The sequence below is a fragment of the Salvelinus alpinus genome, chromosome 7 (assembly GCF_045679555.1).
Source record: "Salvelinus alpinus chromosome 7, SLU_Salpinus.1, whole genome shotgun sequence".
Taxonomy (NCBI): domain Eukaryota; kingdom Metazoa; phylum Chordata; class Actinopteri; order Salmoniformes; family Salmonidae; genus Salvelinus; species Salvelinus alpinus.
The window spans coordinates 38,318,750-38,390,838 of record NC_092092.1 but is presented as its reverse complement, the minus strand read 5'-3'; the positions used below and the strand labels follow the sequence as shown (position 1 = coordinate 38,390,838).

The 72,089-nt window shown below is 43.5% G+C and overlaps 1 protein-coding gene and 1 long non-coding RNA gene across 3 annotated transcripts; one reads left to right on the top strand and one right to left on the bottom strand.

Moving 5' to 3' along the window:
- Positions 1-42,809: 42,809 nt before the first annotated feature.
- On the top strand, positions 42,810-55,324 carry LOC139580969 (uncharacterized). 2 transcript variants are annotated; one of them, XR_011676127.1, is made up of 3 exons: positions 42,810-43,598; positions 52,988-53,084; positions 55,231-55,324. It is a non-coding gene; the product is annotated as an uncharacterized lncRNA (long non-coding RNA). The 2 variants fall into 2 exon arrangements; XR_011676128.1 differs by having other exon boundaries at positions 42,812-43,598; positions 55,236-55,324.
- Positions 55,325-55,591: 267 nt separating this feature from the next.
- On the bottom strand, positions 55,592-59,558 carry LOC139580968 (transcription factor Sox-9-A-like). The gene is made up of 3 exons (XM_071410191.1): positions 58,737-59,558; positions 58,248-58,498; positions 55,592-57,914 (listed from the first exon to the last, which is right to left on the bottom strand). The coding sequence occupies exons 1-3, from the start codon at positions 59,174-59,176 to the stop codon at positions 57,130-57,132; spliced, it is 1,476 nt and encodes a 491-aa protein (XP_071266292.1). The 5' UTR covers positions 59,177-59,558; the 3' UTR covers positions 55,592-57,129.
- Positions 59,559-72,089: the final 12,531 nt, after the last annotated feature.

Genomic DNA, 72,089 nt, shown 5'->3' with positions numbered 1-72,089 from the left:
CCTCTCCACCTCTCCCTCCCTCCTTTGCCACTATGAGTGGGCCTGGAGCAATGTTGGGGAAAATGTTGAGGTCCTGTTCATAGGCATAGTCCAGAGCCCCTCTCTCCTCCTCTCTCCGCAGCGTCCTGTCCCAACTGGACCTAATTAATGCCATGATCCCACTCACCCACTCTCTCAGTGCTGCAGCAGAGCCATGCTAATGGAATACGCAGCATGTCAGTCCTCCATAGACCGTCTGGGAATGTCTCATAGAGAGCTTCGGCTCGTTAGTTATACTAGATTCAGAGGTTAGGTAGACGTTTGCTATTGCAATTATTGTGCTGCTTCTACTGTAGCCCGCTTCTTGCCTGTAATGGAGATGGATATTTCGGAGATGTCTCCTTCTCTGTCTGTCTACTGTCTCTTTCTCTCACTCCGTGTATCTGTATCTCTCACGTCATATCTCCCTACATTATGTATGGGTTTGAACTGTGGCTGTGTAGAGTGACCTTTTCCAGCACTCTACACAGTATGTACATATACGGCGCAGAGCTCTGTTGTTAAGGTGAACATCACATAGTAAAACAGCACTGAGTTGTTGAATATGTGGTCCTTCATTTGGCAATGATATAATGTAGATGTGTCTCCTGGGAGATGATAGAAAGACAGTCGCTTCCGTCTGAAATGGTTTGAGATAGCTGTTGAATGAGTAGCACATAGAGAAGACATGATAAGATGATGTGGGAGCATGCATTAGTGTGTGTGTGTGTTTGCGCACTTATGTGTGCATGCATTTGTGTGTGTGTGTGTGTGTTTGTGTGTTTGCGCACTTGTGTGCATGCATTTGTGTGTGTGTGTGTGCGTGTGTGTGTGTGTGTGGGGGGGGGGGGGGGATTAGGGTGTGTGGAATGATATGGAAAAAAGTAAGTAGGTTGTTATTTTCAGTAAACTTAAGGAGGTGGGAGGAAGACTAGAGGCCAGGAGGAAGACTAGAGGCCAGGAGGAAGACTAGAGGCCAGGAGGAAGACTAGAGGCCAGGAGGAAGACTAGAGGCCAGGAGGAAGACTAGAGGCCAGGAGGAAGACTAGAGGCCAGACTGGGAATCTGGAGATCCATTCTTACTCGTTATTAGCATCAATATGGAGAGTGACCGAGGGGGACGGTGGTGTGAGAGAAGTAGAGAGAAAAAGGAGACAAACAGAGGCAGAGAGAGATAGAGAGGCGGGGGGTAAAGATACATATAGAGGTGTAGAACTACCAAGAAGGATAGCAAAGGGGACAGAGGGAGAATGTAACCTAATCCGCTATTTCATACAAAACGCTGTATGGTAATGGTAGGTCTGAAAGTGGAAGTACGTGGAAATAATGTGTCTCTTTTTAATGATTATTTTGGGAAACATTCTCTGGGAATCACTAGTTTGACTTATTAATACCAGCCACACAGAGTGAAAAAACTGCGCACTGACCCCAGGACGCTGACTTCAATCTGTTTGTTTCCAAATCACGTTTCTTTTGTCAGTAAAATTGAATTGACGAATGGAACTGGTGCATCCTCAACAACCCCGTTTACTGTCAACTATGACCAAGTGATGGTGATTTCTGGAAAATCGTACTCATAGCACCGTACCCAGGGCCTGACATGAGAGAATACCCAGAGAAATCTCCAAATAAAAACGAGCCCTGCACACGTATTCTAATTACAGTGTCACACAAACAACGTTGTTATTGTGGAAAACGTAACGAGCTCAATTCCCATTTCTTCACATCAATAGTCGCTGTTTGTGTCAAGTGGTTTGGGGTTGGTGCACGCTAGACTTTTACGAGTAGTGTGACATAGTATAGTCACATTGAACATACACAGAGACGACGCATACATACATAAACACCGAGCCACGCACGCACACACACACACGCACGCACGCACGCGCGCACGCACGCACGCACGCACGCACGCACGCACGCACGCACGCACGCACGCACACACACACACACACACACACACACACACACACACACACACACACACACACACACACACACACACACACACACACACACACACACACACACACACACACACACACACTCTCTCTTTCACCTCAGACTGTTGGTCAGGCCTCATTTAGCAGGGTGTGTAACTGACTCTTAGTAACGAATGGCTCAGGGAAGAGCCCAGGATCCAGTCAGTTCAGCACACAGGTCTCTCTACCCACTGTACACTGACCAGATATCCTGCCTCCGACCCCCATCCATCACCTCCACGGCTCCGCGTTATGGATCACATCAGGGGACCACCTCACTAGACCTAGCCCCAGACCAGTGCACAAGAGTGGGCCACAGCGACACCACTGCCCTGCTCAAGATGCACCGGCACGCCCAGAGCTACCGCCATACTTTCTCATTCTGTCCAGCGCCACCGGCAGGGGGAAATGATGATAAATGCCCTCTTTAATGCGTCTGTTTTTTTTTTCTTTCTTCAGTTTGTTCTTCATTCAGGGAAGAAGAAGAAAAAGAAAACCAGAACTTTCCGTTTTACGACGACTCAGCGCACGGTGTTTAGTGGCTTGACCTTTTAGGGTTGACGTAGCTGGCGGAGGCTGAAGATGAGGGAGATTCAGAAGGAACTCTCCAGGGATTTAGGCTCTGTCTCCTTTGGTTACGCCAGCTGGTCCCGTGATATGTGTTGACAACGTACAATGGCGAGGGACTGAGGATCAAGTGTCAGATAAATCCTGCTGAGTTAGGCTACTGCTACAGTGGGTATTGTCGAAGTAAAGGCGTCACCACATTGGGATTTCTATTATTGCCTGTTCTTCCCAATGGGCACACACTGGTCTGTTGTTTCCACGTCATTTCAATGAAAATACGTTGAACCAATGTGGAATAGACGTTGAATTAATGTCTGTGCCCGGCGGGTTATGTTTAGAAGTCAATGAGCGACTGGTTAGTTAATCACAGGAAAAACTGTATGTTCGACATTTTGCCGATTTATTTAACTCCAACATGAGTCCGTATCGGTGTCCACACCACAAAGTTACACATTTGACGCCATTCCACGTTGCTGTCACTGGGAAAGAGTGAGAGGGAGAGAGAGAGAGAGGTAGTTATTATCCCACAGCTTCCCCACCTTATCAGTGCAGAGGTCACAGAGGTCACATTTCCCTGCAGACGAGGAGTAATCTCTGTGTGTGATTGGTTAGGTGTTGTTATCTTCTCTGGACCAGGCTTATCACTATTTGCTCGGTTCATTATCCAGGGTGACTTCCTTTTGGAAACAGAAAGACAGATTTTCAGAGGGCAACTGCGATTAAACAGTGTATGGCCTTGGTCTTGACTTGTTTGCACTTGCTTGCGTCGTTGGGATTTTTTTCGTGGTGACGTGATGTGTTACTGGAGTGAGAAAAGTGTGAACATTGAAAGAATGATCAAAGGTCAAACGTAACACTTGATAAATGTATAGGTTTATCATGTGTTTATGACTTATTTGCTCTTTCAAATGCATCTGCGTCTGAACAGATGACAAGACAAAACGGCAGGAATGACTTTGCTTTGTGAGCTTTCCTTTCTAGAACATTGGTCACATGCAGAACGGAGTCCAATCCTTAAGCCCAGAATTAAATCAGCTAATTCAGGGTTTAGCCGCATCATTCAGTTTGAGTGTGCGTCTTATTCCTCTCGTCTAATCTGACAACTTGTTCCCAGCACTGCGGTTCTCCCATCCCCTCGTTGGCTTGTTCAGGATCAGCAGACTAAATTGAATATGGCTTGAGGTTCCTGGCCAAACTTTGCAAGCTCGGATGGGAATGACAAAGAAGCTTAAAAACCAAAGTATCCCTTTAGTAGGCAGCACATGTGCCGGATTATCTGACATTTTTAAGTAGGGAGATTGTGTTTCCCCTCCCTAATTTTCCAGCGTTTAATGTCTACGTCTCGCAATCTCCGTGCCTGGGCCAGGCTCGTGTTACTCGGCTTGAACGGTGGAGTGACTCCTGGTTAAAACCAATAAGCCCATCCGTTCTGCTCGCCTGCTCTGAGGTGTTTTTCCCCTCAAGATCCTGTGGAAGCGGAATGCTGCGCAACATTCCGGAAAGAAAAAAAGAACAGAACACAGAACATCAGACAAACAAAACAGACAAGCGCATCGTGGGTTCTGACAGTTGAAGTCACAGAGGCGGGCAGGGAAGGGCCTTGTGTTTTCTGTTTTTCTCCTCTTATGTCCAGAGGCCCTGATTGAAATAATGAACAAATTAAGACTCAAGGATTTTTCTCTAATTCCGCTCAAAGAAGAGAAGCTTTGTCCAGCCAACAGGACCAGTTTGAAATGCATCCTGGAAAGTTGATGCGGTCCCGATTGTTATCGGCAGGCCCCAAATCTGCCTGGACTGTCTTGTCTCTCTGGCCTGTAACTCGAGCTCAGAGCTGCTTTTTAGAAATGGGAGATAAAAAGAAAAGTTGAATCATAATAATATTTTTAGAAGAGTATCTTTGTCAAGCAGACAAATCAGTTCCCCATTGTGTACTCCTACCCCCTCCTGTTAATCAGGTTTTTACATGGGCAGATGAAATGGATAGCCCTGCTGTATGTCTTAACCAGTCAGGTTATTATGCAAATATGCCAGTACTAGAGACAACAATGAAGAACTGGAATGGGGTACAAAGCTAGTTGTCTCTTTCTTTTTTCTATATCCCTCTCTCTCTTTAGACCTACTGTGAAGACTAATTTAAATAAACAGGATGTGGGCTTTTCGACCCATTCCACCAATGTCATTGCATGAAAGGACGCCTCGAAACTAAGGTGGAATTTAAATTCCAAAACCATGTGTGGACATTCTTTGCCCTCCCTTGTGCCGAGTACCTGTTTAAATGGAACCTCATTTGGGAATATGAAACTATCAGTGACACTAGGTGGTGGCATGTCATGTGGGAGTGGGTCCAAGTTGACAATGGGTTTATTCTGTCAACACCTTCAAGTGATGTCAATAGTGTTGAAAATCTGACCATACACAAATACGAAGCAGTAAGGACAGATTCAGTTTGTATTTTACAATTATTTACTGGGGAATTTGCCAAAAAAAGAGCAAACCACAAAAGCTTTTCCCAAGTAAATAACCAGTAAATGTCTATTTTTGGCTTCCTGAACAGGAAAAAGAGTTATTTATTGTAGCTCTTTTCAAACAAAGATGTGTGAGGTAAATGATTCAGCATGACTGTGTGCCTGGCTACTGGGACTGATAGGGGTCAGAGGTTTATTCTGGCTGTCAGGGGTCACTGGGACCCCCTGTGTGTTGGACAGGCGGAGCGCTAATGTAACAGGTGACCCCAGGAGGATGATCTTTCACCCCAGGGTGACTCATGGGTCGTCCAGCTGTGGGGAAGAGTGATGGGACAGTCCTCAGGGCTTGGGTGCACTCCGAGAAACCTATTTCCCATCCTCTGTTTTACATCCCGCCAGATGGGATGACTCTCTGAGAAACATGTGTAAAGCTCTAGGACACAGGCAAGTTTGGTTCTTGAGTGTAAAGTAGTATACTCTATATAAGATTATTTTTTTATCTCAACGAGGCTAACCTGGTTAAATAAAGGTTAAATAAACATACGTATTAAATTATAGCTCCATATCAAGTTTCAAGTTGTAATGTCACTTGCACAAGTACAGTGAGGAGATTATGAGGGAGGTCTGTGAACTGCAGGCTTCTCATCCACTCTGACTCATAATGTAAGGGGAGAAATCCCCTAGTAGTCAACCAGGGCCTGTTGGGGCGGTTGCCACAGACTACCACCACCGCCACCTCCTCCTCCTCCTCCTTCACCTCCCCTTACACCTCCCCAACTTCCAGCTCATGACCTGGACCTGGGGTCCATAATTCCATAGGGAATTAGCCATAGCCCAGGGTAGAGTGTGCGTGTTTATGTTGTATTAGTGTGTGAATGTTATGCGTGCCCATTAATGGACCATATATCAAGGCTAATTTTATTCCCCTTGAATTAAGGGTTAGTGTACTTTACTGTATAACAGATTTGAACCATACCATATCCCTACAAAAGACTGGTTTTTAACTAAGTAACAGACAGGAATATCTCTCTCTCTCTCTCTCTCTCTCTCTCCTCTCTCTCGCTCTCTCTCTCTCTCTCTCTCTCTCTCTCTCTCTCTCTCTCTCTCTCTCTCTCTCTCTCTCTCTCTCTCTCTCTCTCTCTCTCTCTCTCTCTCTCTCTCTCTCTCTCTCTCTCTCTCTCTCTCTCTCTCTCTCTCTCTCTCTCTCTCTCTCTCTCTCTCTCTCTCTCTCTCTCTCTCTCTCTCTCTCTCTCTCTCTCTCTCTATATATATATATATATATATATATAATATATATATGTAACTCTCTTGCTCTCATCAGGTTAATATGTCTGTATACCTTGACCTGAGCTCATTCTAAGAGACTTACTCACTGTCTCACTCACCCCCCTGACTCATGCCCTCTGGCACTGTAGAGAGGTAGACTATATCACTGGCTGATCCTTGAAGATTGTTGTCTTCATGTTTCAGTGGCGTCACACTTGACCAATGGCACATGTGGTAGCATTGGCAGTGTAGTGTAGTGCAGTGTCTGTGGTAGTGCTGCCAAATGCCCAGCCTTAATGTTATTTCCCCTGCTGGTTCCTCCCAGGCCTGTTTTAACAAGTAACTCTGGCGGAGAATAATCCACTTAAAGTTGACCAGATTAATCCCCATGTATTAGAAGGTGGATACACAGTGTACTATGCACCAGTTATGCCCAAGATTTTTGTGTGTGCTTGTGCACGTGTGTGTTTGTGTGTGGTCTATAAACCTACTTCTCGACAGCTTTCATTCACCTACATTCTCCACAGGGAGGCTTCCAGATCACTTTGAACTGATTTCTATTCAAAATAATCATGGAAAAGTATAGCCAATTATTAAGACTAGCTCCACCACCTACAAAAATCTAGTTTCACTATATTTGTCCCGACTCCCACTGCTCGCCTTTGTTCTCCCACACAGTCGGCAACACTTATCAACCAATAAACATTTGAATAATGATGTCATCGATAAGGGCCAGACAAGGAGCCATTTTGGCTGCATGTGGGCTCTTCAGACGAAAAACTATTAAAAAAATTAACTGCTACCGGTACAGTAACAAAGAGGAGGGAATAGAAAACTGGCAACAGTAAAAAGTCGTCCCCCACGAATGACGCAACACCCCCCCTTTGGCCAATTGAGATATTGCTTGTGACTAACACATGTCAGTTATGGTGGGTGACCACAGATTATCGATTATATTGACCGGAGATTCAAGTGGCCGCTCTAAACAACGAAAGAAAATGTCTTCAAAAATGGAAGGCAGTTAGCTAATCCGCTCTCTGTACTCCATGTCATGTACCAAAGTCTTTGGCAATGACAAGGAGAGGCAAGGACTTGAATGTTAGCTTAAGACTGGCACTCAAAGTAGAAGGCAGTCAGGAGGAGGCAAGATCAGGTGAGACCATTCTAGCCAATGGGAGGGCAGATACACGTTTCTCAAAGTTGCCCGGATGTCACGTGTCCTACTTATCAGTACACTCGTAACAACCTAAGCACTAGGGAAACGTCTATTCAATCAAATAAGCCACATGTTTGAAATAAGCCATTGCATTTGTTGTGAGCCAAATTCTACACTCTCTCATTGAGAGAAAAGCAAAAAAACATCACCTGCTGGAGATGACAGATTTTGGGCCCTGTTATCCCTCCTGCTTCGCCTCTTCCTCTCTAGTGTCTCTCGCAAATGTCTGTTAATTACTATAGCTCCCTCCTTGGGCCAATCAGTGTCATTTTGTAAATGCCAGATCTTGTCGAAATCAGGCAAGTTCTGTCTGAGATATCATGTGTGACTAACGGACGGGCGGATACTGATGCACGGTCCTCTCCCCTATTTCATCGTGGGGGACAACCACCACAAAGAACTCCTTTTATAATAATTTGGCTTGGGCAGTTAACCCAGCAGTGTATGTGCTGAAGGGTAGTCATTGGTAGAAGCAGGAGGAGCTACAGTGGGCCAGAGGGGACAAACTGGTTTTTGCAGAATGATAAATCGCTCCGCTTGAATAAACAGTGTTGGGAAATGCATAGAGCTGTCAACCAGGATTACAATGTGAAAGATGATTATGAAAATGCAATAAACAATGGTAACTCATGTATGAACTCACACATGAATTTGGTCTTGATTGATATACAGTTTATGTAGGGCCTATATAGTTTATGTTGGGTGATGATATCCATGAAGGCCCTTCGGTACTTACTCATAATGTTCTGTTTGTGTAGATAACAGCTCAAATCTGGGATGACTTTTATGTTTTACAAATCACCTATCCTCAAATCATTCAAATAGATATCTCACTGTAGTTCGGAATATTCTGAAGTACACTCAGATTCCATGTATATACAGTCTTCTGAATAGAGAAGCCACATTTTCCAAGAGCATTCTGGGTAGGATAATGGCATGTTTGAAGAAGCTCTACATCTACGGTATCGGAGATAATAATCGCATCATAATGACTGCAGCCCTCTGTATGAATCATCAGATTGCATCCTTCTTGAATGACATAGGCTAACCCAAGAGGCACCTGAAAGGAGATATGGGGCCAAACCTTGAAGTGAGAACATATCACAAGTGACATAGCCCGATTGCAATGACGATGTTGGAAATATAGGTGATGGTAGCCATGGAAAAATTATGAAGCAACACCGTTCTTTTGACTTTGGGAACAAAGTGTCTCCATCAGAGCAATGATAAGGGTGTTTACAGACATTTCATTCCACACACACACACACACACACACACACACACACACACACACACACACACACACACACACACACACACACACACACACACACACACACACACACACATAGCCACACACACACACACACACACACACACACACACACACACACACACACACACACACACACACACACACACACACACACACACATAGCCACACAGACATAGCCACACACACACACACACAGCCATACACACAAACACACCTAGAATCATATCTATACATCACCCTCATACACCCAGCTCTGGCTTGACTCTAGTCATACATACAAACTCTGTGCCTCGCTGCCAGCCCTGCAGCCATGGGTGGAGGAACACAGAATAACAGGGTAGCAGTGATCAGGCCTCATGTAGTGTTTCTCGGGTAAACAGGAACCAGAACTGTGTGAAGGAGACTAAACATGTTTTAGAGTGTGATTGGTAGCTTATGTACGAGCCACAACGTTACAGCTACAAAGTCGAGTTGGTGGATGGATTCTGATGGCAGTACTGCCCATGTGTTGTAAACTCCAACTAGACGCTGTAAAACTAGCCCGCCATATCCTTGCCTGTAATATGGCGGGATTTGAGATTTGTGCCAGCTGAGATGTATACGCGACACAGTTTTTATTTATTATTTGATGTAAACTTGATTTAATCAGCGAGTTTGAGTCAATCTGATCCCACAATCAATGCTGTTAAGTAAAATGAGGTCTCTTTTACAGATGAGCCCTGAATTACATGAGTTACAGAAAACGCACGCATCCAAATATAAATACAATACGCAAGCAGAAAGAATAACACGGTCATGAAAAACAAACACATTCATCAGTAATAAGGTCCTCAATCAGCTTTCTGATTCGCTCGAGAGCACAGGTGTCAAACTCATTAGCCGGAGGGGAGGGTAGCTTCATTGAAAAGGAAAAACCAAGAACCAAAAACCTGCAGACTCTAGGCCCTCCATGGAATGAGTTTGACACTCCTGCCCTAGAGTCACCAAAACATCACATTTAAGAACATTTTGAAGGTTGTTCCACAAATAAGCTGCAAGAAAAGTAAAAGTTGATTTACCTAACTCAGTAGACACCAAAGGAATTTCCAGAGTTAGCCATCCCTGAGACCGGGTGTTGAAACTCGTATGTCTAAAGTTTAGTAAAGATAAGTACAGTGGAACTTTTTGTTAAAGGGCTTTATGAAAACGTAGCAATGACATCAATGAGGGCCAACCAACTTTCTGGTAGAGAATGCAGTGATGAGTACTAAAATTGCCGCCCGTAATAAAGCGCAGTGCGCTATGATAAACTGTATCCAACGGCTTCAATGACGTGGCAGCTGTGCTCATATAGATGATGTCGCCATAGTATAGGACCGATAGGAACGTTGACTGAAGGATCTGCTTTCTACTATTTAGCGAGAGGCAGGACCCATTTCTTATAGAAGAAGCCCATTTTTATTCTCAGCTTCTTAACTAACTAACTATTTTTAAAAGACAGATTTTCATCTATCCAGATGCCCAGATATCTGTAACCAGGGACACGAACAATATGGACACCATCCAAAGTACACATGCTTAAATCATTGGAGTTATTCTTATGCTATCTAGAGAACAAGATACAGTGGACTTAGTTTTCCCTGCATTCAATATTAATTTCAGGTCAATAAAGCTTTTCAGTAATACAATGAAGGCAGACTGTAGTTCAGATAGAGCCTGGTCAACCGTAGGTACAATAGCATCCGCAACAGTATTATTGGGAAACAAGTGCAGCAAAACCAAATTGGACAGACAAGTTGATATTGTAAACAGTAAAAAGCACAGGACCCAGAATCGACCCCTGCGGGACACCTTTTGTAATATGCAGGAAACCGGATTTAAGACCATCAGTAAAAACACATTGAGGTCTATCTGTCATGTAATTTTTAAACCAGTTACATGCAGCCTGGTCTAGGCCAATTGAGGAAAGCCTCTGAATTAGCAGTTAGAGATCAACATTATCAGATGCCTTTGACAGGTCAATGAAGAGGGCAGCACAATGTTGCCTTTTATCTATACAGTTTACCACCATTTATTACTAGGGATGCAGCAGAGATAGTGCTATGACCTGGTCTAAAACCCGACAGATGTACAGTGCCTTGCAAAAGTATTCACCCCCTTCCGTTTTTCCTATTTTGTTTTATTACAACCTGTAATTTAAATTGATTTTTATTAGGATTTAATGTCATGGACATACACAAAATAGTCAAAATTTGTCACGCCCTGGCCTTAGTTATCTTTGTTTTCTTTATTATTTTAGTTAGGTCAGGGTGTGACATGGGGGATGTATGTGTTTTGTATTGTCTAGGGGTTTTTGTATGTTTATGGGTGCTGTGGTTTAGTTGGTTTAAGTGTCTAGTCTAGGTGTATGTATGTCTATGGTTGCCTAGATTGGTTCTCAATTAGAGACAGCTGTCTATCGTTGTCTCTGATTGGGAACCATATTTAGGCAGCCATATTCATTAGGTAGTTCGTGGGTGATTGTCTATGTGTAGTGTTTAGTGTCAGCACTATTTATTCTATAGCTTCATGTTCGTCGGTTTGTTGTTTTGTCTAGTTTGTATAGTGTTCGTTTAGTTTCGTCTTCGTCTTCAAATAAAGAAGATGTATTGTTATCACGCTGCGCCTTGGTCCTCCTCTCTTCCACAATACGACGATCGTGACAAAATTGGTGAAGTGAAAAAAAGTACTTGTATCAAAAAATATTAATACATTTAAAACGGAAAAGTGGTGTGTGCATATGTATTCACCCCCTTTGCTATGAAGTCCCTAAATAAGATCTGGTGCAACTAATTTCCGTCATAAGTCACACAATTAATAAAATAAAGTCTACCTGTGTGCAATCTAAATGTCACATGATCTGTCACATGATCTCAGTATATATACACCTGTTCTGAAAGGCCCCAGAGTCTGCAACACCACTAAGCAAGAGGCACCACCAAGCAAGCAGCACCATGAAGACCAAGGAGCTCTCCAAACAGGTCAGGGATAAAGTTGTGAAGAAGTACAGATCAGGGTTGGGTTATAAAAAAATATCAGAAACTTTGAACATCCCACAAAGCACCATTAAATCCATTATTAAAAAATTGAAAGAATATGGCACCACAACAAACCTGCCAAGGGAGGGCTGCCCACCAAAACTCTCGGACCAGGCAAGGAGGGCATTAATCAGAGAGAAAGCTCCACAGCGGAGATTGGAGTATCTGTCCATAGGACCACTTTAAGCCATACACTCCACAGAGCTGGGCTTTACGGAAGTGACCAGAAAAAAGCCATTGCTTAAAGGAAGAAATAAGCAAACACGTTTGGTGTTTGACAAAAGGCATGTGGGAGACTCCCCAAACATATGGAAGAAGGAACTCTGGTCAGATGAGACTAAAATTGAACTTTTTGGCCATCAAGGAAAACGCTATGTCTGGCACAAACCCAACACCTCTCATCACCCCGATCACCCCGAGAATCTCATCCCCACAGTGAAGCATGATGGTGGCAGCATCATGCTGTGGGGATGTTTTTCATCAGCAGGGACTGGGAAACTGGTCAGAATTGAAGGAATGATGAATGGTGCTAAATACAGGGAAATTCTTGAGGGAAACCTGTTCAGTCTTCCAGAGATTTGAGACTGGGACGGAGGTTCACCTTCCAGCAAGACAATGACCCTAAGCATACTGCTAAAGCAACACTCGAGTGGTTTAAGGGGAAACATTTAAATGTCTTGGAATGGCCTAGTCAAAGCCCAGACCTCAATCCAATTGAAAATCTGTAGTATGACTTAAAGATTGCTGGACACCAGCAGGAACCCATCCAACTTGAAGGAGCTGGAGCAGTTTTGCCTTGAAGAATGGGCAAAAGTCCCAGTGGCTAGATGTGCCAAGCTTATAGAGACATATCCCAAGAGACTTGCAGCTGTAATTGCCGCAAAAAGGGGCTTTACAAAGTATTGACTTTGAGGGGGTGAATAGTTATGCACGCTCAAGTTTTCAGTTTGTTTGTCTTATTTCTTGTTTGTTTCACAATAAAAAATATTTTGCATCTTCAAAGTGGTAGGCATGTTGTGTAAATCAAAAGATACAAACCCCCCCAAAATCCATTTTAATTCCAGGTTGTAAGGCAACAACATAGGAAAAATGCCAAGGGGGGTGAATACTTTCGCAAGACACTGTACATCTGTCGGGTTTTAGACCAGGTCATAGCACTAGAATACATTTCAAAGTTAGAAAGTTAGATTGAAAAGACCAACTGTGTTTATTGTGGATGCAAACAGGAGGGGGTTAGTTTGCTCACAACTTGCTTGGCTCTATCCTATTCTATTGTCTAACCGTTTGGCGTAAATTGAGCAATGTTCTTTTGTGCAGGACTCATTAAGAGGCGGGAAGGGCTGCGCACCACAGGTCTTTTTCTTTCTCTCCTGTACGCGATAGCCTGGTGTTTTATGAATCTGCCACTGCAGGGCTGTTGTAAGGCAGTGTGTGTGCATGCGTGCGTGCGCGAGCGTGCATGTGTGTTCATGCAGAGAGATGAAAAGCGAAGCGGCGCTGAGCTCAGAGGGGGAGGGAGTTTGTGTGAGTTTTCGGGTGTGTAATAAGAGCCACTGTTGCGGCGATACACAGGTGGGCCGGGTCCTGAGCTCCTGTGGTTGTGTAGGTCACCTGGTATCATTTAGAGCTCTTTGGGCTCAGGACTCTGCTCACTCTGGGTGAACCCTGCCAGCTGGCTGGGGACCAGCACAGCAGGGACATTCATCCTCCTCAGAGAGAGAGAGCGAGGGAGGGCAGGGGAGCGAGAGAATGGGGAAAGTGAGCGAAAAAAAGACTTCAGATTATGTAAGCGACAAAAAGAGAACGAGAGAAAGGGGCAGAATGGGAAGAAAAATAGGTTAGATGAGGTGTAGGTGCTGGGATGTTGAAATCCTTCCAGACTCATTCAACAAGCAGGCAAAAAGGCAGGCAGGCAGGAAGGCTCCAAGCAAGTCGTCAGCAGTGATAGGACAGGAAGAATGTTAGAATCCAGTGTATCAGATTTACGCATCTGCTAAGAAGATCAGACCACTTAGAGCTGGCAAAATAAACATCCAGTAAATTAAAAGAGAGAAAGGAGTGCTCAGTCCTGACTTTCAGTCTGCACTTGCAGACTAAAAGTGACACTGAGTGTGATAATGTTTGTTCTTGTTATAACCACACTTGTCTTTTGGGGTGTGGACAAGCACAATTAAAATCGGCAAACATGATCCATTCCTTTCATACAGCCATTTGTTCTATTCATGCCTTGATGGAGATCACAGGAGGTTGGTGGCACCTTAACGGGCTTGTGCTAATGACTAGAGTGGAATTAGTGGAATCGTATCAAATACATCAAACACCAGGTGTACAACAGGTGTAGACATTACCGTGAAATGCTTACTTAAGTCCTTAACCTACAATGCAGTTAAGTGAAATACGAGTTTAAAAAAAAGATTTACTAAATAAACTAAAGTAAAAAAATAAATAAAAGAGCATCAATAAAATAACAATAACGTGGCTATATGCCATTCCATTTGCTCAGATCCGGACAATATTATGAGCCGTTCTCCCCTCAGCAGCCTCCACTGTTGGAGATGTACGAACAGTACATTTCTACCTGGCTGTATTCTGTACGTATGCAGCATAAGGTATATTACAGTGCTTATGTCTTATGTGTGATATCATGATCACATATCCATCCATCCATCCCTCCATGTCAGTGTGAGGGTCCTTAGACAGGATGGTGTCGGTGCAGCCACCTCTTCCCTTCTTCCTCTCTCCTCTTCTCCCCCTCTCCGGTCTTTGCCACTCTCATTTGTGGCTTCTGATTCCCCATTTTAGTGCGGGAACAGAAAAACAAACTTCCTGCATGGCGAGGTGTCACATTTCTCAGAGGAACAAAGCTGCCTTTGTCTATGTCCTAGCCGTGTCCTGCCCTTAGGTGATGAGGGCTGTCTGTCTGTCTATCCTATCCTGTACTGTCCTATCCGCCTCTCTGCCCTCTGCTCTACACTGCCAGACTGCACACTCTCTGCAGTTCACGCGAAGGCAAGGCTAGTATATAAACGTCACCATGGCAACACTGCGCTTGGATGAGACTAGGATAACAAAGCATTATGGGATGGTGTAGTGTAGTGATGCAGTGTGTGGGTTCTTGTTGTGAATGGGATTAGATTATTCTTGTTGTGAATGACATGGTTTGTCATTCACCTGGCTCGTGCCATGTCTTTGAAAAGCTACGTTTTCTCCACCAATGTAGGTGTAATGCTGTGTTGTACTAGAACTATGTATCTGTATACAGTGCCTTCAGAAAGTATTCACATCCCTCGACATCCTCCACATTTTGTTGTGTTATAGCCTGAATTCAAAATGGATTAAATATTTAAAAAATCTCACCCATCTACACACAATACCCCATAATGACAAAATTAAAACATGTTTATTGAAAACGAAATACAGAAATATCTCATTTACGTAAGTATTCACACCCCTGAGTCAATACTTTGTAGCAGCATATTTGGCGGTAATTACAGCTTTGAGTCGTCCTGGGTAAGTCTGTATCAGCTTTACACATCTGGATTTGGGGATTTTCTCCCATTCTCCCTTGCAGATTTTCTCAAGCTCTATTAAGTTAGATGGGGAGTGGCAGTGAACAGCAATCTTCAAGTCTTTCCACAGATTTTAAATGGGATTCAAGTCTGGGCTTTGGCTGGGGCACTCATGGAGTTTCACATTCCTTTTCTGACGCCATTTCAGCGCTGCTTTGGCTGTATGATTGGGGTATTTATCCTGTTGGAATGTAAATCTTGGCCCCAATCTAAGGTCGTTTGCACTCTGAAGCAGGTTCTCATCAAAGATTTGCCTGTATTTGGCTCCATTCATTGTTCCCTCTGTCCTTACCAGTCTCCCAGTCCCTGCCTCTAAAAAGCATCCCCGTAGCATGATGCTGCCACCATCATGGTAGGTAGGGATGGTGTTAGACAGGGGATGAGCTGTGTCTGGTTTTCTCTAGACATAGCGTTTTGCATTCAGTAACATTTTTGGCTCATTAGACCAGACTCTTTTGCCTTATGCTCTCAGAATCTTTCTCGTAAACTCCATCCGTGCTGTCATGTGCCTTTTTTTTTTACAGGAGTGGCTTTCATCTGGCCACTCTTCAACAAATCCCAGATTGGTTAAGTAATGTAGAGACTGTTGTCCTTCTGGCAGATTCTCCCATCTCAGCCAAGGAACTCTGTAGTTCTGTCAGAGTGGTCATTGGGTTCTTAGTCACCCTCAGCAAGGTCCTTCTTGCCCGGTTGATCAGTTTGGTCCGACGGCAAGCTCTAGGCAGAGTCTAGGTAGTTCCATATTTTTTCAATTTCCCAATGATGGAGAACTCTATTCTCTTAGAAACTTTCAACACTCTAGAAATTGTTTTCTACTGTTTTTTTTTGTGAGGATTCAAAAATGTGAATGGTTAGATCATTCACTCACACTCACACACACACCCACGTAGACACCCATGTAGACACCCACGTAGACACCCACGTAGACACACACACACACACACACACACACACACACACACACACACACACACACACACACACACACACACACACACACACACACACACACACACACACACACATATGCACTGAGTGTACAAAACATTAGGAACAACTGCTCTTTCCATGACATAGACTTACCAGGTGAATCCAGGAGAAAGCTATGATACCTTATTGATGTCAATTGTTAAATCCAGTTCAATCATTGTAGATGAATGGGAGGAGACAGGTTAAATAACGATTTTTAAGCCTCGAGACAATTGAGACATGGATTGTGTATGTGTGCCATTCAGAGGGTGAATGTGGAAGACAAAGTGCCTTTGAACGGGGTATGGTAGTAGGTGCTAGGTGCACCGGTTTGAGTGTGTCAAGAACTGCAATGCTGCTGTTGTTTTTAACGCTCAACAGTTTCCCGCGTGTTCCTAATTGTTTTGTACACTCAGTGGCTATGCTTCATCACACTTCTCAGAGATCTATGTTCAGTTCCTTGGACTTCATGGTATAGTTTCTGCTCTGACATGCACTGTCAACTGTGGGACCTTATATAGACAGGTGTGTTTCTTTCCAAACAATTGAATTGGCCACAGGTGGACTCCAATTAAGTTGTAGTGACATCTCAAGGATGATCAAAGGAAATTGGATGCACCTGAGCTCAATTTGGAGTGTCATAGCAAAGGGGTCTGAATACTTGCGTAAATGAGATATTTCTGTATTTCATTTTCCATAAATTAGCAAACATTTCTAAAAACATGTTTTCACTTTGTCATTATGTTGTATTGTGTGTAGATGGGTGAGAGAAAAACATATATTTAATCTGTTTTGAATTCAGTCTGTAACAACAAAATGTGGAATAAGTCAAGGGATATGAATACTTTCGTAAGGCACTGTACATATAATGTACATGATGCATTGTAATGGAGGCCCATCTTGTTAGATTAGATTAGCCAGTTTACCTTTCTGGTAAAAATAGTTATAAATTCCGTGTAGTCACTTTTGAGGACACAAGCTCAAGTACACAGTACAAATATGATAAAGAATATGAAATATTCAACAAAATTGTATCAATAAGGCTTGAAATTTCTGACACTAATGTTCAAAAGGTACTTAGAAATGTCATTGTTTTTGAAAGAAATGCACATTTTTTGTCCATTAAAATAACATCAACTTAATTGAAATACAATGTAGACATTGTTAATGTTGTAAATGACTATTGTGCTGTAGCTGGAAACAGCTGATTTTTAATGGAATATCTACATAGGCGTACAGAGGCCCATTATCAGCAACCATCACTCCTGTGTTCCAACGGCACATTGTGTTAGATAATCCAAGTTTATCATTTTAAAAGGCTAATTGATCATTAGAAAACCCCTTTGAAATTATGTTAGCACAGCTGATAACTGCTGTCCTAATTAAAGAAGCAATAAAACTGGCCTTCTTTAGACTAGTTCAGTATCTGGAGCATCAGCATTTGTAGCATCAGCATTTGTGGGTTCGATTACAGGCTCAAAATGGCCAGAAACAAATAACTTTCTCCTGAAACTCGTCAGTCTATTCTTGTTTTCTTTCAAAAACAAGGACATTTCTAAGTGACCCCAAAACTATTGAACAGTAGTGTATATGCTTTTTCAATATAGCATAACCCAATTATAAAATGACTAACTATAAGATTTCACCTTCTTTATAACTGTAAAATACATATTTGTATGTTTAGTGTTAGAGAAAATGTGCATATATTCTTAAAGTTTGCAAACGTTTGCCCCGATCTCTGTGAACATCTCACTGTGTCCTAACTTCCTGAACTCGTTAGGAACTCTCCTTTCATCTCATATTATTATTTTCCGTCTATGACAAACAGAAAAGCGTTTTTTTGTTTTAAATCCATGAATTATTTTAGATTAATGGCTATAAATCGATCTCTGAATGTGCCGGCATGTGCTTTGTCAGTGGCTGCGAAGTAGGGTTCAGCCAGGAGTTGATGGACAGTCGGTAGAGAAAATTAAATGGTAGGAGGGACATCCCAGCTTCAGGTGGTGTCAGATTTCACATCCTTCAGTACGTCCCCTGAAAAAAATACTACCGTCTCCATGGGAATCAGGGCTATCGCTCAATGCAAGCCATTTCAATCTACAATGTCCACAGATCGATTTATAAGTGAAAATGTCAGTTGTATCTGGTACCAGAACCACACAGGTCCCCAAAACAGGGGACCTTACATCTAAGGTGTTAGAAGACTTGGGAAATTCGATAATTGTAGTCTACCTCTGCCTCCTGTTTTTAGCATAACATGATCCATTATGATTCATTGACTCGTTCGATGGTGCCATTTTCCAATCATAGACATGAAACAGCTTCATTGTACTGTATATAGTGATCACTAAAGAAGTGTGAAGTGTTCCATAAACTTCAGAAATCTGCCTTCAGCTGCCCCCCAGCCAGGCCCTAACCAACCAAGCACCAAGCCACTGTGTCTGACTGAGTCGGAGTGCCATTGAGAAATTAACAGGAGAGAATGAGAGTTCTAGTCCAGATGAAAGAACAGGGCCCGGCGACCCGGCCAGCATTTTTTATTGTCATGTCCTCCCCCTGATAAAACGAGTGAGATGGTGATAATTTCACTTCAGTGGAAAACTCCTTCGTAAACGTTCAGGGTTTTTAATGCGGGAACAAACACGAGTCTCCTGGTCGAGTGGCGGAGGGGATGGGTCGATGAGTAATTGGGGAGTTTCAGAATGTGCTGCCTGGTTAGTGGTTACGGAGCGCTGGAGATGTGTGCCGGGAGCGATTTGGTTCCACTTGGTGAGTTGGGGCCTTGCCTGCCTTGCCTTGTTAGGCTGTTTTAGCTGTTGTGACTGCGGACCAAGCGACCCTTGTGGCAGTTAAACACGGTGTGCCCTGGACAGACTGTGCTCCTGGCTGGACGGACATCACACACCACTGCCATGTCCATTTCCACGACTACATCTTACTTCATTCCATTCCCAGTCCCTCCAGTCCCAATGACAATACAGGTGGTGGTGATGTGTCCGCCATTTTGGATCGATGAGGAGCCACGACATGCTCTCTGATAATGAGTTGTCCTTAGCGGATGCTTGAAGTGGATGACGCTGGCCTGGCTTCTGTGTTGTCGAGGAGCTAACGAGCAATATGGAGTCGTGATACAGTGAAGTGAGAGTGACTGATGCGTGTCTAATGATGCTGACGCTTGGAGCCAGGCATCCAGCTATCAACTGGCGCTCGTTGATCAGCTGTCGTCATGCACAGACTAGAGGTTTCCTTGTATTGTAGTGGTTGGGCCGCCACTGTTCGGCTGCCACTCATTTTTAACAAGCCAATAAAAACCCTCCCTCACCATTGGGGGGAGGGGCCTGTGGGGCCTCACTTTCTCTTAAAAAATTTATGAGATCCCATGTTTTTTTACTGGCAAATTTTTACCTCCATCCTGTAGTGTTTGCAGATTTGAGTGTGTCGCTGTTCCAAACGTTGGGGCATTTTATTGATGTTGTGTGACGCAAGCTTATTTTGTTATTCAAGGTGTGAAGTATTGTTCGTTTTTAACAGTGTGTCCCGAAGTGTAAATACTCTGCATCATTGATGCATGCTGTGCTCTTATACATAACATGAGAAAAATTATTTTGCAGCACAGTATTTTCCTGTTGTCTCTAACCCTTAACCTAACCCTAACCCTAACCTTAATCCCAAACCCCTAACTCTGACCCTAACTCCCAACCCTAAACCTAATCCCTAACTAATTCTAACACTCTTCCTTATTGATTTAATTTGAGTGTACCCTAACCCTAAACCTAACCCCATTGCCTTAAATAGCCTTTTGTCTTGTGGGGACAAAAATGGCAAAATGGCCCTGAATTTTTCTTTTTTTACTCTCCTTGGTCCACACAAGGATAATAAAACCTAAACCACACACACGCACACGCGCGAACACACACACGCGCGAACACACACACACACAGTGCTCTATAGAGCTCCTGCCTATGATCTCTGACATAATCACTATTTTAGTAGTTCTTCAAAGTAAATGAGACATACTTTTATGACTGCTGGATACCAACTATCAATCTAAGATCCTGTACTTTTAGATAGAGATACTTTGAAGAAACTGCTCTCTGTATGTTCCTCTCTTCTCTCTGTCTGACCGGACAAGTATGCACTCAATGGATTATGGTCACAGTAGTTAATTACCACGTTTTCTCTGTAAACTATGTCGAGTATTGGCCTGTTGGAAACGTCAACTCCCTACTACATCGCACAGTTTGGACTTGATTGGATTTATCTCTAAAGAAACTGTGCATTGCGCTCACAGAAAAACAACAAACGGAATGGAATTCAAATAATTCAACTGACTTCCCTCAATTTGTTGTTTAAAAAACAAAACGACCACATTTTAGATTAATCGCCCAGCACTATTTTAACCTCATGACAAAATGTGTAGAGTAGCATTATATAAAAGCAAAATGTTCTTTCTGCACCATGGCAAAATGTGTTGAAATGCAGGAAGTTTCTGGGTAGTCCGGCCCTGTACACACACACACACACACACACACACACACACACACACACACACACACACACACACACACACACACACACACACACACACACACACACACACACACACACACACACACACACACACACACACACACACACACACACACACACACACACACACACACACACACACACCAACTCATGATCAGAGGTACTTGAGAATGTGCGTGTTTAGTTACAGGTATGTGTGGCGCCATACTGACCAAACAAATCATTTAAGGAAGTCCAGTGAAGTATATGCAAACTGGAGCCCGTGTTTGCGGAAGAGTCAAACACTGTTTAACCATCCTATGTGATGTTATCACAGTGAATCTGAAAGCCTGCCATGTGGTGGGGTGGATGGGGAATTTGGGTTGGTCTGAGTGAAGTCTTCTAGCCTTAAAGGAGGCAAATTCCACACAAGAAGATGGGGGTAGGAGGATTGTAAATGTCTGCGGACACACACACACACACACACACACACACACACACACACACACACACACACACACACACACACACACACACACACACACACACACACACACACACACACACACACACTGCTGAAACAGGTCTGACTAGGGGATGGTTTAGACAAGGAGCAGATTGTCTGTTTGTTATATCATGTCAGTTATGGAGCATGACCAAACAGATTCTCCCCCTCCCCCCGCTCTCTCTCTCCTTCATCCCCCTTTCATCTTGTGCCCAAGCAGGCGCAAGGACGTAGAGAGGAAAGGAGAGAAAAAGAGAGCAGTCATGTCAATAAATAGAGGATGAGACTGTGTTCATCCAGACGAGAGGACGATTACATATAGAATATACACATAAATTAGGCCAATCATTAGGAAGAGTTAAATCATAAACCGACAGAGAGAATCTCGACTGCATTGTATGATCTGTAACCTTGCTGAGGCCGGGATACGTGTCAGTGTGTGGTAGAACGTGCGATCCAAAATATAAGTGTTGTATATTTTTCAATGTATGGCCAAATATACTACACGGATTGGATAACATGCTGGCTGTTATCGCTTTCCAAAATCCAATATCCACATTCCCTCCAGTGTCCACATTTCTCAACTTGACATGTGGAGGAAGAGTAGACCATTCTTCAAATTCATGGGAGCGTCCCTCAGAAGGTTATTATTAGGCTTATCAAAAAATGCTGTGTGACTTTGTGTGGCTAAGATAGCCTATAGTAAGCAATTAAGAAGCGTTCTCTTCATGTCAAAGCTGTCACTTTTACTTTTGAGAATTCTTGGAACAACAAAGTTGTTCATTTCCTGCCGTAGAGTTGTTTTTGTAAAGCTTGTGAGCAATTGTGATACCTGATTCTCAGCTGGTAAATGCACTTGTCAGCCTACTCAACTAACCCTATAAGCATTACAGCACTGGTCTCTCTCATGAGGCAGAACTCTTAGACTTTGGACGTCTAAGCTTCCATTTGACACACTTTGCCTTTAAAAAGGAGAAAAGTGTATTTGGTCTTCCAACTGAACAGCTGCAGACTTGTGGTTTTCTCCTCCACTCCTCATTTGCAGTGAGAAACGACGCTGCGGTTTCGGCAACTGTGTCCTCAGACGATTCACTGATGGCCGACCATCTGAGAGTGCTGCCACGGGACCGATCCTTGCCACATTAACCAAAACACTACGGCAACATTTAGCCATGTGACGCGTCTCATAATGCCAGAACGTCTCATCAAAGGTCTGATAGCCAAGTCCACAGCGCAGACACAGAGAACAGTGGATGTATGGGGAAATAATCAGTGGAGAGAGAGGGAAAGAAGGAGAAGTAGTACTATTGCAACTATCCCGGGTTGTTCTGCTAATGGCGTAGTTAGATTAGGTTGGGGAAGGTAGGAAATGATCGTGCACATGATTATCCACTTTCCAATCGACGGGTGGTTATATTCTCGTAATCGGCAATAATACCACTTCACATGTGATCCCTTGTAGGAGCAGTGAGGCAATATTGCATTTTTTCCTGATCTTGTGGCAGGGTTCGGATGGAAGTAATAACGTAAACACTCGTTTCATTTTTTCCATTGCTTGTCAGACTCACACAAACACAATATCAAAAACCTCCTGTTGGGAGAACATACTAACTCCCCACTGCCTGCCTTCTGTGATATTCTCTCCATTCTGAGATGAAAGGATGGGGCCCTACAGGCTGTCTGGAGGGTGGAGGTGAGTGTGTGTGTGAGTAAGGGGGTTGGAGTCTCTGAGCTCTGTCATGGTCAGCTGCCAGCCCCCCCCAGCGTACTCTCATCACTTTCTAATAAAGACACCCACCTTGAGCCCAGAGCTAAGCTCAACAGGAGGAGGGAGGGGAGGAGTGAAGGAGGGAGGGAGGAGAGGTAGTCAGAGCGTTCTCTCAGCGGTGGACTGTGGGAGTGTATCCACGGCCAAGGTTAATCCTCTTTACTTCTCTTTCTTTGACTTCTTTTTTTCTTGCCTGTGTTTTTATCTCTTTGTCTTATTTGTTTGTCTCTTGGTTCTCTGTTCTTGTTCTGATTGCTACGTCTTCATCTGGCTTGGCCCTAATGCTTCTATACTCCGCTCTGCCAATCTTGTTGTTATGCTAGGTGACACAGCGATGTGCGTTGGGCAACGCCTTACAATTACAACGTCTGTGATACATGAGATGTATCTGTTTACTGTACATCCACACTGTTCCTCAAGAATGTGGCTACAGTATGTCTTCTCGCCAGCACATAATGTACAGTACCAGTCCAAAGTTTGGACACACCTACTCATTCAAGGGTTTTTCTTTATTTTTTTTACTGGTTTCTACATTGTAGACATCAAAACTATGAAATAACACATATGGAATCATGTGGTAACCAAAAGTGTTAAACAAGTCAAAATATATTTTATGTTTGATATTCTTCAAAGTAGCCACCTTTGATGACAGCTTTGCATACTCTTGGCATTCTCTCAACCAGCTTCACCTGGAATACTTCTCCAACAGTCTTGAAGGAGTTCCCACATATGCTGAGCACTTGTTGGCTGCTTTTCCTTCACTTTGCAGTCCAACTCATCCCAAACCATCTCAATTGGGTTGAGGTCGGGTGATTGTGGAGGCCAGTTCATCTGATGCAGCACTCCATCACTCTCCTTCTTGGTCAAATAGCCCTTACACAGCCTGGAGGTGTGTTGGGTCATTGTCCTGTTGAAAATCAAATGATAGTCCCACTAAGCCCAAACCAGATGGGATGGCATATCGCTCCCGAATGCTGTGGTAGCCATGCTGGTTAAGTGTGCCTTGAATTCTAAATAAATCACAGACAGTGTCACCAGCAAAGCACCCCCACACCATCACACCTCCTCCTCCATGCTTCACAGTGGGAACCACACATGTAGAGATTGTCCGTTCACCTACTCTGCGTCTTACAAAGACGCGGCGGTTGTAACCAAAAATCTTACATTTGGACTCATCCGATCAAAGGACAGATTTCCACCGGTCTAATGTCCATTGCTCGTGTTTCTTGGCCCAAGCAAGTCTCTTCTTTTTATTGGTGTCCTTTAGTAGTGGTTTCTTTTCAGCAATTCGACCGTGAAGGCCTGATTCACGCAGTCTCCTCTGAACAGTTGATGTTGAGATGTGTCTGTTACTTGAACTCTTTGAAGCATTTATTTGAGCTGCAATTTCTGAGGCTGGTAACTCTAATGAACGTATCCTCTGCAGCAGAGGTAACTCTGGTTCTTCCTTTTCTGTGAATGTCCTCATGAGAGAAGGCTTCATCATAGAGCTTGATGGTTTTTGCAATTGCACTTGAAGAAACGTTCAATGTTCTTGAAATTTTCCGCATTGACTGACTTTCATGTCTTAAAGTAATGATGGACTGTCGTTTCTCTTTGCGTAGTTGGTCTGTTCTTGCCATAATACGGACTTGGTATTTTACCATATAGGGCTATCTTCTGTATAGCACCCCTACCTTGTCACATCCCAACTGATTGGCTCAAACACATTAAGAAGGAAATAAATTCAACAAATTAACTTTTAACAAGGCACACCTGTTAATTGAAATGCATTCCAGGTGACTACTTCATGAAGCTGGTTGAGAGAATGCCAAGATTGTGCAAAGCTGTCATCAAGGGTGGCTACTTTAAAGAATCTCAAATATAAAATATGTTTAGATTTGTTTAACACTTGTTTGGTTACTACATGATTCCATATGTGTTATTTCATAGTTTTGATGTCTTCACTATTACTCTACAATGAAAAACCCTTGAATGAGTAAGTGTGTCCAAACTTTTGACTGGTACTGTATGTAGCTAATGTATGTAGCTACCCATCCGTACACTACTACTTCGACTGAGCTCTCATGCGTCAGAGTGTCGGAAACCTTATGCAATAGCGTGGGAGACCATCAATTTGTAGAATGAGCGGCACGCTGCTCAGAGAGTGTGGGGTTAACCACACACGGGGAAACGTTTCCAACGAGACTGCGCTGCGCTTGGCCCTTGGCCTTTCTGCCAGTACACTGATTGAAAAGTGGTGCCAGCAGAGCAAGCTCTGGGCAGCCAGGGATGTTTAATGTCCACACATGTGCAGGCAGGCCGAGGCAGGGCAGCCGCTCCAAGAATATCAATTAGGGAGCCTTATGAAAAAACATACAAAAAACTTTAAAAAAGACCCTTTCCATCTCCCCACTGTCTATCCCTCCTTCCCTCCCTCTCTCCATCCCTACTTACCTCCCCCTTCCATCCCATTGTCCAAGAGAAAGGTGAACAGAAAACTGTTGGGATAGAAACCATGTCTCAGAACGAGCACTTAAGTTCATAATCAGCTAAATTGAGTTTGTGAGCAAGGACGGCAGTTTGGCTGAAAGCATACCGTGCCAGGAGGGTGTGCACCAACGCGACAATAGAAGCCATTGTGACGTTTGTTTAGAGTGCAGAGTGCAGCGTCCAGCGTCCCAACCAGATCCTCTTGGAGAGCACAGTCTGTAGTTTTTTGCCAGGAATTAATTCTGCCTAATTTGTACGGAAGTCGGGAGAAATCAACGTAAAACGAATCTCAAAATATGCACTTTCGGTTGCCACCCTTTTTTCTCTCCCTTGTTGTCATTCATGCGGTTTGTTTTGATCATTCAAACAGCTCCAGGATATTTAGTTAGTTAAACGTTGCTAATACAGAGTGGCGTTCAAGAGGTCAGAGCCAGGATTGTGTCCGTGGTGTTTGGAGCTTGCAGCATGTTGCTTTTACCCTTCAAACCTTAAGGGGGTTAGGGGGGAGTGACCTCTAAAATCTAAAGTGGCATCCCCCGTCTCGCTGTCTCGTTCTGCTCATGGTCTCACACTGCCAGGCTTGAGAATAGAAGGACGAGGGAGTTTCCCTGGAAACTAAACCTCTCAGAGGACCAGGTGAAAGGCTGGTGGGCAGTGTCTGTATGTCTGGCTGGCTGGGTCAGTCTGGGCATTTGTCCACTTCAGTATAGAACTGTATAATTTTAAAACATAAGTACTTATAAGACTTTTCCCTTTCTAGACCTGTGATGATGATGATGGTGATTCGTCTTCCATGAAATTAGCTCTCATCTTTGTCTACAAGCACTCTTTCTCGCCACTCACTTCCCCAACCCCAGTTTGTCCCTGAGGTGATGCTCTCGTCTATTCTCAGTCACCATCACTTCTTGGTGTCACCAGGTCTCTGCTGGCCATAGCTATAGCCTAGACATTGTCATGCATGGAGGAGAGTTTTCCTAAGACTGTCCACCTGCCTGATCATCACAATATTATAGATGAATCGGTGGATTGCGACAGTATTATGGACGAGACGGTGGAAAACTCAGAGACAGTTCCCTAAAATGTCTATCATCAAACAAAGATGCATTTGGCTTAAAGGTCAGGGTTGGAAACAAGAAGAGAGGAAGTGGAGGATGATGAGTAATGTCTACTTTACAAAGTTTCATATGGACTTTCTGTCACTTTGATGGGGAAGATCCATGCTAACCTGAAGATGGTCCTGTCTGAAATCATATGTAGGTGCACTAGTGTGTGGTCGGACTTCTAGGATTGAGCGGAGGATTGCGAGCGGATTGTGAGCGGAGGATTGTGAGCGGAGGATTGTGAGCGGATTGTGAACGGAGGCTTATGAGTGAACTGTGAGCGGATTGTGAGCGGAGGCTTGTGAGCAGATTGTGAGCGGAGACTTTTGAGTGGAGGGAAAGGTGAGAATTGCATTAATTGCTACTATGAAGATGATGGAATACAGACTTTGTTGGCATCAGGGGCCACACAATGCACCAGTGTGGAGTTTGTTTTCTGAACTGATTAGCTAGTTTCTTACATGAGTCTAGTTGACCAGGAGCAGTGGAAAGACCGGGCCCAGCCTTGGCCTACCTCTGGTTTTCAGTTCTGGTGCCTGGGTCCAGTGGGCCAGACTGACAGCTATGAGTGGGTACCGAGTGCCAACGGCTGACCTCAGTGTTATGACTGTGGACTCCATGTCTGTAGAGATGTAGGTATACTGTAGTATACACCCACGACAAAACCCAATGGAAAAGTGGCACAGAGGGTGGCCAGGGGCGTGATTCGATTTGCCATATTCCCAAGCCCTTGCAATCCCATGTTCCCTCTCTCTCTCCCTCTCTTTCTTTCTCTCTCTACCTTCCTCACACTATTTCTCCATCGCTCCCACTCTCTTCCCTCTCTATCGTTCTCTAATTCCCTCCCTCTTTCTCTGTCTTTCTCCCTCTGTTTTCCTCTCTCCCACTCTCCACTCACACTATCATAATGAGTTTGGGTCTAATCAACAGTTGCGGAAGGCATCAGAGAGATAGAGAAAGAAAGAGTGAGAGCATGTCTGCCAGCCAGGCTCATTTGGGTCACCGGCCAGACAAGGACTCAGGGCTCAGGACTCAGGCAGGCTGCCTGGGGAAAAGAAGCCACACCAAATAGGATCCTGGAGAAAAGGTACACTCTGCTCCCGTTCAGTCCCGGTGCCGCTTCTCAAAAATACTTTTTTTTTCTCCAAAAAGGAAAGTATGACATCCAGCCGAATGAACACCACACTCCCACCCCCCAACACACAGCTCCACACCCACCCACCCATGAAATTAGATGTTATGCTGGAATAAGGAACCAATTTTTAGGGGTGGGGCAGAACGAGCAGTGCCTCCCTGTTCCAGAACTCGCTAGAACAGACACCAGTAGTTTCCACCAACACTCTCACGTTCAGATGCTTTTTATGGCGTTGTTGGTCACAGATTATTCACCCACATCAATGTGGGTGCTCCAAGGTTATTATAGTGAACTAAAACAGATTTTTTTTTTTTTAACTATCCATGAAAAAGCAGTACAGTAAAATAAAATAATGAACAAACCCGTTTGAAAAACTAAAACTATACTTAAACTATTATCTTTCACTCCAAAAAGCAAAAAAAACGAAAACATCATGAATTAGGTTCAGTTTTAATATTTTTGGGGGTGCGAAAATGTCAAGCTTTTTTTAGTAATGGGGTTTTCAAGTATTTTTTTTCCGCAATGGTGTTTTCAAGCTTCTGAATCAAAAGGGTCACATTAAGATTGACTTTATCATTTAAAAGGTAGACTCAGCAAGGTAACTTTGCCATGAGCAAATTTGGGGTGCATTTGAGTGGTAGAGCTAAAGCAACCGACTGTAGACGGTGCATCTCAGATCAACATGGCAGTGTTGCCATTGTTAACAAAAGTGTTATTTTTGTATAATGTCAAAATAAACATGTAACTAACCCCTATATCACACGGTCACAAACTGAAATCATACTATAATGTTATGTGTGTACACATTGTACAATCAATTAGTGAGAGAACCTCAAATATCACATACAGTGAGGGAAAAAAGTATTTGATCCCCTGCTGATTTTGTACGTTTGCCCACTGACAAAGAAATTATCAGTCTATAATTTTAATGGTAGGTTTATTTGAACAGTGAGAGACAGAATAACAACAAAAATTACCAGAAAAATGCATGTCAAAAATGTTATAAATTGATTTGCATTTTAATGAGGGAAATAAGTATTTGACCCCTTCTCAATCAAAAAGATTTCTGGCTCCCAGGTGTCTTTCATACAGGTAACGGACGGAGATTAGGAGCACACTCTTAAAGGGAGTGCTCCTAATCTCAGTTTCTTACCTGTATAAAAGATACCTGTCCACAGAAGCAATCAATCAATCAGATTCCAAACTCTCCACCATGGCCAAGACCAAAGAGCTCTCCAAGGATGTCAGGGACAAGATTGTAGACCTACACAAGGCTGGAATGGGCTACAAGACCATCGCCAAGCAGCTTGGTGAGAAGGTGACAACAGTTTCTGTGATTATTCGCAAATGGAAGAAACACAAAAGAACTGTCAATCTCCCTCAGCCTAGGGCTCCATGCAAGATCTCACCTCGTGGAGTTGCAATGATCATGAGAACGGTGAGGAATCAGCCCAGAACTACACAGGAGGATCTTGTCAATGATCTCAAGGCAGCTGGGACCATAGTCATCAAGAAAACAATTGGTAACACACTATGCCGTGAAGGACTGAAATCCTGCAGCGCCCGCAAGGTCCCCCTGCTCAAGAAAGCACATATACATGCCCGTCTGAAGTTTGCCAATGAACATCTGAATGATTCAGAGGACAACTGGGTGAACGTGTTGTGGTCAGATGAGACCAAAATGGAGTTCTTTGGCATCAACCCAACTTGCCGTGTTTGGAGGAGGAGGAATGCTGCCTATGACCCCAAGAAACCATCCCCACCGTCAAACATGGAGGTGGAAACATTATGCTTTGGGGGTGTTTTTCTGCTAAAGGGACAGGACAACTTCACCGCATCAAAGGGACGATGGACGGGGCCATGTACCGTCAAATCTTGGGTGAAAACCTCCTTCCCTCAGCCAGGGTATTGAAAATGGGTCGTGGATGGGTATTCCAGCATGACAATGACCCAAAACACACGGCCAAGGCAACAAAGGAGTGGCTCAAGAAGAAGCACATTAAGGTCCTGGAGTGGCCTAGCCAGTCTCCAGACCTTAATCCCATAGAAAATCTGTGGAGGGAGCTGAAGGTTCGAGTTGCCAAACGTCAGCCTCGAAACCTTAATGACTTGAAGAAGATCTGCAAAGAGGAGTGGGACAAAATCCCTCCTGAGATGTGTGCAAACCTGGTGGCCAACTACAAGAAACGTCTGACCTCTGTGATTGCCAACAAGGGTTTTGCCACCAAGTACTAAGTCATGTTTTGCAGAGGGGTCAAATACTTATTTCCCTCATTAAAATGCAAATCAATTCATAACATTTTTGACATGCGTTTTTCTGGATTTTTTTGTTGATATTCTGTCTCTCACTGTTCAAATAAACCTACCATTAAAATTATAGACTGATAATTTCTTTGTCAGTGGGCAAACGTACAAAATCAGCAGGGGATCAAATACTTTTTTCCCCCACTGTACATGTATACAATGCATTTGGAAAGAATTCAGACCCTGTAACGAACAACGTCGGGAGAAGGAGAAGAGGACCAAAGAGCAGCGTGGAAAGTATTCATAATACTTTTAATAAATATGAACACTCGAACAAAAACAACAAAACGACAAACGAACAGTTCTGCAAGGTGCAACAAACACTAAACAGAAAATAACCACCCAAGACTAAAAGTGGGAAAACAGGATACCTAAGTATGGTTCTCAATCAGAGACAATGATAGACAGCTGCCTCTGATTGGGAACCATACCAGGCCAAACACAATAGAAACATACAATGCAATCTACGGTCAGGGCGTGACAGACCCCTTGACTTTTGCCACATTTTATTACGTTACAGCCTTATCCTAAACTGGATTAAAAATAAAATCCTCATCAATCTACACACAATACCCCACAGTGACAAAGTGAAAACAGGTTTTTAGATATGTATGCTAATTTATACAAAATGAAAAACAAATACCTTATTTACATAAGTATTCAGACCCTTTGCTATGAGATTCGAAATTGAGCTCAGGTGCATCCTGTTTCCATTGATCATCCTTGAGATGTTTCTACAACTTGATTGGAGTCCACCTGTGGTAAATTCAATTGATTGGACATGATTTGGAAATGCACACACCTGTCTATATAAGGTCCCACAGTTGACAGTGCATGTCAGAGCAAAAATCCAAGCCATGAGGTCGAAGGAATTGTCCGTAGAGCTCCGAGACAGGATTGTGTCGAGGCACAGATCTGGGGAAGGGTACGAAAACATGTCTGCAGCATTGAAGGTCCCCAAGAGCACAGTGGCCTCCATCATTTTTAAATGGAAGAAGTTTGGAACCACCAAGACTCTTCATAGAGCTGGCCGCACGGCCAAACTGAGAAATTGGGGGAGAATGGCTTTGGTCAGGGAGGTGACCAAGAACCTGATGGTCACTCTGACAGAACTCCAGAGTTCCTCTGTGGAGATGGGAGAACCTTCCAGAAGGACAACCATCTCTGCAGCACTCCACCAATCAGGCCTTTAGACTGGCCAGATGGAAGCTACTCCTCAGTAAAAGGCACATGACAGCCCACTTGGAGTTTGCCTAAAGGCATCTAAAGGACTCTCAGACCTAACAAAAAACCCTAGTTCACAATAGAGCCTCCCACAATGCAGGCGATGGCAGCAGGATGAAGATGGTGAAGAGCAACTGCAGAATCTAGTGTTTTTCCAAAGTTCATGCAGTCGACATGTATGTGCAAGTCGGACAATTTTTATCCCCATAATGCAACACATTTTGAAATGTGAGCAATGATGGTTACCGACTTGGCAAAAGTGATCTGCTCGAACGCGCCCATCGAGATGAGCAGATGCAAGACTTTTTCCTCACACAGTATCTGCACAGGTCCACGGGTGCGCTTCACGCAGCTACAACGTGTTTGCTTTGGTACCAAAACAGCAGAGAAGGTTATCTTTGCTCTTCAACGCTCGTGTTTGCGGAAATTGACCCACTGCTACTGTTTACGTTGTGCATCTACGTCATCTCGCTGACCCCCCCTCAGGTGCGCGTTTAGATTTTTGCCCTAGCACTACACAGCTGATTCAAATAATCAAAGCTTGATGATGAGTTGGTTATTTGAATCAGCTGTGTAGTGCTGGGGCAAAAAACTAAATGTGCTCCCAGGGGGGGCCCCAGGATGAGTTTGGGAACCCCTGAGTCCTTCTGTTTTCATACAACTTAAACTAAATAAAAACTAGTAAATTGGATCTGAAAACTAACTAAAACTTAACTAAATTTCAAATAAAATCTTAGAACTAATAGAAATAGAAACTAATATAAAGACTAAACTATAATAACCTTGTAGTGCTCTTTGGAGGCATAGCGAGTCAGAAAAAGAGTGAGAGAGAGAGCGAGAAAAGGGGACGGGCTTGAAGTGAGAGCACCCATTGAGAGAGGATTTTCCTATTTTCAAATCCTTTTCGGACCTTTGCTAGATCTGGAGAGCGTGCGACGGAGGGAGTGCGCGTCAGAGTGTTTCCATCGTTACCTCGTTAGCTCAGTGGCAAGCGGGGATTATGGGAAGTCTCACGGTGTCCCTTGGACACAAAAGCATGACTTAATCCAGCAGTAAAAAGTGAGCATGCTGCAGAACCTCAGGCCAGGTCCCAGTCAGAGAGAAGCTGCTGCCAAGAGCCCCCAGAGTGGGGAGAAGGACGCAGGGTAAACAATGGTAGCAAGGTGTGTGTGTGTGCGTCTGGTCGCCTGTGTGTCTGTGCAGGTGTCTAATTGGACTAGCCTGGGAAAGAAGAGGTCTGGGTGGTCGAAGACATCCAATAGCTAACACCCACACCCTGTCCTATCTTAATCCCCCATCCCATCCCATCCCACCCCACCCTTCCCCTATATGTTCTAACTCCAGTCTGAGGCCTGGCCGGGGGCCTAGTCCATGTGAGAAAGCTGTAGTTTACAGCTAGTGCTTGGCAACATTGTGGTGAGGACCAACAGACCATTACATAGAAATCAACCCAATTATTTTCCGTGGTTAGATCCGGCTTAGGTTAACCCCCTCTGTAAAGCGGATCCATGCAAAACCAGGGCGGCAGCATCCAAAACCATTGAGGTCATGGAAGGAAGCTGACGCACAACAAGAGCAAGGATCACTCCATACTCTTTTAGCTATTAGTGGGACATGATCCCACATACTGTACAAACTGTATGTGTGACAACACTCATAAAGTTGTGTAAACACACGTGCACACACAGGCGTGTAAAAAGAAATTCAACCCCTACTCTTCCTAAATGGCTTACGCAAGACCCGTAAAGGAGAAACAAACAAATAAAGTTAAACTACCATGAATCCGGACAAGGGAGAAATGTGCAACAGATGTCCTGTTTCTGGGTCCAAAAGGCTGTCAGATGACTTTATCCAATTGTCCCAGAGGGAACAGCTGAAAGTACATGGCTTACAGACTCATCTCTCCTGTCCCTGTCTCTGGGAGACCATTGCTACGTTCTAACAGTCCGTTGAGTTGTCGAGCGGAGAACAGTCCAGTGGACAGACATGTGAGCTCACACACACCCATGCTCACACACATACAGTACATGCACACGCTTACACCCCAAGATACGTACGCACACACACTATGTACCACACGCACGGACATTTTGCACATCGACACAGTCACACAGAGTCTACAGTCATCTTATTAATTCGTAGCAGGCAGTGAGAGGAACTCTTCATAACATGTGGGATGGCAGATCCTGGCCTGCTTATGTTATAAAGTTGAGGTGTTTCCATAAAGGGACTTCCCAGGAGCTAGCTTAGTGCTGGAGGTAGGCCCTGTCCTCCCGTCTAACAGCAGGATCAGTATCTAATCATAATACTTACAGTGCTGCACAGCACCGGACCACACACCTGAGGGAAAGGTGTAGCGGTTTCTTTGGAGGGGTTTCATTTGAAATCGTGGTCAGAGGAATGTGAGTGTGGGTTTGGCGGGTGTGTGGTGGACAGCCCCATAAAACGGTCCATGAGAATTCACAAGGTGACAAAACTCATAGAGTGACATAATTTGATGTGGGGTTCGGGGAGCTATCCGGACTGGATGGTACTTTGATCCTACCTCATAATCCTGACCTTCCTTTCTCTACCTCATAGTCACTTCATCAGAGCAGTAGAGTTTGTTATAGTAACTTACTGAATTGAGCCATAAACTCTCCTTAAAAAGACCGGACCCTTCATCTCAATTTCTGCCTAAAATGACATACCAAATCTAACTGCCTGTAGCTCAGGACCTGAAGCATATCAAGGATATGCATATTATTGATACTATTTGAAAGGAAACACTTTGAAGTTTGTGGAGATGTGAAACTAATGTAGGAGAATATAATACTTTAGATCTGGTAAAGATAAAACAAACAATGTAGATTTCCGCATAAATAGACACACCCAAAAGTAATTATTTGTCATGAGAGGGCCATAAACAATACCTAGTAATGCTTATACTGTAGTAATGCTGCCAGAACGATTCAAATGTAGCCTTTCTGGTAATTTTTTTAAACAAATTACTGTGGTGTAGTTACCTTTGAGGACACAAGCTCAAGTACACAGTACAAATATTTTTTTAAATATGAAAATATGAACAATCATATATAATTTTTTTCGTATTCAACAAAAGTGGGGGAATAGGGCTCGAAATTATTGAAATGCTTTCTAAATATAGTAACAATCAAATGATAAATGACTTATCACCTTTCTTATAACTATCAAATACTTTAGTGACAGTATAAAATTGACACCAGTTTATACAACTGATGACAGAGGATTTTCTGCCAAATGTCCTCCTCGCTACACACAGACGCCAGTCAAGTGCCTGCTGTCACACTGCAACTTCAGCTTTAATCACAAGGTGATTCCGTCCGCCTGTGACCAAGAGAAAGTGATCTTGTTTCAATTCTAAGATTTTTGTTGTTGTTGTTGTATTTGTTCAGGTTGCGAGCTCTAAATCCATCTAACAAAAGCACAGTGAGATGAGACTCCCGTTTTATATGTCGTATTGCAAGCGGCGCTGCGAGGTTCACAGCCAAGGAAGTTCAATTGTTTGTCTGGATAGGCCAGAAAATGTGATGTGTCGCTCCGTATGCAAATGAGGTGTCAGATTTCACATACTGCATTGTCAGATGAGAACGGAGAACGGAATGCGAAACGGGACAACCAGAGTTGCCACGAAGTGCACAGCAATTGATGTTGCACTGTTCACAGAGCGCTCTGTACACAAAATGTTTGGTCGGGAACTGTTTCAGAACCGCTCAATAAGTGATTGAAATTTGGAGCTATTGAATTTTTTAATATTGTCCCATGTGCATTGGGTCGCAGTGCAGCTGCACTCCAAAATGATGATTACTTGGATACTGCCAGCTGTGGGGGTGAGGGTAGGATTGAAATATTCCCAACCCAAGGAAAACTGTCACGGTACAGTTAATTCCGTGACATACAATAATCTTGCAAATTTTGGACGAGACTGACTTTATGACCAAAATTATCCTATTTATACTTTGTGGTCAATTATGACACTAGAGGAAAAAAATCGGCCTCCTATCGATGCCACACAGGCCGTTTTCAAAACGACAATGCCGTATTCAGCGTATTTGCATAACGACACAAGGATGCATGCGAAAGTTCAGCCTCTTTCTTTATACCTTTCAAAAACACAGTGTTCCACAAGACCAGACAATGGTTTCTAAACAGTGCAATTAGGATTGATAAATCTGTTGGCAAATACCGAGATTTCCCATAATTAAAATTACTCCTTGGCAGTATTAAAGCTCCAACTAAACTGTGTGTTGGCAAATTGCTTCTCTGAAACCTTTATCGTCCGTTGGAGCGTGAATCCGCGTATTAACATCCTGTTGGCTGGTCCAGATACCGATCTATCCGGCTGAGACTGGTCAGCTGGTCAGCTGGAGCAAAGAGTTAAAGGCTTTCAGGGCAAAGGACATGGGCCATACCTGTGCCATGGCTAATGTAAGCCTATAGGTTGGGGAGTATAAGCTTATTCTGCTCTACTCATTTCTGTGCCTAAGTGAAACTTTCAACCTTTAGCTTACTTTGGAGTGATTTCTCTTACTTGATTTCTCTTACTTGACATATTACCTCTTTATAGGGCTAAGTGGCTAACTGGAAATTCCCCTCCTCTAGGCTCTGGGATCTTTTTTTTTTTATGGAGTTGACCTGCAGTGCATGCCACTAGATTATTACGCACAGGTCTGTGGTAAAAAAATTGCTTTCCACTGTTCTGTTCTGTTCTGTTCCGTTCTGTTCTGGACAGAGTAGTTCATCCATGTGAGGACCCCCAGTCCACACCTAGTCCTTCCCAGGCCAGGCAACCCCAGCCTAGCTGACCGGCCCCGGCCAAGACACTTCATGAATGGATGCCTTACGCAAGAGGCCCTGGGGACAGGACATTTTTTATTCCTTCCCTGCTTTAAAAACCCTCGGTGTATAGTATCGCAGAGCAATTCACCCAACACAATTACTGTAACCTACTAAAGGCAAATAGGCCATTTGGCCCACAGCAAGGTCTCACTTACACCTACAGTTGGTGAAACGAGGCACAGGAGAGTCAGGGTGGGGTAGATGGGCGCCGGGCTAGGGGGAAAGACAGAGTCGGAGGAGAGGAGGAGTTTATTGCGCAAAACACTGTAATTAGAGAGGTGTATGGCACCGAGGATCATGGGGGATTTGTATTTATTTCCACGCGCTTTCACTTCATAGAGATTTTCGGGGAAAACTTGGAAACGTCCGTTGGCGGGGTGTAGTCCTGTTCCTCTTAAGGACAGCCCAGAGGGATTCAGTTTACACTTCCACAAAAACCAACACCACCTACGGAATTCTGTTCATCTCAGCATCACTCCTCCTCCCCTCCAACTTGCCGATGGGGGGAGCTGGGAACAAGGCCGGATGGTATATCCAGTTATCAAAGACTCCACCACTGTCCAGAATCTTTGTTTTTATTGGTCAAGGGGCTTTGGGGCGGAAGTATTTGTTCTAAGCAGTGAGTTGGGAGGGGATGAAGCTGATATTTTATTTGCTTTGGGAGTATTCTTGTTTGTCATAAAGAGGGCAGCCCATGGGTGTCTGTAATGTTATATGGGGTGGGGGTTGGGGATATAAGGTTTGAGGCAGAGGTGGTGTATAGGATGTATTTTGTTAATATCCACTGTATGAGCCTTATAATCCAAGTGATACAAACCATACACCCTTTAGAGCAGTGTGGCTTGCAGTCACGTCTCCGTTTAATCTCCCAGGTCGGTTCCCTCCCATCAGAGGAGGGCAGTGCCATTAGCCAAGTTAACAGCTGAGTTATGACCAGACAGTCAAGACCCAGTGTGTGTGTGTGTGTGTGTGTGTGTGTGTGTGTGTGTGTGTGTGTGTGTGTGTGTGTGTGTGTGTGTGTGTGTGTGTGTGTGTGTGTGTGTGTGTGTGTGTGTGTGTGTGTGTGTGTGTGTGTGTGTGTGTGTGTGTGCGTGTATGTGTGCGTGTATCTAAGGTTAACATGTCTGGAGCGGTGACCAGGGCCCATATGGAAGTGATCAGTCAGACGCTGGCTCTGGCAGGGGGCACACTGAGCTGGCGGGAGGGGGTAGGGGGCCACCATCACCCCCTCCCCAAATATTACATCTACAACTGTCAGCATGTCCTCTGAAAGTCAGTGATGCAGACGCAAGTAGATGGAAAGGGAGCCAAGGCCGGGGGAGAGGGAGAGAGGGAGTTGGGTAGTTGGGGGAGAGGGGAGAAGGGAGTGGGGTAGTCAGTTGAGAGGGTATGGGGATTGTGTAGAGAGGAGCTTGCACAAAGGGAGAGGGGAAAGGGGGACCAAGGAGAGTTGGGAGTGGGAAAGGGGAGGAAGTGGAGATGGCAGGAGGGAGGGATTGTGTGCAGTATAGGCCCAGGGTATTGGCTAGCAAGGGCAAAGAGGAAGATAAAGGAGAAAGGGGAAGGTGAAGAGAAGGATGAGGGGGAGAAAGAAGACCAGAGAAAGGAAAGAGAGGGAGGAAAGATGAGGAAGAGGAAACTGCTCTACCTCGCCACGGTTCGCCACGGTTTGTGATCGGGGGTCAGCAGGTTGACCGGTAATCAGGTTCTGGGGCTGGATGTGAACCCTCATCATCACGGCTGACTGAGTACACTTTAATTCACCGTCCTGAGGGTCGGTGGACTGCACAATTACAGCCAGCACCACTCACTATAATCAAGTTCTCATCACGATCAAGACAACATCCCCAGTCCACAGCACTGCGCAATCACCATCACCACAATAACGCTGGAACAATCATCTGATGGATAGATGGATGGTTTGGTTGGTGATGCCATCAGGATGTTATCATGGTGTATGGTAAATGACAGGATGTTTGTAATGATGTAATCACAATGACCTTGGGGCGTAGGTCAGAGATCTTGACCCTCAGGATTTAACATGTGTTTGGTGAAAACACAAACAAAGGTGTACAGGTCATGTACAAGTTTAAACCGTATGTCTGTGTTGTTGTTGTTTTAGGTAACCGTAGTGGCCTGTGCCAGTGGTCTCTTCTCTGATGGAGACTGAATGAAGGTCAACTGTGGGACCTTAGAAACCACATCTCTTGACATGATATGAGCTTGCAAGCTATTGTGTTTTGTGTGCAGTTCTTTGAGTCTAAGAGAATGTCTATTTGGGTTATTTCTTGATTGTAAAGGAGGCTACTTTATATGTTTGAATAGTCCCACATTGTACATGAACAAAGATGACAGCCGAGATGATAGATCGAGAGATGCTGCCCACACAGAGAGAGAAAGTCAAACAAGTGATTGAAGGAGCGGTGGAGAGTTTAATGGACAGATGAGTGGCTGGGAAAGATGGATAGAGACAGAGAGACAATGAAAGATGGAGAGGATGAACGAAGGAGAGGAGGGCGGTCTGACGTTGATAAATGGCCCTCTCAAAATGCCGTAGTGTGCGGACATGCGACTGAAGGCTCTGCCTCCTCCGTGACCCCCAGTGTTCAACCTATGACAAGCTCCCAGGGCTCAGTGGTGGGGCCACCATCTGGGGCCACCCACCATGTGGTGGGGCCCCAACACATCCATACAGTATATTCTATTCTATTGTATTGTATTTTAGTCAATGCCACTCTGACATTGCTCAATCTAATATTTCTATATTTCTTAATTCCATTATTTTACTTTTAGATTGGTGTGTATTGTTGTGAATCGTTTTTAGATACTTCTGCACTGTTAGATATTACTGCACTGTTGGAGCTAGGAACACAAGCATTTCACTACACCTGCAATAACATCTGCTAAATATGTGTATGTGTAACGGATGTGAAATGGCTAGCTAGTTAGCGGGTACGCGCTAGTAGCGTTTCAATCAGTTACGTCACTTGCTCTGAAACGTATTAGTAGTGTTACCCCTTGCTCAGCAAGGGCCGCGGCTTTTGTGGAGCGATGGGTAACGATGCTTCGTGGGTGTCAGTTGTTGATGTGTGCAGAGGGTCCCTGGTTCGCGCCCGTGTCGGGGCGAGGGGACGTACTAAAGTTATACTGTTACATTGATGCTGTTGACCCGGATCACTGGTTGCTGCGGAAAAGGAGGAGGTTGAAAGGGGGGTGAGTGTAACGGATGTGAAATGGCTAGCTAGTTAGCGGGTACGCGCTAATAGCATTTCAATCGGTTACGTCACTTGCTCTGAGACTTAAGTAGGGTTTCCCCTTGCTCTGCAAGGGCCGTGGCTTTTGTGGAGCGATGGGTAACGACCGTGCTTCGTGGGCAACCGTTGTTGATGTGTGCAGAGGGTCCCTGGTTCGCGCCCGTGTCGGGGCGAGGGGACGGTTTAAAGTTATACTGTTACATTGGTGCCGTGACCCGGATCACTGGTTGCTGCGGAAAAGGAGGAGGTTGAAAGGGGGGTGAGTGTAACGGATGTGAAATGGCTAGCTAGTTAGCGGGTACGCGCTAGTAGCGTTTCAATCAGTTACGTCACTTGCTCTGAAACGTATTAGTAGTGTTACCCCTTGCTCAGCAAGGGCCGTGGCCTTTGTGGAGCGATGGGTAACGATGCTTCGTGGGCGACCGTTGTTGATGTGTGCAGAGGGTCCCTGGTTCGCGCCCGTGTCGGGGCGAGGGGACGACGTAAAGTTATACTGTTACATATGGGACCAATAAAATTGTATTTTATTTTATTTTATTTGACATGTATAATTAATGACTCATGTTGAACTTGACACCTTTGATTGCTTGAAGTTTGATTGATTGTCTGTGTGATTGCGTGACGTATCGCTATTTCGGCTCATGTTTCCTGACACTGATTCAGTTATAGAAACTGTCACGTGTATTTTGTAGGTGTGCGTATGCCTGTGTATTTGTGTAAGTGTTGCGCGCTACCGGTACAAAAACTAAAATGTTACTTTCAAGTAAAACTATATCTCTCCAAAAAAAGACCATCTCACAGACCAGATGCAGTGTGCTGTCTGTCTGTGTGTGACAGAGACAGATGTGTCTCAGCGTGCTACTGTCTCCCAGCACAGCATCAGACAAGACTGCAGACTTGGGCCTTCCACCTGCCAATCAAACTACAGCCAGGAAGCCATCTCTGCCTATAGCCTGGTTAACCTACACTCACTCCAAATTGAATTCCTTAACAGTGCGGACCTGACATGGAAATGTTTCTACTTCTTCGACTCTTTGGTGTCTTCGTGTAAGTGCGTGCTCTGGTTCTCGACAAAACCTGTACGAGGTTTATCAGGTTCACAATTCACGTATGACTGAAGGCTCGATCAGTCAGTGGTATGTAGCTAATGTGATATGATTCACTTCATTGCGATTAGTTCCAGCTGCTGCCTGTGAGTGTGGGATGGGGTTTGGTGTATAAATTCCGTGTTCAGCAGATTATTTTTATTCATGTACAGGTCGGTGTGCTCTAGGAGGACGAGAGTGGGGATGATGTGGAAAAAGTACCCAATTGTCATACTTGAGTAAAAGTAAAGATACCTTAATAGAAAATGACTCAAGTTAAAGTGAATGTCTCCCAGTAAAATACTACTTGAGTAAAAGTCTAAAAGTCTTTGGTTTTAAATATACCTAAGTATCAAAAGTAAATGTAATTGCTAAAATATACGTAAATATCAAAAGTATAAGTCATTTCACAATCCTTATATTAAGCCTCGAAATGGCACAATTATTTTATTTTATTTACTGATAGCCAGGGGCACACTCCAACACACAGACATAATTTACAAACAAAGCATTTGTGTTTAGTGAGTCCGCCAGATCAGAGGCAGTAGGGATGACCAGGGATATTATCTTGATGTGTAAATTGGACCGTTTTCCTGTCTTGCATCTGCTAAGCATTCAAAATTGTAACGAGTACTTTTGGGTGTCAGGGAAAATGTAAGGAGTAAAAAGTACATTATTTTCTTCAGTAATGTAGTGGTGTAACAGTAAAAGTTGTCAAAAATATAAATAGTACAGTACACATACCTCCAAAAACGACTTAAGTAGTACTTTAAAGTATTTTTACTTAAGTACTGTACACCACTAGGTGTGGCCTAATCCAAATTCCATGAACAAGTTTGTAAGTGTGCTGGAGGCGTGAGTGCCCATCTCGCTCCAGATCCGCTCTCCTTCTCCCAGCAGCATGCCTTGCTCAGCTGTACGCACTTCGTAAATTGTTATCTGAAAGCTGATATTGAATCTGATTGGATAGCTTGTTGTTTGAGTGACAGCGCTGAAGATAACGGTTAATATGTGCGGAGCGCTCAGATGATTTAATGTTGTAGAATGTTTATGGTGATCTCACGATCAGGGCTGCTGCTTGCCTTGCTACAGAGAATCAAATTAAGCATTATGCTCCACAGCTGTTTAGAACTTGTATTTTGTTGTTTTTAGTTGTATTGATATGTATGTGTTGTTAAAACAAGATGGCTTAGCGGCTACAACCTTCTCCCTGTCACACTAATACAGTATGTCTGGCACTCATCTTTTCCCATTGAATGCAATGTATTGACATAAACATCAATCTAGTGACACACTTCTTTTACCATTGAATGCAATGTATTGACATAAACGTCAATCTAGTGACACTCATCTTTTCCCATTGAATGCAATGCATTGACATAAACATCAATCTAGTGACACTCTTCTTTTACCATTGAATGCAATGTATTGACATAAACGTCAATCTAGTGACACTCATCTTTTCCCATTGAATGCAATGCATTGACATAAACGTCAATCTAGTGACACTCATCTTTTCCCATTGAATGCAATGCATTGACATAAACATCAATCTAGTGACACTCTTCTTTTACCATTGAACGCAATGTATTGACATAAACGTCAATCTAGTGACACTCTTCTTTCACCATTGAATGCAATGTATTAACAGAAGTGTAAATTGGTTGATGCTCATCTTTTCTCCTTGACTGCAATGTTTTTACATAAGCTTTAAGTAGCTGACGCTCATCTTTTCCCATTGGAACCGCAAAGCCTGCTGGGAACATGGCTAATTGACAGAAGCTTCAATTGGTTGATGCCTAACTTTTTGAAAAAATGTGACAGAATTACGTTTTCCTATGATATCATGTTGGGATGGTGTGTGTGTTCCTCTGTGTGTGCTTTCCTGTGTGTGTGTTTCGGTGTCTGTTACTGTATGTCTGTATCTGCCGATTATAAGGGAGCCCCTTAGACTCGTGAAATTGAATCAAGACGTCAGGCCTACAGCTACTGGCCACCCTGTGCACTGGCACCTGTCACTCACAATGACAAATGAGCACTTGATTACATCATTGGCCCCTTTAATGGTAGATATGGGAGCATGGGGGGTGATTGGGGGGAGTTAGGTACTCTGAGGGGCTGTGGAGGGGCGTTGGTGGGAGGAGGGGGGAGACAGGGGGATCCCACCCCAACATGCAGCGGAGGGGGATGAGAGCTTTGATTTCCACTCAAGGGCACCAGGGGTTTCCTGACAGGGGGAGTTGAGGTCACTTCGCCCCTGAATTCCTCTACCCCCTCATCCTACCCCCCATTCCCCATGTCCTTAACACTCTACTCTGTGTTTTGTCAGCTGACCTGTTGCTACCTATGTGCGAGAGGCGTTTAATGAGTTAATAAATTAATTGACGAATTGTCTGTATTTGGATTCTATATCGGAGTTGTTCTGAGACCTACAGTAAAACAGTCCTTCCTGTAGATTATAAAGAGCTCCTTGGTGTGTAGAAAGCTACGTAGTGAGGGAAGTGTTCCTCACACGAAGCAGGAGGAGGAGGAAGGAACAGCAGGATACAGTTAATGACATCGAGATAAGATTGCAACAGTCTGACTTGTCTTTTTTCCTCCCGGCAGCCCCTCCTTCCACCCCAAGCAGGGATGGTAGATATTATTCCTGTGGGGGATCTCGCCTCTTCCATTCTATCTCTCAGTTCCTCCTCCCTCTCAAACTGTCCTTCTCACACTCACTCTCCGTGTTTCTCTTTCTGTTCCTAAAGGTTGCTCTACTTATCTGTCTGCCTGACCATCTTTCCATCTGGACGCGGTCTGATAAAGCAACTGTGTGATTGTGACCCTCTGATCATGTCCTCAAACTCTTCTCTCTGCCATCACCATCATCCATTTCTCTCTGTGCCGAGTGAACTCTATGAGAGGAGAGAAAGGCCGAGAGGAGAAGGAAGAGGGAAACCTGGTGACCAAATGTTACTGCTGCGGTGCCTGCCTGCCTGCCGGTGCCGCAATCGTTAAGGTAAAATTACAAACAGTACCAGGAGGGCTGAGGTCAGTAATATGAGCCTACAGGGGTAGAGGAAGAGGTTCGAGGAGAAGAAGAGGGAGAGAGGTAGAGGAGAATGAGAAAGGGTAGAGGAGTGGAAGAGAGGATAAGGATAGAGAAATATTGAGAAAGGGAGAGAGAGGGAGAGTGAATAGACAGAGTGGGAAGATGAGGGGGATAGGATTGATGCATGGGGATAGCAGAGAGAATAGAGTGGACAAAGGAGGGGAAGAATGAGAGTAAGCAGACAGACAGACATTATTTTGCACCATACAGATGTAGGATCTTAATATGGGGCAATTTGCTACAGCAGAAAAATGATCCTGTAGCAATAGGAAATGTGAATTATTATGTGGATTATAATTAATAGACATTTTTTGTTGGGCTTGATACATTTGTGACCGACCACCTGGATTCGGTCTTACGTAACATTTGAAATTGTGTTTTTTTACATTGGATAAAAGCAGAGATACAGAGCTACAAAATGATATATCATACACTGCATTTGAGAAACAATGGAAAGGTAATTCTGCTTTGAAAGTTGATAAACTTGTAACCCCACTTTTGAGAAAATGGCCTTTGAATGTTTTGGTACACCTGCTGGAGAGCTCTCCTTTGTCTACACCCATTCTGCATTGTTCACACCCTCTTAAACCAGCCCCACCCATCTCTTTAAGGATTCACATGTGAGGTAATGTGCTAAACAGTGAGTAGTGTGGTAAATATTAAGGCTAAAAGTGGTAAAAGTAGTAGCCTACAATAAGGAAAAATTCCAGGTAAACAGAAAGTGTCTAGATAACAATATTTTATTAATATTAGATGACGCTTACCCAGACACACTTGTCTAAATTGATGGGTCATGTGAAAGAAATTATATAACCCCCAGCCACATCCAGCTAAGTAGATGGGTCTCTACTCTCTCTAAAAATAGATACAGTAGTGTCAATATAAAGAAAATAATATACAGTATGTACAAGAACAATATCAATAACGATAACAGTGATAGATGAGGTAGTTATATGCATACAATCGGGGATAAAGTGGCTGAGAAGCAGGATATATATTTTTTATAGTAGCAGCAACGTATGGCATGTGTGTTAGGAGAGAGTCATTTGAATAGAGGCACTGCAGATAGTTCCCAGTCATCAGCACTTGCCCCCAATGATGAACTGGTTCGTCCAAACCATGCATGAACAAGTGAATCTATATTCGGAGAGCCTGTTTCTGTCCTGCCCTTGACTTTGGTGCAGGGCATGTGATGTCCATAGCCTCATCGTCGCAAAACTCCCTGATCTGAAAAATATAGTTTGTCAAGCTGTGTCCAGTCCAGGTGGTGCTTGTACAGGCAGACCATATATGGGAGGAAGGATGTCAGCGTTGCGCTGCAGCTGAAACCTGGTCCCGACTGAGTCCGAACGCTCCTTGGCAACAACAACACCAGGCTCCAGAGCATCGAAGCTGTAAAACAGGAAATAACCATTCATAACAATCAATTCACCTCCCAAGTTTAGATAAGAAGTACGAGTCAGGTGTCCAGGTCTGTCCTGGGCTTAGTGCTTGAGATGTGGGCCCGCAACTTTCTCTACAGATTCCTGAAGAAAGACAGCCCGATTACACGTACCTCTGGAAAATACAGAAATAATGTGAGATCCATAAAAGTAGTGGCAATCATGTTGGAGGTAAATTCAATAATAAAAACGTGTTGTTTATGCTTTACATAGGAAGTGTTGTCATTGATTCCTTGTAGAGATGCCACACCGCTGATTTCGTCTCATGGGATGGCAGCAGCTTTCAACCAAAGTGTTTGTGTCCTGGGTGGCGTCCTGGTAATACTATTGCATTATCCTCTGCGTAGTTGTTGTTGAAATTCACAACTCACTGCAAGACCTCATGCTTCAGGTGTAACCTGCCTTGCTTGGGCCAGCTCTCTTTTTGATGGGAGGCATTACACCATTCTCCTTGTATGACTGGTGGAGGAGAGTCAGGCGTGTTCTACTGATGCTGAAAGACAAATTCCAGATACAAATATTTTGCATCATTATACAACAGATAACCGTAATCACCGTCAGACACACCTGGCTAACATGATGGGTCATGTAATCATCTGACGAAGTGGAGTCTTTTGTTTAGACATGCTAGCTAAACAATGAACCATAATCCTAATCCATAGAGTACTAGAAATACAAACCGATTGTCATAGCGAGCTAAAATTAACCAAATAGGTTCATTAGGCTTTAACTAGCAATGAAAATGGCATTTGCATGCGCATTACTACACAGATCATACACGTAATGTTAGCTAGCAGGCCAGCCATCTAACGTCAGCTAGCTAGCTAACAGTAAGCTTTAACTTGGGGTCTTTCGTTTAGACATGTCGCTAGCTAGCAAAACAATGAACCATAATCCCAATCCATAGAGTATTAGCAATACAAACCGATTGTCATAGCTAGCTAAAGTTAACTAAATAGGTTCAATGTTAGCTAGTTAACATTAGGCTATAACTAGCAACGCAAAATGGTATTGTGAGATTACATGTATGATCTGTGTGTAGTAATGTTATGTAAGCTAGCGAGCTAGCCATCTAGCATCAGCTAGCTAGCTAACAGTAAGCTTTAACTTGCAATGAAAACAACTTTGACAAAATTAGAAACGTATACCATCTGAAACTCTAGCTAGACTCTTACCCGTATACATGGATGAACGCTTCACGGCAGACTGCAATCCCTTTCATTAGATAAGACGTCCTGTGTCGTTTCCATTTTGTTTGTACAGCTTGCTTGACCCGTTGTGTCAAGTCACTCTGGTTCACACTGACCGTGTGCAATGCCATAAGAATCATCAGATCTTTCTCCCTCTCTGTCACAGATGCCATGGTTGCCCTTAGTTTGAAGATGTAATACGGTTCTATTCATCTCCTTATCATTCCACTGATTTCAAAACATAGTCAACTTCTTCCGCGACAACAAATCAAATCAAATCGTTATTTGTCACATGCGCCGAATACAACATTTGTAGACCTTACAGTGAAATGTTTACGTACAAGCCCTTAACCAACAATGCAGTTAAGAAAAATAAGTGTTAAGAATAAGTACAAAAATGAAAGAGCAACAATAAAATAACAGTAGCGAGGCCATATACAGAGGGTAGTGGTACAGAGTCAATGTACGGGGGCACTGGTTAGTCGATGTAATTGAGGTAATAATGTACATGTACTGTAGGTGGTTTGAAGTCAACCACCGTCCCAGTGGAACCTTAGCACAGGCCTATGCTATGGTCCAGCCCTTTCCCAGGCCCTCAGATTGTTCTGGTGTTTGCAGGCCACTTTCACCTGGCCATTGAGGGCCAGCAACGTACTCCAGTCCCCATGAATTCCAACCATTAACCTTGGCCACACAACCACTACACTGTGCGACTTAGCACAGTCTTTACTGACTGAAGACAGGCAGATCCACAGCATGTAGATAGTAAAGCCACTCTAATAGTAGAGTTCAGTGGCCTTTTTTGCTGTAACATGATGCAATGTTGTGAAAAACTTCCACAGGACAGTATAAAAAGTATAAGCCAAAAGAAATGCGCTGTTAAACACAACCTGAGGTTATGATTGAAATGAAGCCTCCCCTCTCTGTCTGTCTGTCTCTCATTCTCTCTCTCTCTCTTTCACCTCTCAGACTCTACTAGAATTTCACAGCAGGTTATTGATCTTCATCCCTCAATTTAAAAAACAGAGCAGTCCGCTTCCGCCACATTGATAGACCCTAACAAGCACCGTTTCTCACACATCTCTTTTATCTTGCAGTCCCTGGCTCTCTCCGAGCCAAAATGGAGAGCAGGTCCCTTTTGTGACAGGTTCCTTTTGTGAGACTGAGACAGTGGAGTCGAACCAGAGGAATGCTCAACTCCCCAGGCATCACATCACTCTAGTAATATCAAGTGTTGAAATAACAACATAAATGTATTTAGGAATAGTTTTTTTGGTGAATCATAGCTTGTGAGGCCATTATAAATCAGTTCCTGTCTTATTTTTCACTTTTCTGAATTGATTTCTGCTATATTAGTGCTATTATGCTGTTATTAATCGTTGCAGAGTAATATGCTTAAGCTAAAGTTTGGATTGACCAAGAGAGACATTTCTCTATAATCTCACCATTGGTGTCATTTCCTGAAACTACAGCAAATGACAATCAAATGCACATTACAAAGATGACAGAGTCCTGCATGCTTTGGCTAATGTCTTGTCTACATGGATTGGAGTGAGTCCTGAAGACATGTTGGCCTGCTAACCAGTATTCCAGTCATTCTCTGACATATCCTTACTCACAACGACCTTAACTAATTACCCGAGAATAACCCTAGCATGATTCAGAGCCCTGTACCGCTGTTGTACGATAGCGATGCCGGTGATACGCTCCTTTGAAGGGATGGCTTGCGTTAGTTTTATCGGTGCGGTTGCGGTTTAATCGATGCGTGTACAACTCATTGGCTAAACGCTACCAGATACCATAGATGCTATAACAAAGTTCAGATACCACCACCCCCCATCCCCCACCACACGCACACACTTCTCTGATGGGACCCCCTATGCAGTGCAGTACACCAGGTGGTGAGCAGAACCCAACAGATGTAGTACTGAACTAGAGGCTACATCTGCCTAACCAGAGCCACGCAGACTGGGTTCAACCATAGTGATGTATAGGAGCTGTCAGAGTCCAAACCCCAGCCCATCTATTAGGGCAGCGTCATGGTTTCATGTGGCAACTGAGTTTGTGTGTGACTGTCTGTAAGTGCATGTGTGGATGTGTGTATAAAGGGGGAAGGGTGTTGGAGGATGTTTTAGGTGGGTGGGTGGAGTGTTGGTAGAAGAGGAACAGCTCATGCCATGCAAAAAAATGTAAGTAAAAGAAATAGATTAGGAATGAATAGCAATACGTGTTAAAATTTGGCAAGAGAGAGTGATAGAGAAAAAGAAAGCGACAGCAAGAGAGGGAGAGATAACGTGTGTGTGTGTGTGTGTGTCTGTGTGTGTGTGTGTACCGTTCCTCTTCATAAACTCCAGTCCTGGGAGATGGAGTGCACTGCCAGGTCGCTGCTCTGACTGTCTTCTGGGAAATGCTGGGTCACTGTGAAATAACTCAGGGATATTTACCATTGACCATTTGTCTTAACCCCAAACGCACATAAAAACCCCAGCGCCTGTCATGGTGTTAGACCCTCGCCCAAACATTCAGAGCCCCAGGAGCCCCCCTCAACACTCCTCTAACCCTCCTCTCTCGCTAAACCATCGCTCCATAAAGCTATCTTCTGACTAACCTCTGAACTGTCTTTCTGGACGTGGAACTAGGACCGAAGACAGAAGTTGACCGTCAATTCTAAAAAGTGAATTCCTCCCTCAAGTTGTCTGAATGCCATTTATACAGAGAAACAGGGAGATGGGTTTAGAACTTCCAGGTACAGTAGCTAGCTAACTTCCTGGTACAGTAGCTAGCTACCCCCCTCCCTTGCCCCACCAAATACTGCTTACTTAAGCAATGATGGTCTACCCCCAATAGAGCCCTCCCCCCATGTCTGCCACATCCATGGTCCTCTGCATTACTCCAGGGCTCTCTAAACAAGCCTATCCTAGCCCACTACCGTGCTAAAGTCCCCCTATAGATCAGTTACAGAAGGGGGCTCAGCCATTCTCTATGTCTATTTACTCAGCCAAAGGTGTTATTGCTGCCCATGCAGACCAAATGATAACATGCATTTAAACATAATCATACTTAGGTGCCTATAATCTGAGGCTGTTTGAGGAGATTGGTGGTAATGGGATATGGAGATGGGAGAAGGTAGCTGGCGGCTGTTGATTGGGCCTGCTGTCAATTTGGGGATGGGCATGCTTGTTTTTACAGAGATGAGAGTGTGATGTCATTTAAGCTGTGGATCACATTCAGACCGTGACCCTACTGCAGTCTACAGGCAATGGGCCTTACTCAGACGAGGCACCAGGTTGGTCCACACTTTTAAAGAGAGATAATATATTAGAGATCACCCTTTACTGGCCCTTTGAGGTGGGTTCCAACAAGGGTGGATGCAGTCCAGGAGTTTAAGAACCAATAGAACACCACTAGCTCTCACCAACCAAGAAGTTGGAAAAGCGGTTGAGGATGTTGGATATGTTCAGAGCCACATTGTATGCGCCAAGGCCATCCTAAGAAACAGAGAGAAAAGATGAAGATACTATAAATCCTCCCACTTGTGTAAGAGCCCAGACAAACAGGACTAGCACCTGACGGATCTCACAATATCCAGGCTAGGGACCATATAGGCTACTGTTTCTGGCTCGTGTGGGCGTCTGTTGCCGGGGGAGATCAATGTTCCTCTCCATCGGCCTCTGTGTGAAGTGTAGTAAAAAAAAATCCTGTCTCGCCGGTCCTAATTGATGTACAGTTTCCTCTGTGTCCAGGCACTGCTTTCGGGAGGCTAGGCAGTTTGAAAGGAGAGGAAATGTGGGGGGGGGCACGAAGGGGTCAAGTCGTCTCGTTTGTGCTGGTCCCTAGGAACAATGACAGGGGGCTGCTGTAGTGAGGGGGTAGTGGGGTGAACGTACCCGAGACAGAGGGGTTAGATGTGAAGAGGACGGGGCGTGGGGGGGGGGGGCGGGACATGGATGTTGCCAGAAGCAGCAAGGAGTTGGAGAATGTGAAGAGAACTGGACGGAATCATACAGTAAGTCATGCAGCCCAAGAGCGTCATAAAGGCAATGTGATTTTCATACAGTGGGCTTTAAACACCAACATAAGCAAACAAGTTTGCCCTGAGGGTTGTTACTGAATTAGCAAATGCTACTTACCATTCTTTTTAATGAGTTGACTTCTGCCTTGGGTATGGTATTGTGTTTTTTTATGTTCAGCAGCAAGGAGGCCATGGAATACTGATTGTTTATTTGATTAGGTCATTTTCTTGTTCGGTAAACTTTGTCATGCATAAACACACACTACTACACCTTTCACAGACACACACACTCATGTTAACACACAATCACTCGCTCTTCAATACATTTACTTATTCATATTTCCCCCTGTTTTCGGGTCGGCATTTCTCCCACACGCAACCAAGTCGCTTATCTATTTGTGCATTCGGAAGCAGTCTATTGTCCGAGGGTTGGAAGTTGCCAGGTTCTCGTGGTGTGGTATTTTACATTTAAAAAGGACCACCCATTGGGCTCGGAGGGGACAAATTCCCATCGAGACGTCTGTTCGGAATATTAATGGGCTTCTCCTGGGAAAACTGCCCACTGATTGAGCCACTCCAAATCCAGTGTCCCTGCTTCCGGCCTCTGGGGAGTGGGTGTATGCGCCAAGCCCGGGGTCTGGTACTCACCCAGTCAATTGTGTGCGTCACACACAGTTAGAGCATAACTCCGAAATGTGGTTATTTTCGGACTTCGTACAGTCATGTAAAGATAGAGAAGGTTGGTGTGTCTCTGTGCCAGTTAAATGATGCACAAGCCTATTGACACTTAATCATAATGGATAGCATTTAAGATTCCATTTTCTCTGTCTCAAAACACTTTACATTGTACGGGGGTAACTAACCCAATCCACCACCAATAGGTGCACTGGGATATTTTCAGACCCAGCCAGAGATCCTATAGTGAACAGGAACTGTTTTGGTCCCTCAGTCACCAGTATCAAGGCTATAGGGTATCTTATGGCAATCAGTAACAGGCCTTTATTTAGACCTGTCCCTCAGAGCAGCTGACAAGACAGACTGTCTATATGATTAGTTCCACGCCACAGTTGGGCAGGGCAAGCTCTAGTGGGGGCCCCAAGCGAGATTTGGTTGGGGCCCCCCCACCTCACAGCAAAACATTAGTGTGTCAATCCCCTTGACAGTAGAGAGAAATTGAAGTTCATTTCCTGCAATTCTACACATTGCCATGGGGCAGAGAGAAAACATACTTAAGCCATGTTATTGATATTTGCATGAGAATTACTAACAAAATCTATGGGGACCTTCTCTGGTCATAAATAAGCTATAGGTCTACACAGACAAGGTAGCTCAATGAAGACAACCCAATAAATATATAAAGTGACATTTAGCAGACGCTTTTATCCAAAGCGACTTAGTCATGCGCACATATATTTCTACTTCTGGGTGGCCCTGGGAATGAAACCTCACAACCCTGGCTATGCAAGTATCCCACCCGGGCCCGAGACTAACATGGCTCACCTACCAGACTACGCCGGTTCCTGTTTAATGAGGTGGAACACCTCAACCAGGACAAGACAGGTTTGTGACACGCAACATATTGATTGGGTGATGAGCAAGACAATGGACAAGGCAACACTTTAAATCAAATATACCATTTTATGAAAATATTTTTGAAATGTTATAAGTGAAACTATCTGGCCATAGTCTGTTTTAACGTCGCCATTATAAATAACAGGCGGTGATACATACCCAGATGGTGGCTTGCACACTACTCAGACAACTAGAATACCTAGGATTACAATCACATTAGCGTCACTTTAAGAGCAATAGATGATCAGATTATTAATAGTTACAAATACCCAGCAAAGCCACCATCACCACGGCGCTCTCCCATTAAAAAAATAAAAAGCCAAAACCCCCTGAAAGCAGGGCAAATTGTTTACAACAGACACCGCTATAAGCTAGCACCAACCAGACCTCAAACATTTGTAGTCTCGCGCTCCTGGCACACTGCCCTAACAGGTACTCCACCCCAAACACAAATGCACCACGGGTTATAAACGAGACCAAGGGCGTGAACTGCAGTGAAAGAGAGAGCATAGTTAAGGGATGTTCCAATCACGGGAGGAGGGTGGTTGAAAAAGTTCATACAATTAAGCACAGCAAATCTCCAAGTCACAGCACACATGCAACCAATGAATGGCAATCAGCGGTCGATCAAGGTCAATTACTTGCGAGATCATGCAAAGATCAGTGAAAATTCAATTCATATAAGAGCTAAAGTCCACCCTGTAACACAAGCGCCATGCTCTACCAACTGAGCCATGCAGGACCAAAAATAGGCGGATGGGTTGAGGATGATGCTTAGCAACATGCCTTGTCATAGGGCGAGAGCGTTCATTGTATTTCAGTGCACTGCTGGGACTGAGCCTACACCCCAGCATGTGACTTGGCCTGGGAGCACACTGGCGGGGGAAAACATCCATGTGAAACATGTCATCTGTCCACTCCTAAGTGCTACCATTTCCCCATTAGAAGAGCAGGGATACTGATGGCTTTTTCAGATGGGTTGGGCTGCTTTCAACTGAAGTCATCTCTCTCCCTCTCTTTCCCTCCTTATTGCTCATTTTCTCGCTCTTCTCTGCCTCCCCCTCTTTCCTTCCTGTCTAGGAATCGATTCCAAGGTGCCAAACTGATGTCTTCCAATCGGATCACTGGAAACAGGTGCTAGATATCCTCCTCCCACCTTGATCAGCCAATGAACTAGGTGCACAGCCAGATCATATAATATGGTGGAAATGACTGTATGTAATTGTCATTGACACTTAAAGAATAAGGTAATTACATTACATAAGTGGATACTTCACTTCTATAAACAGCTACAGTGGTAGTTTTAATTCAGCAAGTTACATCTTTCTCTCACACCTTGATGAATGTTTCTAGTATGCCTAAAAGGCTACAATACACTGTCACTCTCACTTCTCGGGTTTCAAAAACAATGACTGATGCCATATAAAACTATGCATATAGTGATTCTGATGATGATTTTAAAAACATACTGTACAATAACATGGATACAATTATATTTTTGACCGACTGGATCGATTCGGTCTTATGCAGCAACATTTGAAATGGTGTTTTATTACATTGGATAAAAGTAGAGACTCTTGAATGAAATTGTATATCATACACTACAGTTTAGGAACAATGGGAAAGTAATTCTGTTTTGAAAGTTGATAAACTTTGTCTATACCCTTTCAGCATTGTTCACACCCTCTGAAGCCTAGCCCCACCATCTCTTTTAAGGATTCACATTCATGACAACAGCAGCCTGGTGGTCCAAACTAGCATAACTGGTGTATTTTAACACCAATAAACACATCCGTTTAAAAATAAATTTTGCAACTTTCTAATCAATGTTTTGGTTTGTTTCTAGCTTGTTAGCATAGCTAGCTAACGTTAAGTTAGTTAGCTAGCCAGTTCAAATAATGACCACATCATATAGCTGATAACGGCTTAACTTTAGCTAATTTGTATTAATTATTACAGGAAAATAAACTCACAACAAGATCATGATTTACAAGTTAACGGCATGCTAATTACAGAAAAAATCTTGCCAGTTGTGAGTGTGGCAAAATAAAAGCAGGGCATTCATTATAGGCTAATTTGACTTTGGTGCAGGTCATGTTGTTCTTCACATTACCGTCTCTGGTAAACACACACTCTATCAAATAAAATCTAAGTTGATTTGTCACATGCACAGGATACAGAAGGTGTTATGGTACAGCGAAATGGTACCTTGCATAGTAGAGTCTTTTGATTAGACATGTAGCTAGCTAGCTCATGACATTACTACCTTGCATGAATCTGCAGATAGCAAATCAACTAGATTCAATGTTAGCTAGCTAACATTCGGCTATAACTATCAATGCAAATGGCTCTGAGATACAAATAATATTACTACTCAGATCATACATGTAATATTAGCTAGCGAGCCAGCCAGCTAACGTTAGCTAGCTAGCTAACAGCACGCTTTAACTTGCAATGAAAACAACTTTCTGACTAAATTTGAAACGTAAAATATCGGAAATTGTAGCTAGCCAGACTCTCTTACCCGTCCGTATACATGGATAAATACTCCTTCCTCTATGTCACAGATGCCATGGTTGCCCTTAGTTTGAAGATGTAATCCAGAGACAGGTGTTTTATACAACAGCCTTCTGTGTGTTCTGTTTTTGACTCCCTCCACATATTTGCAATTAAAAGCCAGAATTTTCTCCATCTCCTTAGCTGTCATATGCTGCTTCCACCGGACATTCCACTGATTTCAAAACTCTGTCCTCCAGAAAGTGGAGAACAACACTTTTGCAGTTATTTGTGATATCTTTCATTAAAGCTGTATTAGAAAGGGTTACCTACACATACTGAGCAGCCCTTTGTTTCTGTGGCTAAACCAACTAGGCTCTATTTTACTCATATTTACAGATGGCATACAAGTTTGTTATTAAGGAACATTGAAGTTTACATGTTCCAGAAAGCATTTCTGCCATAAAACACACTTTGATCAAAAATAAATGTTTACGTTCGAATGCTTGTGACGCGAGACATAAGACTAGTTTCCTGAAACGAGTCACATTTTATGGTCCTCCTATGCCTTGTGTCCATACTATAAAACTGTGGTTTCAAAAATCACAATAGCTTCCAAAAGGTGTGATTCATAGTAGTAGAGAATAGGAAAATGGCACTTGGTCCCCTGGTGTTGTGAAGCTTGTAAATATTTCCTTGAGTTTACCTTCAAAAGGTGGCAGCACTGACAATCTTTAAAGAGAGCTTTGCTGGTAGGGAAGCAAAGTCCCCTGCTTTAAATTGAAAAACATGAACGTTTTTTTCACGGTTGTAATGTTTTTCTGCAGAGTAGCCTCTCCCAGTAAAGCTCCAGAGCCTTACAACATGCAGACAGGAGGAAGGAGGGACCCCCTGTTGCTCCAGCTGACGGAAGAGAAAGAATGAGAAAACAAATGAGAAAAACAAGGCTTCTGAGAGAACTGCCTTCTCTCAGGCTCGCTCTTTAACTCTTTCTGTCTACCTCTCTGTCTCAATTTGACTAAACAGTAAAATTCTGAGGTTGATATTGGGTTGGTTTAAATGTTATGAATTCCAACTTATAGAGAGGTGTTATGCAGCATAATGTTTATCCATATCAACTAGATTCCTTGTTCCCCCACCCTATTCAATAAGTAGGTCATGTATTGTGCAATAAAATATCAACAACCATTTTGTTTCTAGAGTATTTTCTCTTTTATTGCAAATACAATACAAAAGTTAAGCTTCTTTTTAAGACAGTACAGTAACATGTTAAGCTAGCTGAAGAAAATGACAATTTGTTCAGATGCATCAGAAAAAAAACATCAATACTGAGATAGTACTGTATGTGTCAGGACGTTAAAAAGAAAGTCCTTAGAAAAGACAGGGATGCTGGTACCTCTAATAACACAAACATATTAGCCACAGCGTAAACATAACTAATTGTAAAACTTTGTCATTATGCTCAAAACGTATTTCCAGTTTAGAATCCAAACTTCACAATTAACAATAATCCGTACACAACTAGATAACAAAAAATGACAAATTAAACATTTAAAATAGAAACATTTACATACGATAAATAAAGCATGATGATTACAGTTTGTGTCATTTTTTAAGTAACCCCCTCGGCTAAAAAGACCGGTTTATATGACATTTAATATCCAGAAGGTAACTTATTTTGAAGACAAATTAATTAATTGTATAAAATATAAAATAAAGAATAAAATGCTAAATAATAATTACTTTGAAAATAAAATTAAGCTAATAAATAAATTAAAGGGTTAAGACTGAGAGGGGGCGGGAGGGGGTGAGAGGTGGATCAGGCAGGGGGCTGTAAAACGACACTGGCGTGATGGTGGACTGCAGGGGACGCCCGAGAGGTCAAAGGGCACTTCCTGTGGCTGTCAAACACATGCTGTCAGACGGTAAGTAGAATCTCAGCTGTGACTTCTCTCTTCTATAGTATGTGCTGTAGCACACACACATCCTATCACCCAACCTCTGATATGCTAGGCACTAACGGTGCAAAAGGCTGGAATCTCCTGCACAAAACGATAACGTCCAAACTTCTTCCCTTGCCATTCACAACATGCCCCTCTTACATCTAAGAACGTGCTATAATCATAATAAATCATTGATGGAGAAACCCTAAACTGCACAAATACAAATGTAGTTCATTTTGTTGGATGCCACAGCACATATAAGCACAATGCACTGCAGGAAGACAAACAAAAACTAACACAACCAAAAAAGGACAGAGATTTACTGCCTGTAAAAAATTCCACCAGAGAATTGAGGCCATAGAATAGATAACTGCACTACTGTGGTTTACTGCTGAACTGGATAAAAATAAAGCTTTTTCTCTACAAATACGTGTTTAAAATCCCCCAGAATAGCAAACTGCCAGAGTAAAAAAGGTAAGAAAACATACACAGTACCTACTAAAAATATCAACAATTTAAACAGTCCTCACAGAGGATTTCTCAATACTCAAAATATGTTTCATCAATACACAAAAAAAAAAGGCACGTTGTGAGCCATTCGGATCTAATTTCAGTTCTCTCAAGTCCAGCTTTCCTTCTTCTTCTTTGTTGTCTTCTCCTCTGTTGTAAATTCAAGTGTCTGTTTGCTGGGAGCTAGATGTTGGAATGTTGTGACAAAGTCTCCCTCTGCAAGATGGGCATGTCTATCAGTCTATGTAAGTCTGTGTGTAGATGACTGTGTCCTCAGGGCCGGGAGAGCTGTGTGTACACTGGCTGCTGGTCCCAGTGATGCTGGGGACTTTGGGTCTGTGGCACGGAGGGCACTCCTGTTGTGTCTGCGATGGGGGTGTACATGGGCCTCTGGCTGGGGCTCATGTAGCTGCTGAAGGAGTAGAGCCCTGAGCCCTGGCCCCCGGCTGCGTGGCTGTAGTAGGAGTTGGTGCCGCCCTGGTGGTCAGAAAAGTCATACTGGGCGCGGGTGATGGAGGGGTAGGCGGAAGAGCTGTAGTGTTGCAGGTTGAAGGAGCCGTAAGTGACGTGCTGTGGGGGGGAGGAGTTCTGCTGATCGTTGTAGTGGGTGGGGCTCAGCTGCTCTGTCTTGATGTGTGTGGGGGTCCTCTGGTTCTGAACCTGCTCCCCTCCACTACCCAGCGTGGTCAGGGAGTGCTGATGCTGACTCTGGCTCTTGGTCATCCAGTTGTGCCCTGCGGTGCCCCCTGCTACCTGGCTGACTGCGGAGCTGCTGATGCCATAGGTGCCGTTGTAGGAGACCTGGCCAGCGGCAGTGCCAGGAGCGCCTGGGTGACCGTTGGGGGGCAGGTACTGGTCAAACTCGTTGACATCGAAGGTATCGATGTGGGAGATGACGTCGCTGCTCAGCTCACCGATGTCCACATCGCGGAAGTCAATGTTGAGCTGACGACCCGTGCCTTCCTGTAAGGGGCGACCCTCGCGCTTCAGGTCCACCTTGCCCACTTGGATGTCGGTCTTAGGTGTGGTGGGAGGGGTGGGGGGCCCTTGGGACTGGCCTGAGAGAGAGAGGGTGGGTTACATATAGAATACATATTTCTGTAATACAAATCTCAGAGCAAGAGCAGACCCATGGATTTAATTGAAAAGGAAAAATAAGGGCTGTACAAGTGGTCAAGCATGAGTGGAATAAGAAATGGGTCTACACATCAAGTTAAACTAACAGAGAACATATATGATAATATCAGTCATCAGCTTTTCAAACAATCAATATTTCATACAGGTTTATTCTTATAAAAAGTCTAGCAGCATTGAAGTGTCAAATATACATTGATGAACACATGTTGAATGAGACCAATGCAATAGGCACTACGCATTTTATTTCTTCTTACCGGAGTGTTCTCCGGGGGAGTGCACTTCTCCTATGCTAGAGGCTGGAGAGTCAGCTTGCTGGAGCGCCTTGAAGATCGCTCCTGGCGATATGTGCGTCTGCTCGGTGCCGTCCTCAGACTCGCTTTGTCCGTTCTTCATGGACTTCCTTCGCCGGGGCTGGTACTTGTAGTCGGGGTGGTCTTTCTTGTGCTGTACCCTCAGGCGCTCTGCCTCCTCCACGAACGGACGTTTCTCTCCCTCATTGAGTAGCCTGTGCGTGAAAGGCAAATAGATACATGAGTAAATCAAATATTAAACTGACAACCAAATAGTTTACTACGAAGGTTAAATGATCACAGTATCGAGTTCACATGCGAGCGTGAAATGCATGAGTAAAATTAGAATTGAGTTTGCCTATTAAATAAAACTATTTTCAGTAATAAGACCACAAACGCGATGCCACTCGAAATAAACCTTTGGAAGTAATGACAGAGAGGAGTGAGACTCACCTCCATAGTTTCCCCAGAGTTTTGCTCAGCTCCGCGTTATGCAGATGAGGGTACTGATCAGCCAGCTTTCTCCGGGCGGCTTGCGCCCAAACCATAAACGCGTTCATCGGTCTCTTGACGTGGGGCTTGTTCTTACTAGATCCGTTCACTCGGACTGGCATTGGCACCAGGGTCCAGTCGTAGCCCTTCAGCACCTGGGACACCGCGTCGCGGATGCACACAGGGAACTTGTCATCGTCGTCCTTCTTGAACTCGACGATGGGACCGTCCGGACCCATCAGCAGACCGTTCTCTGAAGGTCTGGTGTTCTCGGTGTCTGAGCCAGAGCCGGAAGGGCACGGGGATCCCGCAGAGTCCTCGGACATGCTCGGGCTCGGTGCGTCAGAGAGACATTTGTCTTGTTCGTCTGTCATTTTCAGGAAGGGGTCGAGTAGATTCATACGAAAAATGTTGTCGAACAATTACGCACAAAATATGAAAGTACGGCTCTTGAGGGTGAGATCCCTAGAGATGCTTTACACACGAGGAAAAGTTTGACCAAAGTATTTAAAATGTCCAAAAGTGGATAAAAAGTAACAGTAGACGTTATTTGCTCCTGCAATGAGGCAGTCAACTGCACAAAGCCTTTTGGAGAGAGAATGTCTTTATGCATATGCCTTTGTAAAATATTGTATAATAACCTAGTTTTGTTTGCAGGCGTCTCCACACTCGAGCAACAGCTGATGATTTGCGGCAACTTTTTTTTCCAGATAAAAAGAGAAAGTGTTCTAGTCTGTCTCCAAATAGTATCTCCAGAACGTGCGCGTGCTTTGAACTGAAATCCTTCGCAAGCGGACTTTATAAGTGAGTTACTGTGCGGCTACAGAATACCGGAGAATAACCAAATGTGATTGGTCGACAGAGCATAACGAACTGAAGGAATTGGATCCCTACGCCCCCCTCTCCTCCACACACACAGCATATGCACAGACAGTTTTACATTTTGTGTACAATACTGATGTAGGTATAATAATTAAAGTACTGAAATTGATTTTGGTTTACAAATATATGTTTATATTCTTAAATCAGAGACTATTCGAGTGTCTCATCCATACACTTATATTTAAATATTCTTATTCCATTCCTTTACTTAGATTTGTGTGTACTAGGTATCTGTTGTGGAATTGTTAGATATTACTTGTTAGATATTGCTGCACCGTCGGGAAACTAGAAGCACAAGCATTTCGCTACACTCGCAATAACATCTGCTAACCATGTGTATATGACCAATAAAAAATAATTTGATATGATTTGTTTAACTCACACCTTCAAAGTTAAACCAGTAAAAAAAAAAAACGAATACTTGACGAAATAAAACATTGAGGATGAAATCATGGAAATAGGCCCACCAATTATGTTTCCATTATGACTCAATTTGTCTGCATGCAAAATCCCATATCGAAAGGCATACAAAGTCATACCTTCATACAATCGAGGGTCTGTAGTGACCATGCCCTACGGCTATTATGTGCGACAAACAAAGACCACAGCAGATACATTACAAATATATTTTAAAAAACAATTTATTCGATGCATACCAAACCAATTATTATTTTTACTGGTTCAAAATGTCCATACAGTCTTTACCGTTTGGTTTGCAGAGAGGGATTGAAGGCGAAATGAAATGTTGGTCCATGCATGCCATGATAACATATGCCCATAGGGGGAGACAGCAGCCCAGGAACTTACATTACAACGTGTGCCTTTTTCTGGAGGACATGAGGAACACAAGAAAAGGTTGAAACATTTGCACTGCTGCAACCGTAGAGGATGATTCATATTTTTTCTATTGACAGCGCTGGAGATAAAAGCAGTGGTCAAAATTCTCCTATAAAATCGAACAAGTATTTCCTCACCCAAGCTCACCATGCACTTTTCCATTGATAAATAATATTTATATCTCCCTCAAAACACAGAAATATGTATGTCTCACCTAGAGATCTCTGTAATAAAGTCGGTGTACACTGGGAGTGGCTTGGTCATTCACAGTCCCTTCCGAACGAACCCATGTCATTTGGTTGTTTATTTGGCTTTGTAAAGTTGTGGAAATTTGATTGAGGTTGTAATGTGTGTGTGTGCAACATGTGTTTTATTTCTCTCTCCCCCTCTCTGTTTCTATGCCTATTGCGGGCTGCTTAAGTGGAAGGGGACTCTGGATGTTGTAAAATTGTTTGTTTGTATTATGTCAGCCTGCCGAAATGTAGAATCAGTCAGTAATCCTATCTTCTCCTCAGTGCAATTAGAGCTCTGGTTCCAGATACAGAAACTCCCATGGTGTCTCCGCTCTTGTGCAGACATTTATTTACATTGAGCCTGTTTATTTAAGATATTCACTTTTAACATAAACAGAAGAGAGCATTTTAGACTTTTGTTAATAACCCATGCGCCACTAAACAGTGTCCTTGTTTGTTTATCGTCCTAAAAGGAATAAAGGCATCACTGAATACATTCACCAACAGAGCTCCAAGGATGATGATGAGGAAGATGAGGACTAACAATGTTGTTATAAAGTTTCAAGTCCAAGCGAGGAAGGCACTGGATAACATTCTGTCGGGTGGAGTCAGGTGTTTTCTTACAATCAGCAAGCTAGTTCCTTCTTCTAGCCCTGCAGGTCTGAAACTGGCTGGCATAGATACCAGACGGCAGCACCCCTACCTGGATTGGGTCATTCCAATTCACTTCTACGGAGAGGTGACATTATCTTTTTAAAATACATCAGAGTATTTAACTAATAATCAATGAAATGACATTCATAAATTCACCACAAAACGTGCATACAATCCCTCATCTCAAAATAACATTTATATGATCAAAATAACAAACAGGGAGAAACTAAGCACAGGAAGTGCACCACACACTTGCAGGAAACAATGAGCTTGCAAGTAACAGTTCTAAAGTGAGTAATATTTACTTTTAAAAGTAGCAAAATGCATAATAACTAGCGAGCCATGTAATGTAAACAAAGTAGACTCCTGAATAAAGTTTTATAAACCGAATGCTTGTCTGCAGGGATGGACATTTAACTAGCCTGCTAGCTCGAGGCTAGTAGTTTTCAAACCAGGCTAGTAGAAAACATGCAAACCTAGACCGCCAGGCCAGTGAAATTTGGTATTTTCATATTTAATGGCACAGATTGAAATTCCAAGAGTTCCATCCCTGTTAATCTTAGAGTAATTATTAACATGAAAATACATGTTTTCAAAGTCTGTTAATTAAATATGATAAAAGTCAGAAAAATACGTATTTTCAACGCCCGGAAAATATGCATTTTCAACATCCGGGAAGAGACGTCAGTTCAACTTTAAATCAGAACCGAAAATGAACCTGGTTTCAATGTCTGAAAAATACTTCTTTGTTACTGGCCTAATTAGAAAATGACATTGATCACAATGTTACAAATACTGGGATAATAATCTTACAACGAGCGCAATAGCTAACATTTAGGCCTAAACTCAGCAAACAGGTAGACAATCAAATGGATGAAAGAGCGGGAGAATAAGACCATGATTTAATTAGATGTTCACACTGCGCAAGGCCGCATCATCACAAATGTATTGAGGGGGGGGAAAAGTTGTGAACCTGGGGTGGATTTACATTAATGAAATACTGTATGTCTAGTGAGACTTATTCTTGAGAGTTAGAATAGGAGAATACACAAGGTGCAAATTTGAAATTTGGTTGTGCATCAGCAGTGGTTCTCTTGTTATGTCAGTCACTGACTGTCACTTAATTAGCCCATGTCAGAGATAAAACGTTTTAGATGAGTAAACTAGTCTAGCCAGCTATCTAAACTTGTATTAATCATGGTTGAATTGCATTTGTATTTAACTAGGCAAGTAAATTAACAAAAAATTGTTATTTACAATGATAGCCTGGCAAGAGGCAATAGGCCTCATGTGGGGATGGGGAAAAAACCACAAAAAACCCCAAGTACAACAAAACGACAGAAGACGCTGGCAACAGCACAAATACAACAGCAAACAAACAGTCAATGTGCGTGTGTGTGCATGCAGGCATGAGTGTGGCGTGTGGTGTGTGTGAAATAAAACAACGTGCTTCCTTACATCAGGCAACGCAAACTAGTGACATCGGGTAAACAACTAGAAACAACTACAGTACGGTGGATTCGGGAAGTATTCAGACCCCTTGACATTTTCCACAATTTGTTACGTTTATAGGCTTATTCCAAAATGTATTAAATTTAAAAAAAATCCTCCTCAATCTACACACAATACTCCATAACGACAAGCAAAAATATGTTTTTAGAAATATTTTCTAATTTATAAAAAATGAAAAACAGAAATACCTTATTTACATAAGTATTCAGACCCTTTGCTATGAGACTCGAAATTGAGCTCAGGTGCATCCTATTTCCATTGATCATCTTTGAGATGACTCCAATCAACAACTTGATTGGAGTCCACCTGTGGCAAATTAAATTGATTGGACATGATTTGGAAAGGCACACACCTGTCTATATAAGTTCCCACAGTTGACATTACATGTCAGAGCTAATACCAAGCCATGAGGTCGAAGGAATTGTCCGTAGAGCTCCAAGACAGGATTATGTCGATGCACAGATCCCAAGAACAAAGTGGCTTCCATCATTCTTAAATGGATGTAGTTTGGAACCACTGAGACTCTTCCTAGTGCTGGCCGCCCGGCCAAACTGAGCAATCAGAGGAGAAGGGCATTGGTCAGGGATGTGACCAAGAACCCGATCGTCCCTCTGTTAGAGCTCCAGAGTTCCTCTGTGGAGGTGAGAGAACATTCCAGAAGGACAACCATCTCTGCAGCATTCCGCCAATCAGGCCTTTATGGTAAAGTGGCCAGGCAGAAGCCACTCCTCAGTAAAAGGCACATGACAGCCCACTTGGACTTTGCCAAAATCCACATAAAGGACTCTCAGACCATGAGAAACAAGATTGTCTGATCTGATGAAGCCAAGACTGAACACTTTGGCCTGAATGCCAAGCATCACGCCTGGCACCATCCCTACGGGGAGGCATGGTGGTGGCAGCATCATGCTGTGGGGATGTGTTTCAGTGGCAGGGACTGGGAGACTAGTCAGGATTGAGGGAAAGATGAACGGAGCAAAGTACAGAGAGATCCTTGATGAAAACCTGCTCCAGAGGGCTTAGGACAACAGACAGGGGCGAAGGTTCACGTTCCAACACGACAACGACCCTAAGCACACAACCAAGACACAGCAGGAGTGGTGTCGGGACAAGTCTCTGAATACCCTTTAGTGGCCCAGCCAGAGCCCGGACTTGAACCTGATTGAACATCTCTGGAGAGACCTGAAAAAAGCTGTGTAGCAACGCTTCCCATCCAACCTGACAGAGCTTGAGAGTATCTGCAGAGAAGAATGGGAGAAACTCCCCAAATACAGGTGTGCCAAGCTTGTAACGTCATACCCAAGAACTGGACCCAATTTGCCTGCTGCTCATACAAATCCATTGGAAAATGCAATTTCACACCATTCAGACCTAACACACCTATGTGAGAATGTTGTTCATTGACTACAGTTCAGCATTCAACACTATTGTTCCCTCCAAGCTCGACACCAAGCTCAGAGTCCTCGCTCTGGACACCACCCACTGCAACTGGATCCTGAACTTCCTGATGGGCAGACCACAGGCTGTGAGGATTGGCAACAACATCTCCTCCACACAGACTCCTCCCTTCAGGGGTGTGTCCTCAGCCCTCTGCTGTACTCCTTGTTCAGCGTGGCTTTGCATGACGCCAACTCCATTATCAAGTTTGCTGACGACACCACGTTGTAAGCCTGATCACCATCAACGACAAGTCAGCCAATACAGAGGAGGTAAGTGGCACTGTGGTGCCAGGACAACAACCTCTCCCTCAACGTCAGCTAAATAAAGGAGTTGATTGTTGAATTCAGGAAGCATCCCTTGATCCACATCAATGGGACTGCGGTAGAGTGAGTAAGCAGTTTTAAGTTCCTCGTCACCGTGGACTTGACATGGACCAACAACACCACCACTCTTGTCAAGAGGGCACAACAGAATCTCTGTTCCTAAGGCGACTGAAGAAATTTGGCATGCCACGCTGGGTCCTCTCCAAATACTGCCTCTACACCATCGAGAGTTTCCCGGCCGGTTATCACGGCCTGGTACGGGAATTGCTCCGTCCACGACCGCAAGGCCGTCCAGCGGATGGTGAAGACGTTCCGGTATATCACTGGGACCCGTGCTCCCACCCATTCAGGACATCTACTCGAAACGGTGCCTGAGGAAGGAAGACAGCATCATCAAGGACACGACACACCCCAGCCACAAGCTGTTCACTACCTTACAGTTGAGCATGAGGTCTGATACCAACAGGCTCAGATACAGTTTCTATCTACAAGCCATCAAACTGCTGAACACTTGAACTGGACTGACCACCTGCTTTGATTCTCTGCCCCTTTGCACACATGCACTCACTCACCCACTCACTCACTCACTCACTCAGGTAGCCTAGTGGTAAGAGCGTTGGACTTGTAACCGCAAGGTTGCATGAAATCCCTGAGCTGACAAGGTAAAGATCTATCATTCTACCCCTGAACAAGGCAGTTTACCCACTGTTCCTAGGCTGTCATTGAAAATTTGAATTTGTTCTTAGCTGACTTGACAAGTACAACAAACATAAACTCACCCACGCTCCTACTAGACTCTTATTATGTGTAAATATTGAACTATAAATTCTGCCTTCCTGTATTATAGTTATGGTCAAATGTTTATTCTATTCTACATTTACTTAGTTCGTATTCTTATCTTTTATTGTTTTTTATTGTTGTTGCATTGTAGAGAAGGAACCTGCAAGTAAGCATTTCATTGGTACACATGGTGAAAGTATCTTTTTCCATGCTCTGTTCCAACTTCTGGTTTCAACATGCTTGGTTTCAACTTCTCATCCACCCAAACTCCCAGATATTTGTAAGTTTTGACTTGTTCTATAGAATGTCCTTCCAAAGTAGCAATTGTTTAGTATTGGAAAATACCATGCATTTTGTTTTAAAATAATTCAGAACAAGCTTAAAATTGTACAGATTCTATTGAATGATGTGAAAAGCTTTTTGAGCTTTTTCAAAAGCCAAAGTCGAACTGTTGTCACTTGAATATAGAACAGTGTCATCCGCATTAAAATATGTCTCCCAATGTTGTTGATCTAGATAATAAACAACAAGAGACCTAAAATTGATCCTTGAGGCACACCCAAGCATAACTCTATGGTTTCCAACTTACAACCATCTGCCTTAACACACTGGGTTCAATTTGACAGGTAGTTCACAAACCACTCCAAAGCATGACCAGTAATAAAAATGAACTTCAGTCTCTGCACCAAGACTGTATGGTCCACAGTGTCAAATGCCTTTGACAAGTCTATGAATATAGATACACAATGCAGCTTCTTACCCAGGGCACAGTTCATATCACTCAAAACCTTCTAAGTTGCTGTGACAATGCTGTTTCTAGACCTGAAACCTGATTCCTACAACCACTCAAAATATTGTTTTCCTGGTGGTAGGCCTTAATCTGCTTTTTGACTAGGGACTCCAATACCTTTGCCAGAACAGACAATTCAGCATCTGACCTGTAATTTCTGACCGGTGGGCCCCCATTGATTATGTTTGTTACTCTCACTCAGATATCATATTAAAAACTGAAAACATTTCTCTCTACCCTATTGCAAAATGTGTGGAATTGCAGAAAATTAGCTGTACAACTTCAAATGTCTTTCTCTGCCCCATGGCAAAATTAGTAAAATTGCCACCAAAATATTTAGCTTGCAAGGTGGGGAGATATTAAAGTTACCTTCAAACAAACCAGGCTTAATTTGATCAGTATCATGGAAGTCGAGGAAAAAAGCAAATTGCGACTGAACATTTTTATAATTCCCTGGTGAGTTTAGAAAAATGTAAAATGTCCGTAGATTTCAGCTGTGAAATTGCTCTGCTACTACAACTTTTACTGTAAGAGTGTTGGCTTAACGAGACAATTCTGTTTACACTGCCCTGCTTAGTAACTGTCGGGCGAGTGTCACAAAATGAGCAGCTGAGGGTATTTTTGCGAAAAGTCTAGTCAGTGTGGAGACCCTCTACCTCCGGAGGTAGTGTAGAAGACATCTCTTCAAGAGAGATTTTAATCTATGTAGATTCGTCTCTTTACAAGACACAAGATTCTCTCCTCGACCTAGTTTGTGTCATTTAAGTTGTGTAGGGTAAAGAGGCCCAAGTATCAAAACTAGTAGAGATGGAAAAATGTGACTCACCCGTAACCCCTCCTCTCTCTCTCTCTGTTTGCCTGTAGTTCCAGCCACCTGCTCAGCACCAAGATAGCAGACTAGGCCTACACACCTGAATCTCAGGTGTACATTCACTCGGAACCAAACGGAACCAAACAGGGAGGGATCTACCAGAATTTTTCCAACAGAAACTCTCATTTTTTTTTTGCACCATGTGGATTTGCCCCCCCCCCCCCCCCCCCTCCCCTTCCTCAGAGTGCGTACAGAAGAGCTACTGCTACGGTAGGCCTACACCCACGCGACATCCTGTCAAAGATAACAAAGTCTAGAGAATTGGCACACAACAAACTAACAAAACATATGGTCTAATGTACTTTACACTCAGCCATACTCCCCCACATATCACACACTCTGACAACTTTATATTTCTATTCAATGTGAAATGCTCCCATGTCTGACAACTTTTCAACGGTGGAATGGAATTAAAACACTACGTACTGTGCAGATAGCATACTTTGACTTCTCTTGACTGTAAGATATCGGCTGGGATGCATAGCCTACGCCTTATCCTATTTGTTGTACAATGTCGAAAATAGTCTATCCTTTGAACGGTAGGATAAGACAATGATAAGACTCACTGAGCCGTAGGCCTAGAACGAGTTAGACTTGGAAACATCTATTTAAGTGTCACTCTACAATGATACAATAATACAAAATATAGATATATTTTTTAACCACATTGTGGCCAAGTCAAATGGAGTTTTGAGACACTAAAAACAATCATGGTCAAACATGGCAACAGGCTGCATCTATAAGACATGACATCATCTATACACATGTATGCATAAAAAAAAGTGGATAAGAAGTCAATTAGGCACTTAAAAAGAAACGTCTCCGTTGGAGGATAAGATGGCAGGCTTTGGTGCAGGCATTTATATTATTGTTACCTAGGTAAGATTTCACATAGTTTATTATTTTCATCAAGACCATTAACATTTTGGTGATGGCTGAACAGCTGACCTAGGCCTATGTATTTGGATGAAATATGACATTGTTTTCATTCCAACCATACTGGATTGTTCTAAACTACATGTGCCTTGGGTTTTGCATTTTTGTTATACAGTAAGTGCTGCATCGTGACATCCACGTTATGCAGTGTCTGAATTCCTTACACTCCACTATGTAATCCACCATAACCACTCCAGTCCATGAGTGATGAGTGTCGGTCATACATAAGGCATTGCCTTGGCCCTGGGTTGGACAGGCCAGAGATGGGTATGGCTGAGACGCCTTGGGAAACTTCTCATCTTGACTTCGAGTTGCAGCGTCAAAAATCTGGGCAAACAGTGGGAGTCAATCGCTAAACCGTGTCTGCCTTTTCCTGAGAATCTCACTGGGCTGTCTGAGGGGAGATCTGGGAGTTCTCTCCTGGGCTTAGTGCTCTCTCTTTCCATTCAGGTTGTGGTTTAACAGTCCTAAATGATGTCCTAGCTGGGACACATCTAGATGCAATGATTAGACATTGAGTCCAGAGTGTGCATGTATATGTTGTAACTACTATGTAGGCAAATTACTACACATGACATAACTACTGTACATGTACCTATTATGTATATATATATACAAATGAAGTCGGAAGTTTACATACACTTAGGTTGGAGTCATTAAAACTCGTTTTTCAACCACTCCACAAATGTCTTGTTAACAAACTATAGTTTTGGCATGTCGGTTAGGACATCTACTTTGTGCATAACACAAGTCATTTTTCCAACAATTGTTTACAGACAGATTATTTCACTTATCACTGTATATCACAATTCCAGTGGGTCAGAAGTTTACATACACTAAGTTGACTGTGCCTTTGAACAGCTTGGAAAATTCCAGAAAATGATGTCATGGCTTTAGAAGCTTCTGATAGGCTAATTGACATCATTTGAGTCAATTGGAGGTGTACTTGTGGATGTATTTCAAGGCCTACCTTCAAACTCAGTGCCTCTTTGCTTGACATCATGAGAAAATCCAAAGAAATCAGCCAAGTCCTCAGAAAAAAAGATTGTAGACCTCCAAAAGTCTGGTTCACCCTTGGGAGCAATTTTCAAACACCTGAAGGTACCACGTTCATCTGTACAAACAATAGTACGCAAGTATAAACACCATGGGACCACGCAGCCGTTATACCACTCAGGAAGGAGACGTGTTCTGTCTCCTAGAGATGAAAGTACTTTGGTGCGAAAAGTGCAAATCAATCCCAGAACAACAGCAAAGGACCTTGTGAAGATGCTGGAGGAAACAGGTACAAAAATATATATATCCACAGTAAAACGAGTCCTATATCGACATAACCTGAAAGGCTGCTCAGCAAGGAAGAAGCCACTGCTCCAAAACCGCCATAAAAAAGGCAGACTACGGTTTGCAAATGCACATGGAGACACTTTTTGGAGAAATGTCCTCTGGTCTGATGAAAGAAAAATGGAACTATTTGGCCATAATGACCATCGTTATGTATGGAGGAATAAGGGGAGGCTTGCAAGCCGAAGAACACCATCCCAACCGTGAAGCACGGGGGTGGCAGCATCATGTTGTGGGGGTGCTTTGCTGCAGGAAGGACTGGTGCACTTCACAAAATAGATGGCATCAAGAGGAAGGACAATTATGTGAATATATTGAAGCAACATCTCAAGACATCCGTCAGGAAGTTAAAGCTTGGTCGCAAATGGGTCTTCCAAATGAATAATGGCCCCAAGCATACTTCCAAAGTTGTGGCAAAATGGCTTAAAGACAACAAAGTCAAGGTAATGAAGTGGCCATCACAAAGCCCTGACCTCAATCCTATAGAAAATGTGTGGGCGAAAATTCACCCAACTTATTGTGGGAAGCTTGTGGAAGGCTACCCAAAACATTTGACCCAAGTTAAACAATTTAAAGGCAATGGTACCAAATACTAATTGAGTGGATGTAAACTTCTGACCCACTGGGAATGTGATGAAAGAAATAAAAGCTGAAATAAATCATTCACTCTACTATTATTCTGACATTTCACATTCTTAAAATAAAGTGGTGATCCTAACTGACCTAAGACAGGGAATTTTTACTAGGATTAAATGTCAGGAATTGTAAAAAACTGAGTTTAAATGTATTTGGCTAATGTGTATGTAAACTTCCGACTTCAACTGTATCTATATATATATATCTATATCAACAATAATCAACACACCATGTCATAGATCCATGACTCCCTCGCCATCGTACACAGAAGTGGTATATTCTTTGATTACCAGGCCACCAATTCAGTCGATCACTTCAACTTGTTGTGACAGGGTGTTTGATATGTGGAAGTGTGTTCAGAATTGGAAGTTCTGGATGTGATATCCGTCATATGGTGCGGTGGAGACGAGGAGAGGAGAGGGATGGTTTAGCTTGGATGCGTGTGCCAGGGCTACTGGCTGCGTGGGTCAAAGGTGTCACTAACTGCTCGTTGTCGAGTGTCTGTGATTTATAGTTCCTGTAGGGCTGTGTGCCTGCCTGCTAGCGGCTCAGCTCACATCACAGAGACCTGAGTACCAGGCGTCTGTTGACATACGTCATTCTGTTCCAGTGAATGTTTAAACAGGACTTATCAGGCCCCTGACACCTGCACACTGAGGCAGAGCTTCTTTCCCTCGCATTTCCTCCCCCTCTCCCCTTATACCTCTCTCCCTCTGTCTCTTTTTCAAAATCTCTTTCTCTCCTACTCTATGCTCTCCTTCTCTTGCTCCATCCTACTCCCACCCTCCCTAACTCCCCCCCACTCTCTCTCTTTCTCTCTCTCTGTCTCTTTTTCTCAATCTCTTTCTCTCCCACTCTATGCTCTCCTTCTCTTGCTCCATCCTACTCCCACCCTCCCTAACTCCCACCCACTCTCTCTCTCTCTCTCTCTCTCTCTCTCTCTCTCTCTCTCTCTCTCTCTCTCTCTCTCTCTCTCTCTCTCTCTCCCTCCCTAACTCCCCCCCACACTCTCTCTCTTTCTCTCTCTGTCTCTTTTTCTCAATCTCTTTCTCTCCCACTCTATGCTCTCCTTCTCTTGCTCCCTCCTACTCCCACCCTCCCTAACTCCCCCCTCTCTCTCTCTCTCTCGCTCTCTCTCTCTCTCTCTCTCTCGTTCTCGCTCTCTCTCGCTTTCGCTCTTTCTCCCCTGCTAGACACCAACCAAACCACCACTAAATATTATCTCTGTTGTTTGGACAGAATGTCTCCAGCACAGATCCAGTGTGATCTTCAATATAATCACTCTGAGGCCTTCAGATGTCAGGTTTCCAGGGAATTCAAAACCTTGATAAAAAAAACATGTGAATCAGGTGACCGGCATGGGAGCAAGCCAGGGGAAACTGGATCCACTCAGACAGGGGATGGCGAAAAGCCGCAGAAATACTGGTGCTCTCCAAAGATACGGCCTGTGCAAATACCTCTCTCTATAATAACAATGGTGTCCTCTGCCAGGGCTAGTTAACTAATGACAGATACACACCTTAATGCTGAGCAGTTGTTCGGTTTTAACAGTGGGGAGAGGATAATGGTTTGTCAGCGGGAGTCCCATGCCAATGGAAAACTCTGTGGACGGAGAGATGGAGAGAGGGAGAGAGCATCCAAGGCGGAGAGCAAGAATGCTCGAAAACCTCTGACACAGCAAAATGTTAGTCTGACTGGAAGGGGCTCCAGCCATAACGCAGCACATTTTTCATAGCTTATTGAATTGTGCAGTACAGACAGAGGTGCTAGATGCTCTTCTAAAATGATTTGTCCTCATAGTCTAGTGCTTTGTAACCTACAGTTACCCGTGGTTCTGCTCAATTACGTTTCAGGGCTGATTTTGATGCCTTAATGGCTGGGGTTTATGGTAATTGCTGCCATGCAGTGGGCTTGCCATTTACACATGTTTGTTTCCCACTAACTGATGTGGTTCATTATGCCATTATTTGGTGTCAGTTAGGGCAAAACCACAATGCAGATGTGTTTTTACACAGGTCCAATTTACATACGTCCCTAGCATGAATGCGTGTGTGTGTCTGTGTGTATCTTGGACTGTTG

Bases quoted from the DNA above. Each gene is read 5' to 3' on its own strand.
- LOC139580968 (XM_071410191.1), bottom strand. From the start codon at position 59,176: ATGAATCTACTCGACCCCTTCCTGAAAATGACAGACGAACAAGACAAA. The intron at 58,499-58,736 runs GTGAGTCTCACT...TTTCACGCACAG, and splicing joins ACTCTGGGGAAACTATGGAG to GCTACTCAATGAGGGAGAGA. The intron at 57,915-58,247 runs GTAAGAAGAAAT...TCTCTCTCTCAG, and splicing joins CTCCCCCGGAGAACACTCCG to GCCAGTCCCAAGGGCCCCCC.